General features: G+C 40.3%; 4 protein-coding genes across 4 annotated transcripts; 3 read left to right on the plus strand and 1 right to left on the minus strand.

The window, feature by feature from the left end:
* The first annotated feature begins 5,591 nt into the window (after positions 1–5,591).
* LOC119556792 (probable cytochrome P450 6v1) lies at positions 5,592–9,640 on the plus strand. Its single transcript, XM_037869229.1, has 3 exons — positions 5,592–6,724; positions 7,909–8,727; positions 9,124–9,640. The coding sequence occupies exons 1-3, from the start codon at positions 6,257–6,259 to the stop codon at positions 9,397–9,399; spliced, it is 1,563 nt and encodes a 520-aa protein (XP_037725157.1). The 5' UTR covers positions 5,592–6,256; the 3' UTR covers positions 9,400–9,640.
* A 7,029-nt stretch (positions 9,641–16,669) lies between these two features.
* LOC119557254 lies at positions 16,670–17,810 on the plus strand. The gene is made up of 3 exons (XM_037869938.1): positions 16,670–16,849; positions 17,153–17,473; positions 17,555–17,810. The coding sequence occupies exons 1-3, from the start codon at positions 16,789–16,791 to the stop codon at positions 17,677–17,679; spliced, it is 507 nt and encodes a 168-aa protein (XP_037725866.1). The 5' UTR covers positions 16,670–16,788; the 3' UTR covers positions 17,680–17,810.
* A 359-nt stretch (positions 17,811–18,169) lies between these two features.
* LOC119556875 lies at positions 18,170–19,883 on the minus strand. The gene is made up of 5 exons (XM_037869351.1): positions 19,742–19,883; positions 19,327–19,580; positions 18,886–19,266; positions 18,437–18,712; positions 18,170–18,379 (listed from the first exon to the last, which is right to left on the minus strand). Exons 1-4 carry the CDS (start codon positions 19,767–19,769, stop codon positions 18,470–18,472), a joined length of 906 nt encoding a protein of 301 aa, XP_037725279.1. The 5' UTR covers positions 19,770–19,883; the 3' UTR covers positions 18,170–18,379; positions 18,437–18,469.
* Positions 19,884–39,667: 19,784 nt separating this feature from the next.
* On the plus strand, positions 39,668–42,489 carry LOC119556713 (segmentation protein Runt). The gene is made up of 2 exons (XM_037869111.1): positions 39,668–40,620; positions 41,050–42,489. The coding sequence occupies exons 1-2, from the start codon at positions 39,903–39,905 to the stop codon at positions 41,889–41,891; spliced, it is 1,560 nt and encodes a 519-aa protein (XP_037725039.1). The 5' UTR covers positions 39,668–39,902; the 3' UTR covers positions 41,892–42,489.
* The last annotated feature ends 29,203 nt before the right edge of the window (positions 42,490–71,692 follow it).

The raw sequence follows: 71,692 nt of genomic DNA on the forward strand, positions 1-71,692 counted from the left end.
AAGTCAAGACACAAAATCCCCATTGTGTTTTTCGCTCAATTTTTACCAGTTCCGCGTAGGCCAGTGAAAAAAAAATAAATCAGCGGAGGAGCGGGCGAAGAATTAACCAGAAAAATCGATTGTCATTTTGGCCATTGCTTAACCCATTCGCTGACCGAGTCATAAAAAAATCTCACACAAAAAATGTCCACGCATTTTTTAACCCTTCGTCCTTTGCCGAAAATGAAAATGAAAACGAAACCGTGTCCTGTTCCCGTTCCACATTTACTTCTTTATCTCTAATTTATGTCTCGCTCGGTTGTCGTATTTTTATGGTTTTATTACTTTACGATCTAGCTAAAAAAAGCAGAGCGAAAAAACAGCAGGATAAAAGGTTAAGCAGAGCAGAGGATGTTTCAGAAAACTAGCAGAGATTTCCACTGTCCAAATAACAGAGTAATGCTGGGAAAAGTGTGTAATGTGGGTGTATGACACTGACGCCTTTTTAAATATAAAGAAATATATCTTTAAAAAGCTTCAAAAATTGCATACTTTTATTGGGTTTATGACAATGACACATTTCGAAATGTAAAAAAAAGTAACGCATACGAATTTTAAGATTTTATATAACAAAATATTGGCATTAAATGCAAAACAATGTGACCATATTGAGCTACATTAAGCCATAAAGTATTTTGATTAAAACGAATATTCTATATGTTGTTTTAAAAACTTTTTAATAATAAATAATAATAAGAAACAACGGTTTTACCCTAATAACGTTACTTATACACGATTTTTCCAATATTTTTTTGCGATGCAGTGTCATATGGCCTTAAAACCGTGGATTTGCATTGCCATAACAGCAGAAGTTATAAAATAGAAGCAGGCTACAGGACTCGACCTGAGGTCCTTTTGCCTGCTTTCCTTTTTTCGGCCCTTTTTTAACCCCTTTCTGCTCTACAAATACAATTACAATTGTTCGCGCTTGCAAAAAGGGGTTAAGGCGGGTAAGTTCTGCTGACCGTTTTACCTAAACTACCGAGAATCGCGTTTTACGGTCGTTTTTTGTGCCATTTCTGCGATTTTCGGTTGTTTTTTAAGATAGGTCAACTCTTTACCCAGAACTTGACCCGACCTATTTAGGTTTGTAGGTTTCTAGTGCAGTGCCCCTCGCGTTCCTTGGTTTTTGTGTTTTTTTGTACTTTATGATTCAGATTTTTAACATTTCGCGGAAGCGAATCCTTTCTCTAAGTTATTTTTAATGTTTTGGGATGGGATTTTTTTCTGGATGATTTTCAGCCGCTGCGTTTTGACTTTGCATTTGTTGGGTTTGACTTTATGGCCAGGCTTTCGGTTTTCGAGCCATAGTCAAGGTCTAAGGAGAGACACAAGGTCAGCTGAAGCACCCCACCCATCTGTTATAGAGAAGAAAACCTGGTAATTTTGGTTCTTAATGCTAAATAATTTGAAATCTATACAACATTAACTAGATTATAATATTAGAAGAGCCTTGCAATTTTAATATCTTATTTGTATCACCTGTTTTCAATAACCTCATCATAACATTTTCTCGGCTATTCAAATTAAATAATTTTCAACCTATTAGAGTTGCTAAAAAATAGTATCTCCAGTCATTGTTTTGTTTTTCTGGTAGGCCCCTGCTCAGTGCCTCTTTCGATTTTCCTGTTGTGCAATTTACTTTCATCAGCCGTCTGTCTCGGAAAAAAAATCAAAACAGTGTAAGGGAAATTTGCTCAACTTAGCTGCGCATCATTTAACTTTGAGCAAAAACGAGCAGAGTGGATTACACACATGAAAGGGCAGACAAAAAGATACTCCGTATCTGTATCTTTTTGGGCAGCGGGACGGAAAACTGGGGAGGGTTAATCTGAGTAGTAATCGAAACCCGTCAAAATGGCAAACACAACAATGCGTCTTAGAAACGAGCTGAAAAGGAGGAAAGGTCCTTAAGCACATTACACGATCGCCCGAGATATACACATGTGCGTCCGTATCGTATCTGGATGCGAAAGATCAGCTGCCTCCTCTGCCCTGTCGAGATTATTATTAGCGCAACATTAACGTCAAATTACGCATCTATTTTGCGCACTTTATCTCGATCTCCCTATATGCCACATATCCCATAAAAAGCGGTGAAACATCAAAAAAAAAAGGGGGGATTAGCCCCCGGGATTACGATTACTGGACCATGTGTGTGTGCTCCTCCCAGAATTTTCTTTTTTTCTTCTGTGTGTTCCCGAGATGGTCAGTGCAGTATCTTAAGTCGAATGTGGGCAGGTGAAGGGATGTGTATCTTGCAGATAGATTGAGATACAAATACGGTAGCCCACCGATGTGTGGAATTGCTTTGGCTAATGAGGCGTTCAGGCGGAGATCTGGGAAATCTCGAAGCAGATATAATATATATCAAGCAAAGTAGAAAAAAAATGCAAAGTTACAAAGGTTGAAAACAGGGGAACGGGTATGCAAATATTTATTATTTTTAAATGATTGTAATTTTCTATACAAATCTATATCTATCTATATACATCTATATAATCTATAAACGTTAAAATCCTTACACCTTATAGTTCTTAGTCATAGGTTAGGTTACATGGTTTTTCCAACCTTATTTCTAACATTCTCTACAATGTGGTAAATCGAACACTTCCCCCAAGACCAAATATCGAAATTAATCCCCCCAGAAAATCCAGCCACCTGACGCAACTCCCACAAGTGGAAAATTTGGGGGCGGGGGAAAACTACTTTTCCGAAGGCGTGGATGCGTGACAATAATTAAAAGATCTCCAATGCAAACAGCGCAAATGGAATGAAAACAAGGTCGCAGGCCGAAAACTAATAGCAAAAGCAAATTTTGCCACCCTCCAAGCCGCCCAACCTGCCACGCCCACCGCTTAACCCACTGCAGCCAGCGCCTTGAAATGCGCACGCAAATGTTTGTCTGTTTGTTTGTCTGTTTGCCTGTCTATCTGTTTGTTTGTTTGTTTGTTTGTTGATTGAGACGGCTTTGATTTGCGCTGAGCTGATTTTGATGGGTGGCCGAGCGGGGGGTCATGGGTGGAGAGGGGGTGGCTGGGTTAAGACAAGTGCGCTGGTGTTTGCAGAGCCGTTGTGTGCATAAGCAACGGCGATTATTGACACACCGCCAGTGATGCCACAGCTACAGTGAACCCACGCGATGGGGGAAGTGCAATTGTACATTCTGGAAAATTCAGACATCAACAGGGAGCCCAAACCGATAAGACTACAAAGAGAGAAATATCCAAAAACATTGTTCTTGAATTGAGAACATTGTTCTTGAATTGAGAACATTCGTTCTTAAAAGCCGTGTAAGTACATTTTGGTATCAATATAAGAACGAAATGGTGAGAAGAGAAAAGTTATATTGAGTTTATTTAACAACTTTTTGATAAGTATACACTAAGGACTGAACTAATAGTTTATTTGTACATACAATGTACTTAAATACCGCCAATTCAACTTGATTCGAGCAAAATAAAAACATTTTCAACTTAAAAAAATCTCTTTCTATTTTTAAGAACATTTTCAACTCAGAAAAGAACGTCAGAATTTTGTCTGTGTACGATATCCATATTTTGTACAACAATTTTTATGGTAATGTAGGTGTAAGCTGAGAACTGAAATTCGATTTCTATTTATCAGTAATATTTTTTTCAATAATTTAAATTTTTTCTGTAAGTCAAAAATGTTTTTATTTTATTTCATGCTTTAAGAATTTTTAATCTAAATTTTTAAAAATCATGTAAAAGACAAATTTATTATTTCATTAATTAAAAAACGCAGTAATTAATATACATTTTAAAATTACCTCATAAGGTATCTAATTAGGGGCTCCACTGTACGCCCCACCCCAGAAAAATGCAAATCGAAGTGCAGCGCGTGATTTTTGGAAAAGGTAGAAGGTCCGGAAGGTCTCGAAATCGAAAACAAATCGTCCGCCCACTGCCACTCCCCCTCGTCAGTTGGCGAAAACCCTTTCCGTGCGGTCGTGCGTGAAATTTAATCAAAGCAAGACTTAACTCCACGGCGCCCCTTAACCCCCATGTGAGCCATCAATGTGGCCAACAGTTTTCGGTGTCCCAAAAGTAGACGACATACAAACAACCGGAAATGTTGCACATTTGTAACTCTAGCACACTTTTCCAGGAGGAGAAAAGCGAGTGGGGGAGTGTTCTTTTTTTGGGGAAAAATAAGGAAAAATACATTTTAACATGAAAAATTTAAACAAGTTTTACGTTTTATAGTACGAAACATTTTTTTTCTAAATTTTTTTTCGAATAGTACTAACACTTTTTAAAACTTTTTTAAACAAATAACCTCATAGTTCAAAAAGACAATAATAAGAAAAGTATTACCTTTATGAGAATGTCGATCAATTTGAGAAAAAGTCCACGAATTTTTAGCTTTTTAAAAGTTTGGCGCCCACTTTCTCCCAGTGTTGCTTCCTCGGTTATCGATATCCCATTTAGCGAATAGAAGAAGCGAAAACAAAACAGCTGAACCGCAACAAAGGAGAAGAGGCGACGAAAAGCAGAGCAAAAGCAACAAAAAAGCACGTTATTTATAAATCGAAGCAAGCGACAAAGAATAAAATTAAAAAAAAAAGCCCCAAACAACTACAACAACCATTGTCATTGTCTCGCTCTCTTTCCGTGGGTTTTCATCAGTTTCGCTTTTAATCGTCACTTTTATTTGCGGTCTACTTTGTGTTTTGGCATCTTTCTGAACAGTGGGGCAAGTCGAATATATGCGTAAGCATATTACGCTAAAGCTTGGGAACGAGTTCGACACCCAGACACCTATTGCTGTTTTGGAACTAAGGGTGAGTTATGGGGTATATTTACAGTACATTATTATGTACGATATTTTTAATGTGTAATGTTGAGATTATATGAATCTACGAAATTTGAATTGTCACTTTCTTTTATGTGGCCCACTGTTTGGGGGCCTGTGCCCCACTGTGCGAGCCAGAACATGTGCCAACATGACTGTTCAAATAATTAAGCTCTCTTTGGCGTACTCTCGCTCTATCTCGCCGAAAGATCTCTCTCTCGCGCGCTCTCTTCTGTGGGCTCCCCGCAAACTTGCGGTTAATAAAGCAGGGGAAACAACAAAAACACAACAGAGATGGGGGCGTCGTCGCCGCTCTGCCGGCGTCGCTGCCTTCGTGGGGCTTTGGCCGCCGACGCGGCGTCAGTTAAAAAGCGTCGCTTGGTGGAGCTAGCTAGCGATTTTATTTATATTTTTTTTAGATTTATTATTTGTAACTTGTAACTTGTAATCGCGGTTTTTGCGCCCATTTCTTTCGCGAACTTACTCTCTTTTCGCTTTCGGTCTCTCTTCTCCTTTCTTTCTCTCTTTCTCCGCGCTCTCTTCTTCTTCCTGTTCTTCCATTTGTTGTTGACGTCGCGTTGTTGTGCATTTAATTCTTAATTTTTGTCTGTTTTTAGTGTACTTTACATATTTTTTTGTAGTTGTCGTTTCAAATGTGATATAATTTGTTAAGTATTTATTAATAAAACGCGCGGCGAGATAAAAAAAACCCCTATAAAAAACGAGGATTGCGACTGAACACAACAATAAAGGCAAAAAAGAGAGCAACGAAAAGGAGCTGCGAAAGAGAATCAACAAACAACGGATAAAGCTGAGGCAGCAAAAAAGAAAGGAAAACAAAACACAAAAGCAATAACAACCACCAAAAAAATCGGCAAATGCTTATATTTTAAAAAAGCGATTAGATAAAAAATAATTTTTAACAATTATACAAAGGCACTACAAAGAACAAATTCAAAAATTACAAAAAAAAATTATAAAAAATGCAAATCGGACGATCTTCAATAAAACATCAGAAGAATTGAAGAGAATTGTACAATCAATAAAAACCAAGGATCAGCAGATGAATTTTAAAAAGATCTCCAAGCTATTAAAAAAATAACAAAATAATTATTTAAAAACATTACAAGAATTCAGAAAATTTAAAAATCTATTAAAAAAAAACACCTAAAAATGTGCAAATAAATTTAAAAAAAATTATACGAATAAAATATAAGTACTACCTCCCAAGGCATTGCATTTTAAAATAAAACAAAGAGTTAAAACAAAAGATCGCGAGGAATAGTAACTGGGATCTCCTTTAAAAAACGGCCTTAAGATCGCTGAAATAAAGGCGATACCCGCATATCCCTACGCGATATACCAGCCGCAGGAGTTGAACCCGGACCCCGAATTCGAGATGGTGTACTCCACGAACATACTGCTGGCGATCGTGACAATACTGACTGGTGTCTTCATATGGTCCCGCCGCACCTACGTCTATTGGCAGCGCCGCCGGGTGAAGTTCGTCCAGCCCACCCACCTGTTGGGCAACCTGACCCGCGTCCTCCGCCTGGAGGAGTCCTTCGCCCTCCAGCTGCGCCGCTTCTACTTCGACGAGCGGTTCCGCAACGAGCCCGTCGTGGGCATCTACCTGTTCCACCAGCCCGCCCTCCTCATCCGCGACCTGCAGCTGGTCCGCACCGTTCTCGTCGAGGATTTCGTCAGCTTCTCGAACCGATTCGCCAAGTGCGATGGGCGCAGCGATAAGATGGGCGCCCTGTCGCTATTTTTGGCCAAACAGCCCGAGTGGCGCGAGATCCGCACCCGTTTAGCGCCCGCCTTCGCCGGGGCCAAGCTGAAACAGATGTTCTCGCTGATGGAGGAGGTGAGTCACCCCCACCCAATCAGCCGGGTCCCAAGTTCCCAGCGCCACGTCACATGTTCCGAGCCCCTACACCGGTCTACAAGGCCTACACTTTCGGGGGAACTTCGTAAAAACTTTTATTTGCTCTGGAATGGGTTTGGTACTAGACCATAGAGACTATAATATCTTTATCTTGGGTGTGGAAGTTTTTAGATCTACAGATAACAATTTTTTTTTTAGATAATTGTCAAATTCCGAGCACGTATACTGACCTACAAAACATATATCTTTGAGGTCCAGTCTAATTTATTTTAAGTTTAGATGTTCTCTAAAGATTTAATAATATTTTCTCATTCTCATTGAGTTCAAATTTTCCCCTTCGATTCTTTAATTATAAAAATATATTTACCCTGAGCAACAGAATATACCATCTTGATAGACATTAGGCTTTGTCTAGAATTTATATAGGTTGCACTCGAAGAAGGCATGTGAAAGACTGCTGATAAGTGAAAGTCTCCCCAAGCTACCTGTGTTTCTTTGTGGGGCTTATCAAAGCAAACTTGCTTGTTGTTACCGATTTAACACTTTGACAGACTATCTTATCAAAGGTCAACAAATATCGCATTTCTAGAAAGATAGCTCAAAACTATTGTTTTTTGTGTTTTATTTTGTTGCCCAGTGAAATATAAAGTTGTATGCAAATGAAAGGCAAGAAATCAAAATAATCAAAGCGCTTGGCAAAACAAACCAAAAAAGACTATTCATTCTGATAATGCAAATTCTGATGGAACAGTGCTGAGGCTTATGGCAAGAAGGCAAGATATTTAGGGAACTTCTTTAGATTAGGAATATTTAAGATTTAATTTACATTTTTGAGGGGGAAATAGAGAAATAGATTACAGATGATAGTGCAAATTCGGATGGAACAGGGCTGAAGCTTATGACAAGAAGTCAAGATATTTAGGGAACTTCTTTAGGTTAGGAATCTTAAAGATTAAATTTAAATTGAGGGGGAAATAGAGATATAGATTACACTTACCACTAAATAAATATTATGACAAGATATTCAAATGATAAAAATCTTCGGGATATTTAAAGATATAGATTATAGGGGGTTGTCTTACCTTTAAATATCCATAGATGCTTTATTTTCTGTTTCTTGCTCTTCTCCCTTTTTGGGCTATATCCTGGATATATAACCATAGATCGGCTGCGACTTGGACTGGTATCTGAAGCGTCTTACCCGAGATTTACGGCGCGGCGACGCCGAACGCGGGGCCATTGTGAGCATCAAGGATGTGTGTGATCTCTACAACACCGACATGATAGCCAGCATCGCCTTCGGCCTGAGATCCTACAGCCTAAGGAATACGCAATCGGAGATCGGTTCACATTGTCAGGACCTGTTCCGGCCGAATGTCCGTCGAATAATCGACTTGTTTGTGATCTTTTACCTGCCCAAACTGGTGCCGCTGCTGCGGCCCAAACTTTTCACGGAGCCGCACGCGGAATTCCTGCGCCGGGTCATCCAGCTGGTGATCGAGGAGCGGGAACGCGGCGGCGATCTGCGCAACGATCTCATCGAGATGCTGCTGACGCTCAAGAAGGAGGCGGATCTGCAGCAGGACAAGTCGCATTTCACGCACCATCGCGACTTCTTGGCCGCCCAGGCGGCCTCCTTTGAGGTCGCCGGCATCGAGACCTGTTCGGCGAGCATGTCCTTTGCCCTCTACGAGTTGGCCAAGCAGCCGCTAATGCAGTCCCGCCTGCGTCGCGAAATCCGCGAGGCCTTTGCGGACGATCCCAACGGGAAGCTCACCTTCGAAGCCATCTCCCGGATGCAGTTCCTTGACATGGTCGTTGAGGAGACGCTGCGCAAGTATCCGATCGTACCGCTTCTGGAGCGCGAGTGCACGCCGATCAACAAGAAGCGCTTCTACTCGCTGAGGCCGCACGCCGAGTGCTACGCCCGCCGCGGGATGCCCGTGTTCATATCCAACCTGGCCATACATCACGATCCCAAGGTGGGTATGGGGAAGGTTCCCCCAATTTTTGGGATATTCTCGGAATTATTTTTTTGGTTTTTTAAACTCTATAAACAGGGTCTGATTTGGAACACTGGCTTCTTTATAAAGTTACTGATAGGGGGTTGCTGTTGATTTAAAACTACCCTATAACTCGATAGATAACTACCTTTTTTATACGATTTTATCAGGAACCAAACAACATCGTTAATTTTGATTATATTGCAATGTCACACTTTTTACGCCTGCTCATAAGGGGGGGTATACATTTGAATAGATCAATTTAAAAATAATATTAAGCCTTTTAAAATGAAAACTACATATGTATAAAGATTTCTACCCTGGATTTTTGTATACCAATATCTTAAAGTCCCAAAATTGTTATCTTTTTTACAGTACTGGCCGGATCCGGAGCGCTTCGACCCGGAACGCTTCAGTGCCGCGAACAAGGTGCTGCAGGCGCCCATGTCCTACCTGCCCTTTGGGGCCGGGCCGCACAACTGCATTGGGATGCAGATAGGACTGTTGCAGATAAAGCTGGGCCTAGTCTACTTTCTGCACCGCCACCGCGTCGAGATCTGCGACCGCACCGTGGAGCGGATTCAGTTCGACGCCAAGTTCGCGCTGCTGGCCAGCGAACAACGCATTTACCTCAAGGTCGACCGCTTATAGCCGCCGACCCCATGCGCCCATCCGCCCATCCGATATCAGCAGCATTATTTTATGGGTTTTCTGGGGCGGGAGCAGGGCCCCCATCGTCATCTCTTTGTAAATACTTCGGCCTGCCTCAAATAAACTTTGCTACGATCATTTTTTTTTCTAAATACCAACTCAGTTGTCTGTTAATCTTAGTGGAAAATTGGATATGGAAAGGTTTTATGCTTTGTAACATTTATAAACCTATTTATATTGCTTAGGGAGTGTATTTCTATCGGCGTTTTTGCTTGGTGTTATTATTCTGCTGGCATAGTATTTACTTTAGAAATTAATGGTCCAATTTTAGCATAAACAGTATTCTACTAAATGTACCATTAAACATTTAAATGCTACATGTGCATCGTAACCCCCATTTCAGGGGTCAAATTCGCTTTCATCACACTTGTCATTGGTCTGAAATCACTATAAAGTGGGTTTGTCGTTCTGAGCGGGAGCAGTGTCCCCAATCTTCTTATAAATACTTCTTGGGCTTTATTTTCTCCACATGCCACCTCAGCGAACTTTCGTTTAATATTTATTGGCAGGGGGTCGACGGGGAGGGTCCGTCCATTGCGTTCCGTTTCATTCCGCTGATAAGTTATCAGTCGCCCGGGTCTCGAGGCCTTTGCCCGGTGGCCTGATCATTTCGATTCGGATTCGGTTTCGCATTTCGGTCTCGGATCCGATGGGCCGGCCAACTACGTCATCGCTATCGCCCACCGGAGAGCTTCATAAACAAAGTTCAGGTTTCTGGGCGTCTAGAGTTCTACGGGATTAGGGTGGACCGTCAAAAAGCTCGCCGTGAAAGATAAGGTACAATACATCAATAATGTGTTAAATTATGCGATGGTAGTGTAATATTTTTTTATAATTAGGATACAATTTGTAAAGTATTAAAAAAAATCTACTGAACAATTTTTAAAAAATGGTATACCTGTAAATATTTTCAATGAAGTGAAAAATGTTGAACTATGGCGTTGAGAAACTGGAAATAAAAATAGGTAATAAATCATAACTTCTACTAGCAACTTAGAGGTAAAACGGGGTTCAACCAGTTCCCGTTCCCCCGCAAAGCTTAAAGTTCAAGTTCAAGCCTCATACGATCTTTCGATATTCTCGCGAAAACCGGTTGCAAGTAGCTAATTTGTGGCCAATTAAAATTAACATAAGACTGACGGAATTGGGTAACCAGCGCCTGGACCCGAGGAAAATAAAACACTTGACAGCTGTCATTCGATTAATGGGAATTCCTCAAGTCTCAACGTTCTTTGTACACTTGAAATATGGATGATCTTAACTAAGTGATGAATAAAAGTGTTTTCTGTACTATTAAAAAATAATTTTATGATTATTATTAAAAAAATGAATGTCTATCTAGAGGTATTTCACTGATTTAGTTTAATTTTTTCCGTGTACTTGATTCTTCTTTAATGTTGTTTCTTTCCATACAGCACACCGACATCGGCGTTGGCGGCGTTATGCAAATGCTCACACCCAAAGGAGGGAAAACAAGCGGAAAACCGAAGGGTTTTCGTGATTTCCTTGGAAAAGTGCGTGCGCAACTCTTTGAGGGTAAAACCCGCTCGTTTTTCCACTGCGCTGGTCAGTTTTTATTAGACCGCGAAAAATCAACAGTGGCCGGCTCGTCGGGGTGGTCCGTTTTCCGCTTTTCCGATCTGATCCTTTGCCATATAGCCGCCTTCCATTTTTGTGTTTGGTCCTTGCGCGCACGCCGCTAAAAGGGTTTTATTACAGCCTCCCGTAAAATGTAATGTCATAAAGTTCCGAGAGCAAATATTGTAGGGGACTACACGGCGCAAAAAAATGTGTATTTATGGGGATACACACTGAGTTCCGATACTCAATGAATATATATACGATTCAATAATATAAGTTTAATAAAAGTTTACAATTATTTAATTCAGAATTTATATTTTAGTATGTAAATATAAAAAAATAATATAGGTTAGCATTAATAAAAAATAAGGGTACACTCATAGATAAGAAGAAATGGAAACAAGAATATTTTTATAATATCAAAGATTGGACTATCATATCGTATCCTTTGTTTTTGTGTGACTTGGCTCTTACCAAAGCATTTCTGTTATTTTGTAAATTCGACTTCTAGACTTTTTTGGCCAGTGTACGATCTGGATGAAACATTTGTTTTTCGCTGCGAGTGAATGAAAGGGGAAAGAGTTGCACTCAGCCTCCTTCTGCAGTTGCAGTTGCTGTTGCCTTCTGGGAATCATTTGCGCCCTCAACCTTCCGCTGACCCATCGACCTGGGCTAATTTACATAAACCTACGCAAACATCACAGAAATAACAAACATTGCATTCCCGAAAGGATGAACCAATAGCCCAGATGTTGTTTTGCACAGAAAGAAACCTAGCTTGGGGTAAGTTAAAAGAAAACGTTACTTAAGGCTTATTAAATATATATAAATTAGTAAAAATAGGTACAATGCATAGAAAAGTTAGGGCCTGTAAATTCCAAGAGATAATATCAATAAAATGTTGTACAATATGGAACCGAACTTTGAGAGATAAAATATCTCTAAAAAAAATCCTAAATACCTATCAATCAAGTTAAATATAAACAAGGAGAATTGAAAGTGTTAATAATTTTCTTGATATAAAAATGAACAGTTTTTAAAAATAAAACAAAATCTCTAAAGATCTTTAGCATGTGTATCTAAAAGTTCAAACTATTTTTAGATGCTTAAATATTTTTTAAAAAACTTTTCGAAATTATAAACGTTTTTAACAAATTCTGTTTTTTAAAAAGCGCAAAAGGTGACCATTTCTAACAAAAACCTTATATTCAATATATGAAAATTGTAATAGTCTTCCATATACCCACAGCTCGACCAGTTGAATTTTTTCGAATGTAGTCCGTAGTTTTTGGACCCAATTAGAGCCCCGACTCCCACGCACGTGTTCTCTTTTGGGCCCTGCACTTGTCGGCTCCCATTCCCCTAACTTTTTCGGGGTTTCCACCGACGGATCCCTCTGACAGTTGCTGTTGTTACGGTTCACCATGACCAACGCCAACAATTACCGCCGCAATTCTATTGTCTCTCGATTTCCTGGGCCCCTGCACATGTAGATATATGTATATATACATTTTTTATAGCTCATTTCCCACATGTCGCGGAGTTTTGCCCTCTTCGGGAATGACACTTCGGAACCATTTTAATGAGCCCAAATTACTCGCTTTAAACAGAAAAAAAGAAGAAAAAACGAAGGGAAAAACACTGGATGCACATGTCCAGTCGATCGGGCGGAAGTTGCCATTAGCCGTTAACCATTATCCATTAACCATTCACCAGTTGGCTTCGATCCTCAAGATCCTCATCGATCTGCGAAGACAAAACCAATTAAGACTGTCAAACAAATTTTAAGCGCCATCGGAATTATGATTATTAATGAGGGTTCATTGTTTATGGCTCAATTTTGGGAGAGTTTCAAAGATATGGGAAAAAATATCATCAACATTAGTCAGCCATTTGTTCAAGTTGTTACCTTTGGCAACTATTTTATTGATTTTTACCCTCTTTTAAATGTTAATTATTTTTCAATCTTTCCTGCACTTGAAGCTTGAATAATTTAATTTCCTGTTATACGTCTTATGGCTTATTTTGTGTGAGTCTAAACTTTCTCTATATTAGCAACAAAGTTAGGTTTATTTCTGCATTTAAATACTGGGCTTTGATGTTCAGTTCCTCCGCCTTTCTTTTCGTTTTTGATTTTCCCTTACAAGTGGCCGGAATGCGTTTTACGAGCTCATCTGGCGGATCGTTTCGCACATTTCGCACAATCTGTAACTCGATTTGTGTATCTGTGAGGTAAACAAACTCAAACTCAAACGCAAACTCAATCCATGGGATGCACAAAAGATGCGACAGATATTTATGAATGAATGCGGCAACTTGTGTGCCTCCCCGATGCCCCGATTACCCGATTCGCATCTTAATTCGAAGGGGATGGCCATATGGATCATGGATAATGGATAATGGATAATGGAATGTCGTGTAACCCAAGAAGTTGCCTCACTTCTCTACGCTTCGTTTATCAGTTACATTACCATGCGTATCTCTCGGATACTTCCGCCTTGGCTCTTTTTACCTGGCGCTACTTGGGTTTTCCTCGAGGACTCGCCATCCCCATCCTCATCCACATCCTCGCCCTCGTCTTCATCATCATTTTCATCGCAGCTCCCAGAGGAAGTTCCAATTTGCTACGTCAATGAACCATGGCCCTGATTTGCTCATCAAGTGCCTGTCCTCTCTGGTTCCCAGTTACCAGTTCCCTGGGCTCTCATCGTCCTAGTCCTTCGTCCTGGGCTTGTACATTTTACTTTTTTATTTTTCATACTCCACCCCAGGACCTTGCTCGCATTTCTTGAATCCATTCGTTGGTTGGGTGCTTTTTTTTGGGCCTGTGATTTCTGACACGGCGCTGACTGTCGGCTGTCAGCAAAAATCATCTTTGAATACGGACTAGCGAGGGGAGAACTTAAAGTTTTTACATGAAATTACTTGTCCGTTATGGAGAATATAACTAGTCCAAGCAGAGGATTTAAGTCTAAAGACATTCTGATGCAGGATATTAATAATTACTTAAGTCGTAAGACACTAATATGCTTTAGTTGATATGAAATTGTAAGCATGTGATGCTATATAATAAATGATAAATGATAAATGATGAGATATGAATAATATTAGCCAAATAATTCGAGAATTTATAAGTAATATTAAGTAAATGATTGATAATAAATTAATAATGTTAGTCCCTAGCCAATCTGGCTTTAAGCTGTGCCTCCACCTTTAGTTTATTTCTAAATTGTATTTTTTTTTTAAACCAACTCGAAACTTCTCGAGCCCACCTCGTAACCTTATATCCTTGTTACATGTCTTGGGGGCTCCAACTTTACTACTGCTCAAAAAGCTGCGCCAAATTGTCTGTTTACATTAAATGCATAAATTATGCAGCATTTCATTTACTTATTTATGTTTGCCCTGCGAACAATCGCTTTGATTCCGCCACTTCAACCAAAATGCCAAATGCATAAAATATGTCAGTCGGCCATGGGAATAAACATATATACATATCTACCATGCTGTACATACACAAAACATATCATTGTTCAATTTCATTTTGTATGCATTTCACTGCTGATGATTACTTTTTCACGGATATTCATGGTTGTTGCCCGGTTTTTGCCCATTTTGATGCCCTAATGATGATGTCTCTCAGTTTTGGGTCATTTGCCGGCGGGTCGAAAAACCCTCCCTTTTCCGCCACTGTTTCCACTGTTTCTGGGTTTCAATTTAACCACCGGGTCCACAAATCTCGAAGACCAACCCCCTGAAACGATAGTAAAAGTTGACAGTTATGTGTTGATGACAATGTCGACAACGCCCAGCGGAAAAAAAACCCTCCATCTATATTATATGTATCCCCGTCCCGCTGACTTTTCCTCTCATCCCATCTTGGGTGGCGTGTTTTCGACGCTACTTAGTCGTGTAATGACCAACTTAGTAGGCACTGGAGCCCAGCAAATCAGTATTCGGCTGTCTAATGGTAAATTGCACAACCCAAAAATGGCAGCTTCCTTGGTAAAAATTACAGAACCCAATCTTCAATATGAAGAATGGTTAAATATACCCAATGAAATACCCTCCTAAAAATATTTTATATTTTCAAAAAACCAATTTCGATCTGATTCATTAAGAAAATTTAAACATCGTTATAATCTATATCCTTTATAACCAGCTTTCAATAGTTATGTTAAAGAGAATGTCACAAAATTTTTATTTTATTGGAGAAATATTAAAGCGTCATCTGAAACACTAAGATTATTTTATAGATTAAGATTATTTTACTAAAAATTGAGATCCCAAAAAAGATACAAATTCAAAAAATTGGCCATTCCAAAGATATAATAATTATTATTTTAAAAATAATCCATTTGAATTCTTAGTTTTCCAAAGATATAATAAAACCTTCTTTTTAATTTTTATGTTAATAAGTAAAATAACGGTGTTCGTATTGCTCACCCACAATTTTTGTTTTTGATCTTCAACTTTTTAGCTTGCCGGCATGATTAGCGATTCTTTTCTGGTGTCGCAAAAGATTTCCAGCTAACAAATATCTGTATAGAATTTTCCTGTCTGTGTGTTCCGCCGTCTTCAAAGGGCTGCCGACCCAAAATATTTTCATTAGGCGTTAATTATGCCCGAGGCAAAATATTTCCGTGTAAACTGGGCAGGACATTTGTACCTCAGCATGATCGGCATTTTTGCATTGACCACGGCACTAATGACTGCATTTCATATGCATCCTTTTCTTTTTTTGCTAGTTTTTTGCCAATCATCAGGAGACTAAAGGGTGGAACAACCGAAAAATAGAAACCGGCATCCCGAAAGGAAGTTGCCCGCCAAACGTAATTTATAACCAGGCGATCCCGAGGTCCTGACAATGCAACTGCAAAGTTTCAAAGCAGACTTTAAACATTTTCGTTGTATTTTTTCCATTTTTGGGGGGGAAGAGCGAACAGAAGTTGGCACTGGAATTAAAACGAAAAATTGCAATCCACCCTGTCATTAGATGGCATCAATTGTTCGGTCCCGGCGCACAAGGGACTCTCCATACATATATATGTCGAACGACTAAAGGACTCTTTTGTCCTGGAATCGAACGGGGCTCGTTGACAGGGGGATATAAATGTTGTGATTTCTTAATTTTTGTTTGCATTTTTCTCGAATTTAGTAGGCTGTTGAGGTAATTACTCTAATTATATGGCCCTGGTCCCAGTTTAGGGGTAGTTCCCCATTTCCGCACCACTCACAAGAAGGTCATCGAGAGCCCTAGACCCCGTAAATCGAATTCGGAATCGGAACTCGAGAGCGGGATCACTTAAGAGAGATATTCCAATTTCAGGCGGGTGTCACTGCTGCGACACCATGGCTTTAAGAAGTACTTGACTAGTTCGGGGGTTGTTGTAGAAGAAATCCCCTTTTGAAAAACAGTTTAACTAAGCTTCTTCCCTAAAATGGCTCTCAATATTCATATTATAAGTTCTTAATATATGTGTATATAATTTTGATCTTGCTATTGTCAGGTATATTGAATATCTAAATCAGGTTAGCCTTGGTATTCCATATTTTTTTAATGCAAACTCAGGAGCCTCTGCTTTCAAACTCAACCTTACTACCTAGGGTTTTCTCGGAGATTTCTCATTGTGTTTTTAGTTGCCAGCCCAGTAAGATCAGAAATTTCACAAAATTTAAGTCAGCTAGAAAATATCACAAAATTTATTTTTTTGTTAAAATTATTGAGAGTATTAAAAGTAAAAAACGATGCAGCCCCAAAAAGATATGTGCAAATGTTTGTTTAACATAACGCGTTCCGTTCAGCAAAGTGAGTTAGTCGGCGATTTCCGAAACGTTTCGGTGTTCACACTACTACAATTTCAAAATTATATCGCTGATTTTATATAACATTATCCTTGAAAGACGGGCACGTAATCGCATATTTGACGGTTAAAAAATATATTAAAGATATTTCGTTGTCCATTTGTTGTAACGTTTCTTTTCCTACGGGTTGTATTTGATAAAATTCAAGCAGTGTATTCGGTGCCGACCGCGGATTCAAAAGATCATTGCGATATAATTTTTCTGCTGATAAAACGGTTAATTTTATATATTTTTTTATTTATCACAGCTTGCGCCTATAGCACTAAGCGCTATTTCCTGGCCATGCAGGCCCTAAACGCCCGAAAGATCCCGGAGTCGAATGTACCCGGAAAGGAGGCGGATGTTACTGCCGGCGGTGGATGGCGTGGCATCCAAGCTGGCGACCGCCTTCCTACGGCCGTAAGTCTGGTCAGACGTAATCTTCCGGGATCGGTTAGGAACGAGGTGAACACTGCATTCCAGCAGTACGGAAAATCGATGACCGATTTGGCCAAAAGTGCTCGCAAAATGTACAAGACTGCACGATTGAGAAATATTGCTCCACAGCCATCCGTAATGGAGAAAGTCAGTAAGTTCATAGTTCGAGGAACATCCCATTTACCTTTCATATCATTTTTACTAATTCTATGAACTTATTCACCTTTTATAGATATCCTAGGCTTGGGTCCTGTAAAACCTCAAGAACAAAGCGCTTGTGCCATAACCGAGCGCCTTACCAAGCTGTTCTTCCAGGACCCCTGGGATTTTCCGAAGAGTGGAGACTCAAACAAATGAGGCATATCGTTGAGGCATCTAAATCGTATACTATGGATCTCATTCAAGCGGTAGCTCGAAGACATTTAAAAAAACGCAAATGTTTGTAACTTTGTAACGTTTTTTTAAGTACAATGTCTAGTTACCATCAACTGTTGTGTTTTTTAATATTTTTCAGGTTTTTTTTCCAAATGGGGGTGGTTAATAAATCTGAAACATTTTTACCCTATTAAGAAACATTATAAATTCTATATTAAAACGTAAAGGGACAACAGATCCAAGTTAAATACATCTCTGAAAAAGTAACATTCTGCATGGTCCCAAAATACAAGTTGTCTTGTCGCAAACTCTGCTGCTGGTCATGATCTATATAGGTTTCAGACCACTCCTGATAAGTTATACGGTTTTGAGCAGATGTAAAATATTATTCCTAAACCATTCAGTGTTTTAAGAAATGATGATCCTCCCATAATAAAAATACGTCGTTTCTGGTTTTGTTAAAATACATTTATTTTTACAATTACTTATATCAAGTATTAAAATACAACAAATTTTTCCATCTATCCTAAAGGGTTTACTTTTTACGAGAATCCTGTAATATGATGCGTGGTCCAATGGTACAAGTTGTCAAGTCGAAAACTCCGCTGCCGATCAGGATCTACATGGGTTTCAGACCACTCCTGATAATTACGGTTTTATGCGGATATATTTGAAGAGCTTCCTGTGAAGGGGAGTAAAGTCAAGGTTATATATGGGACTTTGGACCTTAAAGACTTGCTCTATAATTTGGTGTGCTCCTTTTTCGCGCGGCCTAGTGATGTCTTATTCTGCCGAGAGCTGAGAGGTCGCAAAGTTTCAAGCAGGCTGATTCCCTGGAGTATTCCTCCCGGGTTCGTGTCTTGTCCATCTCCTCGGCGCGGAATTTGTGCAGCTCCGCCACGGACTTGGCCAGTTCTTGGAGGCTGATCTTGGCCTGATTCGACGGTGGTGAATTGCTGCCGGATGCCGCATTGGGAATTTCTGGACGGGCCGGGATCTCAGACTGCGATTCAGTCTGGAATTAGGAATAAAATTAAATCATTGTATAAACATCATATATTGGAAATCAAACAGTTGTGAGATTACTAAACATTAGGAATAGGGATTCTAATAATAAAGTTTGGTTTTAACAAAACTATTATTATATTATATGCTTATATGTATATGGTATGGTATCTTTGCACTCACCTGGTAATTTGTAGTGGTCATCCTGGGTGGTCTTTGCATGTACCGGTGCTGCTGGATTTTTCCCGTTGCTGCCAAAACGGTGGCCGACATCCAGGAGCCTGGCTTGGTGTTCTCCTGGTTCCGGACAGGTGAGTACTCCCTGGGAACGGCCTGTTGCCTGGAAGGCTCACGCTCGCCCAGCACCTCCTTCTTGGGGATCATGCGATCCAGCTCATCCTGGTTCCGCTCCTCCAGCTTTTGCTGCTCCTCCATGAGACTGCGCATCCTGTTCTGGATCTTGCGGCGCTCTTCGATTTGGCGCACCTTGTCCAGAGCACTGATCACATCCTCAGAATCGGAGCTCAAGTCGGGATTGGCAGGTTGATAGCCACGTAGGCTGTTCTGCTTGACAGATCATATAAAATTGGGTATTTTATATTAATGACTATTATTTCAACCAACCTGCTCCCTGGCAGCTATTCTAGTCTGCTGCCACATTTCCTGCAGACGATTGGTGTCAATTTTAAACGTGGAGTAGGGCTTCTCATCCTGCTCATCGATGACTCTATCAGCCGGGAATCTCTGGAGTGTTGGCCAGTTGAAGAAATTGGTTTTGGGATTTAGAGGGGGGCGCCTCACGAACTTCGGCTTCTTCCGGGAATTCCCCGAGAAGTTGCGGAATAGTAAGCCACACGACTCTGCGATAGGTCGGATTGCTAGGAAAAAACAGAAAAAAAAACGGAAAAATCAGAAATTGTTCAAATTAAAAGAAAATTTGGAAGAGGAGCAGAAGATTCAACACCGATGTCATAACCACTCTATTCTAAAGAACCAAATGTAACGAATGCACCGCGCACAAAGAACTTATGTTACTCACTTAATGCTTTGAATCCTCTACGGAGCATTTTTATATTTATTTAAAAAACAGATTGAGAAATTTAGTTGTAAGAAATATCCGAATACTGCTAGAATGAAAAAAAACTGGACTTTCCGATTACATTTGTAGACGAATACTAAGTCAACGGCAACTTTCTTTCCACATTTAATAAATGAGAAAACGTAGGCTACTGGGGCTACAAATTTTTTTCAGGTTTTAAACTGAGTTTTTCGAAACTCCAGTAATAGTTTTATAATCTGCCCTCCCTTTTCTATCCAACACCTCATTAGCAACCATTTTCGCTGACGATCCTACGGTTACATCATCTAGACCTTGGTCATAAATCCCAGGATCATAAAAAAGATATTCGCGTTTTTTCTCCCATTTTTTTCGCTGTAAATCGACGGAAGAAAAAACTGAGCTACAGAACTAAAAAACTGAACTCAAGACTCACCGTAACCAAGGCAAGTTTCGTTATTTTTTTGTTCGCTCGTGGCGATTTTTTTATTATTTGATTTACAGTCTCGGTTCGCCGATTGCGTTTTGCGTAATGTTGTCTAGAGTTTTTCAATTTTTCACCGGAATTCAGTGTTCCTCGCCTTTTTATGACGCGTGGATATATCCTTTTTGTGCCTCGCTTTTTTGTGTGTTCATTTTTTCCTCCAGTTGCGTGCAGTTCCAGTTTTTTAGGCTGACACGCGAGGATCCTCGTTCGCAGAAGGATCCTGGCCTGGATTTTTATGGCTTACGCAATCCGAGATGCCGATCCCGAAGATCCTTAGCCGTAAATCCAGGCAGAAGGCCCACACAGCCCAACAGCTGCCCGAAGAAGTGTGCGCAAAAAATGAAGACCGGGCCTGTTAATAGCGGAACCAAATTCGCCAACAAAAATAATATCAAATATCAATTGTATAAATAGTAATGTTTGTTGATTCAATAGCGAGCCATCTGTATGAAAATAGGCCCATAGCTGTTAGACAACAAATATCTATTTGTTTAACATAGCTGTTTATATTGTATGGCCTAAACAATATATGAAATGTATGAGAGCAGATATTGTTTGGAAACATTTTAAATACATTTTTAATCATATGAAGAAAACAATTATAAAAAAAAAATAATATAAGTATAAATAAGCATTGGGTAATATATATATTTATGATTCAGATTATATCAAATGTAAAAGATAATTTTTTAGATAAACTAAGAGAATATGAGATATTGCGATAATATTTTTTTTATAACCATGAAAATCGAGATAAAAGACCTAACACAAAAGGCCATCTATTTCTGCCAGTGACCTTTGCAAACAATTCTACAAAAGATCTATATACGTATATGTCGGCATAGTCTATAATTTTCTTGATAATACAAAAATAGTCATGGTCGTATTAGGAATATATATATTATTTTATTCAGATAATACTTTTTACATTTGCAATAAAATCGAAGTGTAACTCCCAACAAAAAGAACATCTATTTCTGCCAGTGACCTTAGCGAACCTTCCTATAAAAAATCCATATACCTATATATTTCGATGCCAGGTTCCCCGTCGATCTGGCAAAACAATGCGGGGTCCTCGAGTTCCTTTCTGTTTTCCTTGGCTTCCGGGGTGGCTTCCTTGGATTCCGATTCGCAGCTCTGCTCATCCATTGACTTTTTGTGTCAAATTGAGTTATTCACATTGCACATGGGCAGATTTCGATAATGCCTCGGTGAATTGATATCCTGTTGCGTTGTTTGCACAAAAATATTTACCCAACTCATAATTGAAGTGTCTGCAATTTTTGCGCCATTTGTGCATGTCCTGGTGATGCCGATTCTCATTCCCATTCCCATTCCCATTCCGATCCCGATGCTTTGGGCATTTGTGAATTTTTGTCATTTCGGGCACCCCACGTGGCAGTTGGCTGCCTGATTATGTTGTCGAGTGTCCTGCCGAAATCCTGGGGAAATCTTGTTTAGTCACCGAGCAAATTCCTGCTGCCCTAATTGTTGTCATTAGGTGAGGTGTGTTTTGTGTTTTCCGCACTCTGTATTCTGTACTCTGTATTCTGCATGTGTGTGGCCATTGGAGAAAAACACGAGAATATCTGGCATTCATTCTTGGCCAGAACTGGTCAGAACACTCAAAGGACCTTAGGTGGCAGGGCCACCTGCATTGGCTTTGTCCTCAATCTTGGCCATTAGTTAATGGCCCAAACGGGCACAAAGAGTTTGGCCAATTTGGGTGGCATCTGCCGATGAAGATGTCTCTTTTTCATGAATGACAACCGCCGTCCTGGAGAGTGCTCCTTTTAAAGGTCAAGAAGCACTCGAAAGTGCACTCGAAACCTCAGTCGAGTCAGGGGGTATCTTGGAAAATCCTAAAACGAAACCTGAAAAACCAAAAATAACTAAAAGTATTTGTTTTTGATTTTTAAGGTACTTAAAAAATATAGATTGCTGTAAAAATGCATAATAAAAAAATAAAACCATCCAAAATAATTTGCTATATTTTTTTCTATTATATATATGTATGTATAAATGTCTTTTAACACATAAGGGGTATTAAAAAGAGGCCTAAATGAAAATCTAAAAAATTATTCTTTATAAAAATGTAAATATAATTTTTTGTAACTAGCATATGAATATTATAATAAATTTGTTAGTACAATATCTTATAACGAAAATCAAAAACCTTTTTATATATTCATAAATTTATGTAACATATTTTTAGAGGCATAGATCTTTTTTCTAGTTTTTGTTTTTTAAAAATAGGCATTTTAAAAATATATGTGCAATGTACATATTATGTATTGATATTTTCGTATAATTAGTTCACAAAAATGAACAATATTTTATGAGGAAAATCAAAATCAATATTAGTACATCTTAGTATACCCATTTAGTACACCTATTTGATTGATATCTTAATTTCCCTATTTTCCTGCAATCCTTTCTCCCATCAGGTCATGGATTTAAGGGAGTCTTATACATATATCCAGCATATCCCTGACTGATTCCCATACGGATGTCGCTCCGGTTATCTTGTGCGATTTTTCCACGACTTAGTCTTGGCATATCTGAAAATCAAACAGATAAATTGCCGGCATTTTCCGCTCACGTGTGTGTATGCCTCACATGTAACCGCTTTGCAACCCCTTTCCTTTCTGTTGGGTGGTGCTCCGGTTTTCTGCGCTTATTTCCAGCCATGAAAATAAATTGGCATTATTAGGCGAAGCGGCTCAGCGAAAATTGATTATTGACAAGAGTCGCATTAAGCGCCGTTTTATGAGCCAAAAGGAAAAAATGCACAAGCCAGGCATTAAGGTTCGTAATGCGGTTCGAGCTGTCCTTGAAAAATCCCACGACACCCCCTAAAAAAGCTGGAAAAGGGATTGGGAAACTTTGTCTGGGGTTTTTATACCCTCGCCGGTGATACATTGTGACTTTCTGTGGGAGTCGCAAAGGGTTACGAATAGCGTTTAATATTATGTCTTATTTGTATGCTAAGGCTCAAATTGTTTATAGCATTTTATATGAATTTATATTTTTGTCGAGAAAATCGTTATTTTTAAGCCGTTTTATGTTGTTATTCAGTCAATTTGGGGCGCATAACCAAACGAACGACTGTTATGAGCAGCTAACAACCAAGGCTATCGATCCCTACCACTTTTTAGGATATTTATTTTTTGACAAATTTTTGCATTTTTTACATCACCTATTTTTGCGAAAATTGATCAAAAATTAAAGTTTCCAGTTTTCAATGTCAATCGATTGGGAATTTAACTACGAGCTCAACGAGGTATCACATTCCATATTCTGACCTCATTTCGCAATTTGCCGATCAAAATACTGATTTTTTTTTGTGCAAAAATAGGGAATGGTATTTTTTGACGAAAAATACGTTATTCTTAAGTCGTTTTTAAGTCGTAATTTAGTTAAATCGGGGCGCACAACAAAAAGACCGACTGTTATGAGCAGTTAAGAACCAAGGCTATCGATCCTTACCACTTCTTGGGAAATTTATTTTTTGACCAATTTTTGGATTTTTTTTAATCATCCATTTTTGCGAAAAGTGGCCAAAAATTAAAGTTTTTAGACTTAAATGCCAATCGATTGGGAATTGAATTACAAGCTCAACGAGGTATGACATTACTTATTCTGGATCCATTTCGCAATTTGTCAACGAAAAAACTGATTTTTTTGTGCAAAATAAAGGAGGACTATTTTTAGACGAAAAATACCGTATTTTTAAGCCGATTTTAAGTCGTAATTTAGTCAAATCTGGGCGCACAACAAAAAAACCGACTGTTATAAGCCGACAACAACCAAGGCTATCGATCTCTATCACTTTTCGGGAAATTTATTCTTTGACCAATTTTTGGATTTTTTTAAGGGGTTGTATCATCTGTTTTTTTGAAAAATTTTCAAAAATTTAATTTTTCAGATTTAAATGCCAGTTGATTGGGAATTTAATTACGAGCTCAACGAAGTATCACATTCGTTATTCCGATCTCCTATCACAATTTGTCGACCGAAATACTGATTTTAGTTGCGCGAAAATTAGGGACTATCATTTCGAACAGAAATGTCTATTTATATCAGTATTACAGTCGAAATTTGGGCACTTGAAATATATTTAATGATATTAGAAAGGGTATTTCCATGTTCGACTCTTTCATTTTATTCGTTTAACCCTTTCGTTTTACCCATCGCCCCTGCATTAATTATGAGAATCTGTCGCCTGCTCGAGAAAAGGGGGTGTGAAAAACTTCTTAAAGTTCGCCGCTTGAATAATTGAACAGGTCGCACACTTAAGGGCCCCCGCATAATTAATTTCAATTACGTTTTTAAAGGGCCCAAAGGAGAGCTTCTCTCCTTTCGTTGGCTCGATTTTCCCGATTTTCCCTAGGCTGCACGATTTTCCCGTGGCCATGGCATAGCTACCTGCCTCTAATTTCGTTTTAATCCTTTCGCTAGCTGTACGCCACTAATCCGGCCGAATTTTACGGGTGCCGGCGGCCGAGGGACAATGGCATCATCTATAAAGATGACAATTGCAAACAACAATGACGACAATCGCGGCAAGGACAAACAGTAGTGCCATACCACTTTTCTCCCTTTTCCGATATTCCACCGGCAGATTTCCCTTTTCGGCCGGCCTCACTCCTTTTGCCACTATTCATAATTAGTTGCAGGCAATTAAGGCAGCCCCCGCGGTCGCGAGCAAGGACACTCTCGTCCTCGCCCACCAGAAAATTGAAATGGAAATCGAAGTCCCAGGGAAAGGGCATATATACATATATGTGCAGGGAATCCTGGGCGTTGCCCCTAGCACTTTTGCGATTTTTGTTTACGAGTATTTTGAAAACACAGCCGCACCCCTTTCGCCCAGTGATCCTCGGATTCAGGACTCCGAGCCCCGAATCCCTAATCCTTTGACTTTGACTTTCGATCCTGGCAGATCGGACCGCTAGTCCGGCTTTCCGGAAAGTGTGGCTTACTTTGGTTCCGCTCGGCTCTACATATATGCATTCGAAGAGTCGGCAATTAACGCGGGTCCTTCGCCCGAAGTTTCAGTTCCCAAATCCTGATTCCCAATTCCCGATTCTGTGGGTGGGTACCGTGCAAAAGGGTTTAGTTTTAATTAGCCGACTTCGGACGCGCCTCATCGCAATGGTCACCGAAAATTTGGGAAACGAGAGTTACGCGGGGCGGGGCGATTAGGGAAGTTTCAAAACATTCAAATCAGTCGGGATCAGTCGGTGTTTCTTGGGTCCATCTAGAAGGAAAATCATAAATAAAAATCTCTGCAAAATAGTATAAAATTGAAAATAAAATATATGCATTCTACACCTTTGAATGATATAATATATCATAATTACGATAAATTTGATATATTTATTAGAGAAATATTCCAAAAATATTTTCACAGTGAGCTGGGGCTCTATAAAATAAATTGAAATATGATTTCGAATCGAGTTGATTAACTTGACAATTTTAAGAAACAAATTAATATTTTCTAATTTATTTTAATATAGAAATAATATTAATTATAAAATGAACTTATATATAAATAAGGGGACCTTATTATTAGCTGGTAAAGTTAATTATTATCTAATAATAGATAAGGGCGGAAGGATGTAATTTTAGTTTATATGGATTAACCTAATCGATTTAACTATTTTTCCCAAATGAAACCCCCTACAAATACAGATTTGAATCCCCCAAAACTGTCGCCGTTGTCACTTAATTTGGTGATTAAGTTTTATTAAATGTTGCAACTGACAAAAACCGGCAAACGCCGCGTAATCCCCCTGCGCCCAAAGCAAAAACCCCGGAAAGTACAAAAAAAAAAATAAAACGGAAGAAACCGAGAGCGAAACCGAAACGAAACCTCCGCACCGAGTGTCAAATTAATTAAAATGTCAGCGAAATATGTTCAATTGTCGGCTGGTCAGATGGATGGGATCGGAATCGAAATCGGATTCGGGACTCGGGATTGAGGATTCAGAAATCATCGGGCTTAACTTCGACTGGCTGTCAAACAGTTTTTGGCCGGGCCGGAAGGAAGGAAAAGTCGGAAAATTGTGAATGGCAGGGGCTGGCTGGCTGGCTGGCTGCAAGGGCGCCCTAAGCAGCGGAGCGGGTTTTTCCCAAAAATCGGGGGATCGGATCCTCTGTTGTCATATTTTCAATTTTGCAATCTGCCTGTCACTCATTGTCCGACTTTGTCCGATTTTCCGGGTGTGCTGGTGTTTGGCAATCTCATGCTCATTGCCATTTTCCTCCCTCCCTTACCAAATTCCCGTTTTCCCATTTTCCGCAACCCCCATCAAAATATCCTGTGTGTGTGTGTGTGTCCCCGTTAATGTGCATTTGACATTTGGCGAAATGAGAATCTGGGCAAATGATACGGATTTATGGCAAATTTGTCGAGCGATTTGTGTCGATTTACATGAGTGCCAAAGCCAAGTGGCCACTCAAGTCTGCCACATGGGATGTTGGGCTGTTGAGAATCCAGAATTCTGAATCCTTATGGCCCAAATCGAGCTGTTGTGTTAATGATACCCTGCCCGACATAAGGTTTTCTTTCTGATTCTGACGGACAGTTGACAGCGGTCAAGACGGGATTTGCATTTTCCTTAAGGCGATCTTGGCCACCTTTTCAACGGACTTGTGGATGGGATTGTGGGAATTTGTTCTCCTATTTTATTTGGCAACGGTTAGGTGTTCATTAAAATGATTTTAAATGGTTAGAGAGATGTATGTGACTGCTAAAAATAAATGTTTGGCATTTAAGACAAAACAATATTAGATTAGCTTGGAACTGATTGAAAAAGTACTCATTATATCCCTTTTTATATTACAAATTATTATTATCTAAGTACAAGACATGATAATAGTTATTTTTATTATTTCTCCTGATCTTTTATTTTTATTTTAAGGAAACTAAAGGTTTCCCAATCCTACAACAAGGGTTTTTAACGTTTATTACTCCTTTAACAATCTCTAAAAAAATACAAAGAACATTATCCCTTTTTCCGGCATTCATTGAAGAAGCTAACATTACATGAACGCAAATTTCCGCGGAATATTCGAGTTAATATTGCGACTCTCTCTGCAGTTTCCTCGCAGTTTCCTTGGGCATTTTCCTATTTTCGCCGAGAGCTCGCAAGTCAAGGACACTTTCCCGATAACTCTTGCCAATCCCTTCCATCCTTTGCAATCCTTCCTTTTATTTTTCCCTTCCTGTTTTCCGGCTAACTCCACTGCCGCTTATATAACGTTGCGTTTTGTTAAACAAACCATAAAAATTTGCAAAAAAAAAAAGTGGACAACAAATGCGCGGGGGTGTTCATGCTCGAGCAAATCCTTTTTTTGCCCTTTGTCCTTTTGCAGGCGGTGTTCTTGTTGTTGTTGTTCGGTTTTGGCGAAAAATGTTCAACTGTCGCGGAGTTGAGAGTTGAGTTCTGAAGTCAACAACAATGGTAGGTAAGTGTGTGTGTTCGCCGGTGGGAGTGGATGAAGGCACTGAGAAAAAATGCCATACACTCAGCTATTTTAAAAGCCAAAAAGGTGATTTCTTTAAATGGGGAATACAGGGCTTCAAAATGTATTACAGGTCAAAACTACATTTATTTTTAGATATCTTAAATTCTTAAATGTGATTTTTGTATATTTCTTTTGTTTAATAGATACTAATGATAAGAAGTATTTCGTTATATTAATCTTTAAGCGATTGGATGAAAAAAAAATTTCCAGAATTGTTATGGTATTTCTTTCTCATCATAATAAATATTTTTTAAAATTAAACTTTACAAAAAGTCCACCCATCCTGGCCTACCCATAAAACTAAATATTTTTCGAATAATAGGCAATTATTATATTTTATTTTCATGGTATTTCATTCTGATCATAATAAATTTAATCTTCACAAAAAATCCATCCATCCTGGCCTACCCATAAAACTAAATATTTTTCGAATAATGGGGAATTACTATATTACATTTTTAAGATATTTCATTCTGATCATAATAAATATTTTATTAAAATAATCTACACAAGAAATCCAACCATCCTGGCCCACCCATAAAACTAAATATTTTTCGAATAATAGGTAATCACCCTATTTTTTTTGCAGTGTCTGAAGGAGTTGCCTTCGAGTTTGGCAATTGTTTGGTTTACTGAATGCGCCATAAAAACGTCAACGGAATTCGCAATCGCAATCACCTTTTGTGCCGCTTGAGTGTTGCCAAACCCCCGTCCACCCCCTCCTGGGAAGTGCCACCCCCCCACTCTAGGCCCCCCCTTCTCCCCGCCCCTGGCCACGACTCCTTGTGAATGCAAAATGGAATGACAGCCGGCAAGGACGTTGCTGACAAACCCGAAACGCGAAAATGTCAGCAAACAGGGCCAAGAAAGGCGAAAGGCGGGGAAAGCGGGGAAAGCGGTGGAAGGCGGGAAATCGAAAAGGGGGAAAATGGCAGTTGAGCACTTGCAGCCCCGGAAAGGATTACTTTGCAACGGGAGGCGCGAATAAATAAACAACAACCGAACACGAAACGTTTTGCATACGGAACTCGACTTTGGGGGTAGCCCAATGTAATCATGCTAAGCATACAAACGAGCTGGCGAATTTTCCAGGTCTCAAAGGACCCAAAGGACACCCTAGAACATTTTAAAAATATGTGACTGTTTTTCAAGACTTTTACTTATGTTATTAAAAATTAAAAACTATATAATACAAAAATATATAAATTAAAACTCAAAAATAATTGGTTATGGTTAATTGACCTGGGATTTTTGATAAAAATAATAATGTAACCGTAAAAGTTCAGAGCTATTTTGAAGCATTATTAAAAAATAGACTTACCCCATCATACCCCAGAATACCCTGTAAAGCACCACAGAAATCGCAGCCCCCGTCACCTGTGACTGTGTGAAGAGCCTTATGCAATCGGTGTCCATATATTATGACACCTTCACAGCCCCAGACCCCAAAGTACCACACCCCGGGAACCAATCCCAACTCGTATGCCAAACAAATTACATGAACATGAGAATTTTTAGCGATTATGCGCTTTATCGGGGGAGTACTTCGATTCCGTTTGGGGTTTACTTTCAGCAGTCTGTGGGGAGCAGTTTTGGTTTCGGTTTCGCAGAAGGGTCAATGAAAATGCAAAATGGCTGTAAAAGTTTACCTTTGCTCGCTGATTTTCCCCATATCGAACGGCAATTTGTTTGGGCTAATCAGGGTACCATTTTCATGGGGGGTTTTCAATTGTTTTACAAAGATCTTTAGTGCCTTGTTAATTTATTAAAAATATTCTTGATTAAAACCTAAGCAATTTTAACGCCTGATTAAATGTTGAGCAATTTAATGAAACGGTTAAGAGTGCGACTTTCGCAACTCTTGATGAAATATTTGGCGAATTTGCACATTCTCCCCACTTGACTACTGTCATAAATCCCTTTGTGCAAACTTTTCACGCCGGCTGGAGGAAGCCGGGTTTTCCATTTTCCATTTTCCGCTCTCCTTGCGCCTTGTTTGCTTTTTTATAGCCCAAGTGTTGGCATTTTTGATTGTTTACCGCGCAGTTTTTGTTGCCTCTTTTTGACAAATAAAATGTCAAATTATTAACACAACAAGAATTCCCCACTTCCTTCGTTGTTTCCCCCTCTGTTTATTTTTTGTCTTTTCTGTTTTTTTTCTTGTTTTTTGCTGGCCCTAACGAGCAGCTCACTGTTTTTGGGGGTTAGAATGCAAACACCCACCTCCTGTTTTTTCTGGTGTACGAAAAAATCGCGACATGTTGGCAATAAACAGCAGGTGGCGCTGGCAGGGCAAAAAAAAAGGTGGGCAACAAAGGCATGGCAGTTTTCCACTAGCTGCTCCAGTTTTCTGACCAATTTTTAGTGTTCTATTTCTTTTTTTTTTTTGGTATATGTTTTTTTTTGGAAATTTTTATGAGGTCAGTCGAGGGGCGAGAGTCGTTTAGGGATCAATCCATCATAAAGAGGCACGGCTCTCGACACCACCCGCCTCAATTAGTTCGAATCTTCGGCTCCCTCGGAATCTTTTTAGGGCGAAAAAAATTCGGAAATCCTCGGCGACAGGATTTTTATTGCTCGAGAAAAACATGCAAAAAAGTAGGACACCGGCGCAGCAGGATGCAGGATGCCCGAGGGTGCTTTATGGTCCTTGCTCTCGTTTTACACTTCTTAGGTAATTTTTAGGCCAATTTCCATGGCCCATGAATGAAGCAGCGCAAAAAGAGACCAACTTCTCCATGACACCCATGCTAAGTACAAAAAATTCCCTCTAAGCGGCGCAGGAGGAACAAAAAAATATAAATGCAAATTATTACGCAAGTCCTGCGGCTTCTGGGAATTTCGCCATTTGTAGGTCGGTCCTGGCTGATTTATGAGTGCCTCGCCGTGGACCTGATCTAGATCTAAATAATTTTTATGATTCTTTTTTAACAAGCCCGGCCATAAACGGGCAAACAGAGGGCGAGCTGTGGAAAAAACTGTAGCAAAGTTGAGGAATCCTGCTCTGCTTTTCCGCATAATTGCTGCACAGGATCCCTCGTCCTTCGCTGGAAGCGATCCTGGCCCATTGTTGGCCCATAGAAAAAACGATGGCCTCACAAAAAACTGCACTAAAAATTGGTCAAAAAACTGGAGCAGGCGTTTTATGGCCACGGCCTATTGTCCTTCTGGCTTTGGCTTTTTAGCCACAATTTCGATCGTCCTTTGTCCACGCTGATCGCCTTTTTTCGCCCAGTGTTCTCGTTTCTTTTTGCTCTGCGGTTAAGGTGTAAAAAAGTCGAGCAGTGTGTTTTTAAGGGGCGTTTGAGGGAGATTCAATGGGAAAGAAATTAAAGGTTGATTATTTCATTGATTGTGGCTATAACTGCTCAGTTTATAATTTTATAAAGCACTTATTAGGTACTTAAATGAAAAAGTATTCATTAAATTGAAAGAGTATTTTGCTTAACCTTTTTCTGTTCTGTTTATAATTTGATTAGTTATTTATTTAAAGTTTTAAAGAGCAAAAATTTAAAATGGCCCAAGTTATGACCCAATTTTCCACATCCCTATACCGATTATAGCCGTCATGATTTTCAGCCATAACCCCTGTGGTCACATATGTTTGTGGGGCCGACTTCCATTGTTTGTCGGCTGATTAAATGTGCGTATTTAAATCGAGGCGCGAGTTAATCAAGCATTTTTGGTCAAGTCAATATTTTTTTAGCGGTTTACACCATTGACAAACTTTCGCCCTCTCTTTCCCACCCGCTAGCCCCATCTCTTTCTGTGTTGACCAATAACCAACCACGGTTAACCAGACAAAAGGCCACAAAAATGCCACGAAAATCCCAAACTAAAATTGCACACAAACAACGGAACGGCAAACAAATGGCTTAACCCCACAGTGCCCACCCAGCAGGCCCGGCCCCAAGAGAGGGAGACGGCGATAGGGGGTGCGAAAGAGACGGCGGCAGAGAGTGTGAGAGAGAGAGAGAGCGTAAAAAACTGCGCAAAGTTGGCCATAAAAATTCAAGGCAATTATGCATACAAGTTGACAACTTCCAGTGAGAGGGGTTAAAAGTGTGCTGTGGGGTGCTGGGGGGTTAACGAAGAACACTGCTATAAATTGGGATATCATATCAGTGATTTAAAATATCATTTTGATTAATCCAGAAGAAATTGTTAATGAAATATAGTACATTTTTGTGATTATTACAATAGAAACTGTCTGAAAAGGGTATTAAACAGCAAATAGATAAAGTGAGATTGATTGAAAATAAGATAATAGGAAAAAGAGTTTAGCTAAAATATATAGATCTTTAATTTAAAATATTTTAATTTCTCCAAATATGTTTTTTCATATTTATTATATAATATTTTTGAAACCCCGTATTTCTATTTACTTTCTTTTCGGTGCACCCAAGTGTCAATAATGGCGCTGAGAACTCTTTAATGTCGAGCGTTGCTTCCTTGGTTTTATTTTTTAACCAGCCCCCCTCCACCCCATTTGCGTTCTCCGTCTCGCTCGCACCCCCATATGCCCATCTCTTTCCCGCACAGAGATGCTTGAAAAGTTACGACGACTTTGGCCAGAAATACAAACCAGCAAACCGCGTTTTGATTTGCAACCCTTGGCGGGTTAAGACGGCCGACCAGAGGAAAAACCAGAAAAGTGGGTGGAAAATATGGTTTAACCCCCGCCCCTCGGCCCACTCGCGCCATCTCGCTCTGCATATATATTCGCCAAAGGACGAAGGACTAAGGACGAAGGACCTCTCTTTCTGGCAAAGCCAAAGCCAAACTAGTTTTGTGGCCGCAGCTGCCGCAGCCCTTAACCCCCGCGCGTCCCCAGTGCCGCCAAAGGACCACCCCTTTTAACCCACTCGTTGTCTGGCATTTTTCGGGGTGGAAAGGAAAAGGCTGGGGTAAAAGCAAAGGCAAAATTAAAAAAGGAAAACAAGTAGTACAAAATTGAAACATGAAACGCTCGGCGGACGGGAGAATTTTCCAAGACGCGCTCTCCGTTTTTCCAGCCAGAAAGAGACGGGGCGTGCCACAGCGATAGAGAGAGAGCGATACAAGCTTGGTAAAAAAGAGTTGTCATGGGGCCGCGATTGGAGCAGGGGCGTCCTTTTCAAGGGGGTTGTACAGGGGATACTACGCTACCCATCTAAAATCATTCTGGGTTTTAGGGCTACTTCAAGGCATTTACTTTATATTTACTAAAGACGCATACTAGTTGTTCATATTTTATTGGAAAAGCCTATAGATCTTGAAAAAATCCAGGGAGCTGTAGAGATGACTTTCAACATAGTACCACATATAACAAATATGTAAAGAATATAATCACTTTTTTATGTTTATTTTATTTATTTTAACATCCACTTACTAATAACTTAACTTGATAATCACGTGACTCAAATCAGTTAAAATATTATATTTCCTCAAATAAAAATCCCCCTTCCGCCTAAGCCCCTGCTGGAAAAGCGAAAAAATACAAAAGTAGCTGGAAAAAACAGGGGAAAATGGCCGGAAAAAATGCAAAAAATGCAAAAAATGTGGAAAATCAAGGAAAAGCCAGGAGAGCCAGGGAAAAGCGGAGGGGCCACGTCTCCGACGATTCGAGCCGCCCGAATCCAACGAATCCAACGCGATACCCTGCAACCGAACTTCTGCGGCATATGCCGCACTCCAAAATGGCCGACAATTATGCGAAACTTGATATTCCGGCTGTGGAGTGCGTTTTTACATATCAAATGGGAATAGATCTGAAAACTGGTTCCTGGTTTCCTGGTTTCCTGCCCGCTATTAAAAAAAGGGGTCGCAATCGCATTAAGGACGCACTCGTCGGATTTCCAGCTCTAATCTGCACATTGTCTGTCCATCAAAACTCGAGGGCATGTGTGTGCGGAGCGTGCTATTATATAAACCCGCGATTTTCATATATATGTACCTATATGTACAGTGTGCACTTACAAAGCCAAAAGGTGCAGTTCAGAAGTTAGCGCCGGGAAAAGAGGGTTTCAAGAAAAATGCAGGAGGGCTGGGGAAAACGGCAAAATGGAGGATCGGTTGGTGGGAAAATTTATTTAATAAAGTGTTGGGATAAAATGTAGTTACCGAAATACAAAGAAAAAATATCCTATCTAGTAACTACCACATTTATATAGGGGTTCCAAACAAGGGGAAATGGCGTTTTAAAATTAAACTAATACTAAAACTCCCTCTGCTTATATAATAAATTTAAGAAAAATCTATTAAAAGATGCCAATGATCCAAAAGAGTATCCTTTGATCAAAAGCAGCCCAAAACATGACCGAAGATCCATTGTTATGCCAACAAATACAAACAACTTGCACACTCCTCCGACTTTCCTTTTTTTTTTGAGTTTTTTGTGAACAATTTGTAGATGACATTTGTAACAATCGCCAGAGATCATTAGGATTTCAACGCCGATCGGACAGCTGCATTTTCCCCCAACCATTCGCCGAGTTTTCCCCCGTCTTCTCATAAGCATTTCCCCTCCCGGCAGCATTTTCTCTCTTGGCTAATTGTCGCGGGCCCAAAAGAAAGTCCATACAAAATGGTTACGGATCGCTACTGCCAAACATTCATTGTTGTGAAGTAAATAAACCGGAGGAAAGTCGGGGGAAAATGAGGAAAATGCGTGTGTGTGCAAACAAGGAGCACAGATGATCGGTGAAAATTCCATGACATGTGACCCGGGGACCCGAGGATTCGGCCAAGAAGGAGTAGCGCACACGGGCCAAGGAACAGCTGGCGGCCGGAAAAGTGTGTGGAAAACGGTGGAAAGCCAGCCAATGCATGGGCACCTAACCAAAACACAGTTTTGTGGGAGTGTCGCAAAGGCAAAGTAAAAAAAAGGAAAACCAAAAAGGGAAAAAGAAGAACAGAAGGAAACCCGAAACACACTCATTCCCCGTTTTCCACCACACGAACGAAGTAAAAAAAAAAAAAAAACACCCCCAAAAGGCAGAAAAAAATCACTCAAACAGGCGTTTTCCAATGGAAAGTGGTGAACCGGCTGTGGTGTAATTTTTTCCGAGGGTTGAAGGCCGTCGGGGGGCGGTGAAAACCGCCGTCGACGTCGCTGCCGGCAGCGCTGCCTGCGCCACAACCAAAACAACAAACCACAATTCACTTACACAGCGCCGCAGTCGCTCCGCTGCCGCGGCGCTGCCCGCTTTTCCGCTTTTCCACTGCTATTTCTTGTAAATAAAAAACAATGCACAAATTGGCGGGGCGAATTTCTAAATACGCTTTTTGGTATAACACTGCATTTTTTAATGTTCTTAAAAAACAAATAATTGTTTTTTATTCACTTTTAATCTTCTTATTTATTCATTGTTATGCAATTGAAAATAATACATTTATATTCGTCACAGAAATTATTCATATTCCAAATTTGGAACAAACATGTTTATTATTATATTTCTTATGCCACAATATATTTTAATATATAAAAATATATGCATATATGATATACATTATAATATGATGTAATAAACTTTTTTTAGTCTTAATTTTATTGTAATAATAGATCATATATTATGTAAAATGTTGTTTTCAAAGGGTATATATTTATAATGCTAAATATTTACACGTTATTATAGGATCTAAGTTTATTTCCCATTTCAAGTTGTATTAACAAAATATTACTATTTCTGTTAGTTGAGCAAACCGAAAGCTGAAGAGTATAAAAATGTTTCTCGATTGGCAGTCGCCTGTGTTTTTTCTTTGGCTTTGCCTGTGAGAATTTCCCCTGCGCCACTGGAATTTCCATGGTGCCAGCGCTTTCCACTCCTTGCTGGTGTTTTTTAAAAGGACTCGTTGAGTCCTGGGGTCCTTGTGAATTTAGTATTGCCTAGTTAACGGCTGAGCGAAGAGCTCCATGAAAGGAGGCGGAGCCACGATCGCTTGTAGCTGCCTCTTTTCCTCACCCTTTCTCTCTCTCTCTCACTCTCTCGATCGCTCTATTAATAAATCATCCCCTCTTGGATGTCTGGTATTTTTTGTACCATCTGCTCGCCAACGGTTGGCTGATCTCTGCGGTTACCCCAACCCCTCGATCGTAGCTCCCTCTCTTTTGTTTTTTTTACTTTTCTATCGCCGTCTCTTTCTTCCGAAGGGGAGGGATCTGTATAGCTATATACAATGCTAATGATCGGTATGGTAATTGGGGGTTGATCGTTACACTCATTTGTCTGCTCCTTGATAAGGCAGAATTCACAGATATTTCAGTGATCGTAGATACGATAGCAAGTCATTTCGACGGAATTTGCATAGGTGAGGTTGTTTATTATAGTTCTGGGATATGGTGCTGTTTTTTTATATCTAATATTTAACGGTCTTTGGGGTTAAGTAAAAATGTTCTTATTATAGTGGTTCCTAAGAAATATATCTTGGTTTATACTATATAAGCATTTCCAGGGTTTTAATCTATTATTTCTTATACATTTCAGTGAACATGATAGTGATCTGTACATTATTTAACACTTATGAAGGCCTTTGTATTCCACTTTCGTTGGTTAATTTGTTTATTGTTTTCAGAAATATATATTCCGGGTATATATTTATTTCTGGAACTTTAATCCGCCATCGCTTAATCCTGCTAAAAAGCGAAATCCGTCGAGATTTTGTGGACCAGGTAGGAAGTATCTGATGCTAGTGGTTTATTTTTTCTATGCCCATATTTTACGACCCGTGGCGGCGGCTAATCGGCCAAAATATTTGCGGGGCGTGCTGGTTAATCCGGGCGATTGACTTTTATAAGCAAAGGATTAAGATTGCGCGGTTGCACTACCTGTGTCGAGGTGCGATATATGCGAACTTCAGGTACTTTGAAGAGACAGCCATAGGTTTTCTTAGTTCTTTGGGGATCTGCTAAAAAGCAGCCGAGAGCCAACAAAAAAAGGGTTGATCCTTGGCTCCTGTGGGCCTGAAGAGGTGACGATTCCACTATATACATCAGACATCAGGTACTACCTGGTTTTTGGGTGATCCTGCGATGCGCGTGCTGCGGCGGCTTCTGTCGCAAATTGCCGAGGAAACGCAGCAGGATCCAAGGAGCGAGGACAGGAGCGCTGATTTCCCGGGAATCGAGAGTCGCGTCCTTGTCGCACGCCCGCCAAACCTGCCATGCCGTAGCGGCCATATATCCCGGGGATATATGGAATCGGTATAGGGACACGAGGTCCTTCGCAGCGAGCGGCCGCGCACGTACAAAGGCAGCGCTGCCGATTTACTGGATTTACTGGAAGTGTGCGTCCATAATGTCCAGCTGAGAGCGGCGCGTTCTCGCGACATTTTGGTTGGTCTTGCCTCGTGGTTCCCCTCCAGAGGTTTCCATCTCCACCTCCACCTCCACCTCCTGGTGCCTGGAATAGCCAGCCCTGCCCCACGCCAACCCCCCCGTGCTTCACCTTGGAAAATCGGAGGTCCTGTGTGGCCTCGTTTTTAAGGTTGTTTTGGTGGGCCGCAATTTTTTGGCCTGTCAGGCACTTGATTTGAGCTCCACTGCAAGAAATAAGCACCAAGTGATTAACAGCATATAGATAAGGGATAATTTAAACTAAATTAGCAGGCTACCTTAAAAAGTCAAGTACTTTAAACCGTTTTTAGATAATCAATTATAAGAAATATAATATTGGATCATACAAGAAAGCCTACAAAATGTGTGATCTTATATAGTTTAGATATTTTTATATTTATACAAAATACTAAGAGTATTATAAATAAATGTCAGTTATCAGTTATCTTTTTAATCAACTTAATATACATTATTGTTTTAAAGAATACAAAAGCAGTATCTAATTATTATGATTAATATTAGGTAAAGGTTCCCAAACAAATTTTTATATCATAAAGTGAAATGAGGATTCACTTAGTTTGGCTGTGTATCCATGGCACGCAGGGGCGTAGGGGGACTACTTTTCCAAGTATCACACTTCCGGATCAGATTAAATCCGATCAGCTAGCTAAACCTGATCCAATCAAGGATCGGCGATCGCAGGCAGCGAAAATGGAAATAGAAATGCGATCGAGAGGATTGCGCCACACGAACTGAGGGACGCACAAATATTTACATGACTAATCGCCAGATAATCGCCCCGATCAGCATTAGGATTAAGTCGATCCGCAGGAAGATCGCTGACAGTGAATTTTAGATAGTGCTCGGAACAGACGGACCTCACAATGGGTGTTAGTTGGACAGATCCAGATCGGAGATGGCAGATCAGTTGATCAAGTTCCGAGATCGGAGATCCGAGTAAATTTGGGCGGAATCGAGGAAAAACATTGGGCAACAATGACTGTGGTTCGGGATCAGGGTGCCGTAATATGATCATCAGGATTTCTTTTTATTTTGAATGAAGGGACATTAATAAACAATGGGGTGTTATTCTATCCACTTTGGGCAGAGTAAACAAATTTGTTTTTTGATCAATTGAAGATGAAATTCTTAAAATAGTTAACTGAATAGATTATCAACAAATTTAAGCCTGAAAGGGTAAAAAAATAATAATTTTTAGCATTAATCTATAAGTAAGAACTGGTGTAGTACTTGCTTACGCTTATGTTTTAATCATAATTTGTAAAGGTGGTTTCGGCCCTCCCATTAAGTATTGAGATATTTATTTATACCCAGTATAACTTTTAGGATCCTAAGATAGATATAAAGTAGTATCGATATTATGTATTAGAAAATGTTTTCAATGTTATGAAACTTTATTTTTGACCTTACGAATTTTATCTACCACCTTTTTATATTATTTTATAATAATATAATATTATACTCCTTTGATTACTCAAGATATCCAGTAATGATTTCCTTAAGTGATCATTCATGATAGAAAGACGGTATATTATATATATTATAATAATATTATATTATACTCCTTTGATTTCTTAAGATATCCAGTAATGATTTCCTTAAGTGATCATTCATGATTGATAGATGGTATCGTTTCCGATCCCCCTCGTTTTGTGATAATATTTATGATAATTTCGCCTCTGATCCCTCCTCCTTGGCTAATTGAGTCCTCATGTCCTGTCGGCAGGACGCCCCTGGCGAGCCCTCCCCACCCCCTCCGCTTGGCCATGGGTGCCTACCTGTACCGCCCACCCCCCTCGAGGACGCCCCTCGGCAGGAGGGCCGGCAAAACACGCGCGCCGCTGGAAGTGGAAAACGGGAAACTGTTGCACGGCCGTTTTCCTTTGGCGTGCGTGGCGCGGCGAAAAAAGGAAAACGGGAAAAAAATTCAAAACGAAGAAAAGGAAAACGCACACATTTTCCAGACCGCCCGTGGGGAAAGGAGAGAGAGAGAGGGGGGGAACGAGTCAGGGAGCGAGAGCGAGAGAGCGGAAAAGTCTCGGTGTGTTTCTTTTTTGAGTTTTTCTTCGGTGCAATTTCCAGGCCATCCTTCTCTCGCTCTCGCCCATGTGATTTTCCTTTTTTCCGCTTTTATTATTTTCTTTTTTTCCTTTTTGGCCACAAGTAACAAGCGACTTCTCTCTCACGGGCACGAACACACACACATACACAGAGAGACCGCAATGGAAAAATGGGAAATTTTTTGCTGTGGTTGTTGTTGCGGCGGCAATGGTGGTTGCTCGATATACCGATATAGCGATATATACATACATACATACACATACCTGCCCCGGCACCCTTAAAAGCGCGCCTGTGTGCGTAGGTAGCCAACCACACCACCATACCGCCCAGGACAATGTGCCAGAGCGGGACGGAGATGGGGGCGTGCGAGCGAGACGGGGCGCCCGACGCCGACAGCGCCGCCGGCAGAGGCGGCGAGCAGCGCATTCCACTTTAAATACTGCCAACGATCGCAGCAGAGAATCAGTTCACTCAGCGACTTTAGCGTGTCGAGAACGCACAGGAAAGATATCGATTTCGATTCGAGTTCGAAGAGCAGAGTATTCGAAAACACCGAAAACGTAGTATTCGAAACCGCGAAATTTTGAAAAAAACCCAACAAACCACACATAACGAATTTTTTCCAAGTGGCCCACTGGCAACAGAAAAGTGAAGTGAATTATACATATAGAGAAGCAAAAGATAGATAGATACACCCCCAAAGGATTACTTTCGGATACGACGAGATGCATCTGCCAGCGGGTCCAACGATGGTGGCCAACAATACACAGGTCCTGGCCGCCGCAGCAGCCGCCGCTGCCGCCGCCGCCGCCGCCGCCGCGGCCGCGTCACAGGGCCAATCGAATCCCGGCCAGAATCTGGCCAACACCAGCACCCACTCGGCCAGCAGCACGGGCAGCTCCACGCCGGATCTGAGCACGAACCACACCAGCTCAACCACCGCCAATAGTCCTTTGAATCCGGCGAGCGGTACCGCTGGCGCCGCCTCCGCCTCGGCCTCCTCCGCCACCGCCTCCTCATCCGCCAAGATGCCCAGCTCGATGACCGACATGTTTGCCAGCCTGCACGAGATGCTGCAGGAATACCATGGCGAGCTGGCCCAGACGGGCTCCCCCTCGATCCTGTGCAGCGCCCTGCCCAACCATTGGCGTTCCAACAAATCGCTGCCCGGGGCCTTCAAGGTGATCGCTTTGGATGATGTGCCCGATGGCACTTTGGTGTCCATCAAGTGCGGCAACGATGAGAACTACTGCGGCGAGCTGAGGAACTGCACCACCACGATGAAGAACCAGGTGGCCAAGTTCAATGATCTGCGCTTCGTGGGACGGTCTGGCCGGGGAAAGTCTTTCACCTTAACCATCACCATTGCCACCTATCCGGTGCAGATCGCCAGCTACAGCAAGGCCATCAAGGTGACCGTCGACGGGCCGCGGGAGCCAAGAAGTAAGCAAAGTGAGTTTTTTAGTTTCCATTATGTTTTCAGTTCGAACCACTTCCCCAAAAACCAGCCTTTCAATACCAGTAAAAACCATCTGAGTAACATCCTTCAGTTCTTGACTATCTCAAAGATGCGCAACGTATTTCGAAATATTTTATAAAGACTTCTTAAATCGAATGTTTCTTATGACATGATCTATGATCTTTGATCTATCTTATGATATGATCTTTCAAACTTCAATTCTTTTGATCAAGTTTAAAAAAATACTTAAATAACTTCATTTACACATTAAAAATCCTTCTAAAATCCTTCTAAAACCCTCTTTTAAAGGCAATCCAGCCCCACAAAACCCCCTTCCTCCACCCGATTTTAAAAAAACCTTTGCTCCAACACCGCATGCCTTACTTATTTCCCGATTTTTCTTCTCCTTCCAGGCTATGGCTACCCCCATCCCGGCGCTTTCAATCCGTTCATGCTGAATCCCGCCTGGCTGGACGCGGCGTACATGACCTACGGCTATGCGGACTACTTCCGCCACCAGGCAGCCGCCCAGGCGGCCCAGGTGCATCATCCTGCCCTAGCCAAGTCCTCGGCCTCGTCGGTCTCGCCCAATCCCAATCCCGCCGCGGTGCCCGTGTCCAGCAGCTCCTCCTCTGCGGCAGTGGTGGTGCAGCCCGCTGAGTATCCGCATCCGCCGACGGCGGGTCAGGGAGCCACCATGATGCCATCGCCACCGGGAGCGGCTCCGGCCACGCCCTATGCCATGCCCCAGTTCCCGTTCAACCATGTGGCCGCCGCAGCTGCCGCCAAGGTGGCCACCGCCACGCCCCATGCCTTCCATCCGTACAACTTTGCCGCCGCCGCGGGACTGAGGGCGCGAAATGCTGCACTGCATCACCATGCCAGCGAACCAGTGGTCAGCCATGTCAGTCCCGCCTCCTCGCGCCCCTCCAGCTCCTCGCCCACCCAGCAGCATGTGCTCCTCAAGCTGAACACCTCCATCGAGACGAGCTCCATTCACGAGCAGTCCGCCAGCGATGGCGACTCCGATGACGAGCAGATCGATGTGGTCAAGTCGGAGTTCGATCTGGACAAGAGCCTGGATGTGGCGCCACTGCGAATGCGCTGCGACCTCAAGGCGCCCTCGGCCATGAAGCCCCTGTACCATGAGAGCGGCCCCGGAGCCGTCGTCCATGGACGCCAATCCTCGCCGGAGACGACCACCAAGATCAAGAGCGCCGCCGTCCAGCAGAAGACCGTGTGGCGGCCCTACTAAAAACGATATGGGGGGCTCCCAATGGGTCCCGTCGAACCAGAAAAACAGAAAAAACAAAGTGATAAAACAGCGGCGGCGCAGAGCGGCAAGCGGGCAAAAATTATAATTGTGATATAGTGTTATAAGTTACCTCCGGCCGGCAAACGGAGCAGCCTCATCGGTTGACAGGATACAAGGATATTCATCAGCAAATCATCAAGGATACAGGACTCCACCTGGACTTCAGACTCCGGCGAAGTTTTATGCTCGGACTCATAAAATCGTGCGGCGAGTTTGAGCCACAGGCCCTCGTTTTTCACCCGGATTTTCCACAAATCCCAGCAGAAAAAAAAAAACACTTAAAAAAACTAGATCCAAAAATTCTACCAAGAAACCAACTTTAGTTCAATCTCATTTCGAGCCACACAAATGGAAAACACACACATTTTGTACATAGCTAACTAGTTGTAACACTCATTACTACCTTTTTTTTTTTGAGAACCTTTTTTTTCGATGGATAATACGCGAATTTAGCTATTTTTAATCTTTATGTTTAACTAGTCGTCTAAGCGAGAAATCAATTTTTTTGTCTAGCCGTAAGTTTTAGCGCGAAAAGAAATCTAACACAAAAAATCGAATTTGAAACAAAACCAAATAAAAAACAAAAATCACACACGAAAAGTATTTACAAAAAATATTCAGTATTTGTTTTTATTTCTTACATTTTCAGCAACATTTTCTTTCAGGTAAAAATCGTAGAAAATATAAACGAGAGAAAAAATGGACTATTTCAACTTTAAAATTTTTAAATACTTGATTTTCTATTATTATAATAAGGTCAAAAATTGTTTAAGCCTTTTTATTAAAGTAAATTAAATTTACTTGGGTTTCCCCATTTAAAACAATAATCATCTTCTAATCAGAGGAAGATAATAAAGTTCATCGAGGAATTACCCATAAAGCGAGAAATTCCGAAAATGAATTATCAACGCAAAAAGTAATGGGAAAATCACGCGCGAATTAATATTTTCAATTGAACTTATCTTTCGAGTATTATCGATAAGAACTATTTTGTGGTTGTCAGCTGGGGGGAAAAATCCAAGTGTCTGGCACTTTCATTAGAGAATCTCTGTTCTTATCAATCAAAACAATGATTGAGACTTCCCCCGAAGAGAGAAGTATAACTGTGAGGTGAATAATGGGCTTATAATAAAAAGAGCCACCTCTCTTGGGCTTTCCAATGCTAACTTAAAGGGATAATAATATTAAATTTACATAATGATTTTTTAAAATATTTTCCAATGTTTTATTCAGAAAATATATCCGTATTATTATTTTCACAATCCTTTTTTTTTTGGTTTCACAACTCTTTCCAAACAGAAAGATTAAGATATCTGGATTTTCGAAACCCTCAAGACTTCTAAAAATATTTTCCAATATTGTGAGGTGTGTATAAAACTCTATCCATATTATTTCCACAATTTCTGTTTGGTTTCACCATTTTTCCCAAACAGAAAGGCAAAGATATCTGCATTCCCGAAACCCTGACAACATTTCACTGCACAGTGGGAGCTTGGTGGTGCTCGAAAATCGAAGGACATCTGCTGACCGCAGGACATGGACATGGCCAAAGCCCAAATTGATGGCAATTAATGCGGATTATTGGTGATTAGGGAACCTCGTTGGATCCGCAGGAGCTCGCTTTTCGACAATTGTCGCATTAATTGGCATAACTAACTCGATTTCGTAGCCGGGATGCTCGAATGCTCGAATGCTCGGATGCAGATACCTATCCGGCAGATACATGCGGATATGCAGGACGCGGGACGTGCAGTTGGCCAACCGCAGTGAAATTTGTCGGGGCCATTAACCGCACAGTCGCGTTGAGTTATCTCCTTTTGCTGGTCGACACCTTGGTTTCTGTGGGCCGTCAAGGTCGTCCCGCTGCCGCTGCCCCTGCCCCTGCCCCTGCCCCTGCCACTACGACCTTGCCTTCGATTGGTCAAGGTCGCAGGACCTCGATTTGGTGACAGGACGATGGGGTTTCTCACTTGGCCAAATCGCCGTGGGTGAGCTGTCGTTGGGAAACTATCTTCACAACTCCCTGGGCTGCAGGAAAACTCTTTCGCAATGCTGCTAGAAAAATATATGAAAATAAAGAAAATATCAAAAGGGCATCTTTAAAAATAAGTCAAAGAGTAAATGGAAAATAAAATCAATTTAATATTACTGACAAAAATAAAACTGTCTCTCAGTCGGAATATATTTTTACTTCACGAGCTGCATGAAATCTCTTTCTCAACGGTGCTTTAAAAATATATAAAAAATAATTTTAAATTAATAAATGGTACAAATAATTAAAAAACAAAGAAGAGAAGAAACCCTTAATTTTGTCCTTAGCAGTGATAAAACTGATTACTTCAATAATTTATTTACAAGATGACCCTCAGTGTGAAATTTTTTTTTTACGACTTCACGAGTTTTCATGGAACTCTTTTCCAATAGTGCTTGAAAAATATACAACAAAAATATAGAAAGTATTACAAGAGGTTATGATTAATTATTATGGTAACATTAAATCAAAGAGTAAGCAGAAAAAAAAACATTTTAACATTCTCACAATAAAAACCCGACCCTCAATGGTTCTTGAAAAATTCATAAAAAATCATTATAAATATTCCTCGGTTTATACACCAGGTATAATGGTAAAATTAAGTAAGGGAGTAAGTAGAAAACAACCACATAATAATTTCCCGATTTCATTTATGAAAACTTGTATTTACAAGTGACTTAAACCACTACCAAAAATTCCACAAAAAAATGAAGCACAAATACATTTTTAAGGGAATTCCATCCATTCAAGTGAATTCGATTGAAGCTGCGAATTTCGGATTTTTCCGCCTGGCATTTGCCCAAAATATTTTCCCGAAAACAGTTGCATCCGTAATGATTCCACTCCCAGTTCTTCCCCACTTTTCCAGCCCACCACTTGCATTTTCGCATTTAATCAATGGAAAATTTACATTTTCACAATGTGTTCTACACTTTTCACCATGTTTTTTTCAGCCTTCAGTGCTTTGGTTTTATTTTTTCCCCATTCTGCAGGCAAAAAGTAGATGTCTCCTTTTTGCTAAAAAAAAAAAACGCAGATCTTTTGTTCGTTTATTTTTGGCATTGGTATATTTTTTGCCGTGTTTGTTTTTGATTTTGTTTGGCATTAATGTAGTGTATTATATTGTTTTTTTTTTAAGTTGCCTGCTTCTTGAAATGTAACATTTGGTGTTTTTTGTGGGCAAAAATGGTTAATTGTTCTCCTGTGTTATATTTAAATCAACGCAAAAATATATTTTTGAAGTTTCGATTTTGTTAAATTTATCTTATACATTTTCCGGAGTTGTCGGTGTTTTTTTAAGTGCTGAAATAGTTTTTCCTTGTGAGCTTAGTAGCTGATGTTTCGTTTCTAAATTGTTGCTTTAATTGTTGTCGCTTCTGAGGTTGCTTGTGTGTGATTGCCGGCGGTTTGGGGCGTCGGTAGATACATAGATACAAACACAGATATAGGTGCAGCAAAGATACAAAGATACACGAAACCGCGCCACGCGAAACGAATCGTATCGTATCGAATCGAATCGAATCGAATCGCCAGCGAAACAAAACAAAACAAACAAGATGTGGGGAAATGAGCGATGGATGGGGTGCTGATGGGAGGGGGAAAATGGGAGGGGGAGGGGCCAGCGAAATGAACCGAAAATATAAAAATGGCCAATGGAAAATGGTTGGCCAGAAATCACAAAGAGGCACGGGGCCATCAGAATGGGGGGCTGGGGTTTTCCGCAGAAAGGAAAGGTAAATGAACTGTTGTGCCCCCACCTCCCCATCGTTACTACACCACCGAATTTCCCCCGAACAAATTACAAACGAAATGAGGCGAGTCCGTTTTGTTTTTCTTTTCTTTTTTATTTTGACCAAGCGAAATGCAATTGCCTTTGAGGGAAGTACCCTTTATTGGAAGTATGATCAACATAGCTCTCAAAATATAAAAAGATGTGTTTCAAAAAATGGTATTTGTTATATTTGTTTTATTTATAAATTTAAGGGTATTTTTTAATCAGCTTTCTTAGATAGAAATAATTTGAAATATAATTATCAACATTACCTTTATTTTTCAGGGTGTATGAAAATGATATGTCATTCTATATCAAATTTGGTTTCTCTAATAGTCTTGTTACTATTATTCTAGATACCCCTGTCTGGACCCTAAATAGTCCATTCTTTTTTGTGTGTTTCCCCCTTTTTTTTTTTGGTGATTTTTGCTTAATTTGGTGCTAATGAAATGCGTTGGTCAACGCTGATTGCATGTGGCCATGGCCGTGGGTTTTGGGGGGGAGGTTCAGAGCTGGCCACAAAATCCAAAGTGTCACGCGAGCAGAGTCAATTGTCTGCGAAAACTTTAAACGGGCCTTTAAAATGGGCATTACAATTTAAATGCCAATGTTGGCAATTTGTTAGCTGTCACGGAAAATATATATGGGGCTGGGGGCTAAAATTAAAAAGGAAAAGCCTAAAGGCCTTGGCGGTTAACCCGCAACTCAGACTGCTTTTCCTCTGCTTTCCTAATGCGCTTAGGTTGAGCTGGAAAATGGAGACCCAGGAAAACAACTCCAATTAGTCGCTGCTCCGACATAATCCCCAATAGCCGAGATTTCCTCAACTAAATCCAATTCTATTGGTTTTTATTTTTAGGGGTGGGGATTAGGGAGCCCCAGCCATAACACCGATGATTTCGGACCGAGCCACTTAATTTGCGAAATTAAAATGCTGCGCACAAAATAATTCACGCTAATTAAATGTCCTTCAAAGGGGGCGAATTCTAGAGAAGAAGGCCGAACTGAAAATGTCCTAGAAAAAGTCTAAACTACTATTTTACTATTTTTTTTTTCATATTAATAAAATTACATTTTAATAATATTAAAAGTTTTAGAAAGCTTTCTCGTATTTATTCGTAGTTTATTAACAAAGAATTCGTTGTTTCTGCCTAGCTAATAATGTAAATAAATATGTAATCAATTAATTGGGTACTTGAGTGTATTTTTCATTTATTGAGCCAATTCATTTGAATCTCCACTAAGCTTGCGAAGTATTTAAGCCTTGACAAAGCCTTGGATACCCAAAAAAGGGCAAATATTTGGGGAGCTGGGGCTTATTGAATCCTTTCGACAACATTTTTCCGAGTCTTTTGTTCGTTGTCAGGCGCTTGAGGATTTTTGATTGACTGGCGGATGAAAGGGCTCCCTTGATTGAGGTGGTTGTGTTTTGATTGGGGCAGCCGAGGAGCAGAGTAGCCCAGTATCCGCTGTCCTTGTTGCCGCTTAACCGCATTTAATTTTATTGAATTTATTAAGTGATTAAAAAGTTGTCAATATCAACGAGTCAGTGATGTGCCGTTGTGTTTCGCTTTTGTTAGCCACATTGTCACAACAAATGGCACCGCGTCCGCTTCACTGTCCGCTTTAATCCTTACTGTGGTCGCACGGCAAAAACAAGGACACCCCGCGGCAATAACGACGGCAGCAACAACAAAAACAGCAAAAAAAAGGGAAAATAATGCAAAAAAGTGTCCACTTTATGGACAATTGTGTAGAGATCGGTTTTTCAATATTTTTCAGCTTTTTGCCAGAGCAAATTTATTAATGCGCCACCGTGTGGCCTTTGCGGTCGCTGTGGATTATGCGGTCGTCTCACTTGTTGCCGAATCACCTGCCTTTTAAGCGGCGCAATTATCCTGCCAGCACAGCCACCCCCTCTAGTTTTGCCCCCCCCTGGAGGTCCACCAAATTCGCAGCTATTTGCCAAGGAAAATTCTAGTTAGCTTTTCCCGTTTTCTACAACCCCCCCGCACCCTTTTGCGGTCAGTCAATGTCAACTGGGAAACTGCTCGTGGAAATTACTTAACTAGAGATGAAGGCAAACACGAAATGGTAGAGGGTTGCCTGAAAAATTAGCAATGGAAAGCTATGACCATTAAAAATTTAATTTTATTAATGAATTTCTAATTTGCTTAAGTATATATCATACTTAATTTAATCCACAAAAACTTAAATAATGAAGAAAAATGGCATCTGGATTATAAATTCCTAACAAAAGTCATTAACTTAATTAGCACACTGTAATATTAACATTCAACCATAATAAATTAAGTTTTAATACTATGGGCTATTCATATTTGGAAAGAAGTTATTCTTATATTAAATAGGGTTTCTTTTTTATCAAATTGTTGTTACTTAAAAATATTTTTACTTTACTATTAAACACTTTATCAAACTAAAACGTAAAAATAAATAGCACTTCTTATAGGGTACTACATACTGATATTAAATAAAGGATTTTTTAAAGTTGTTATTAATTAAAAAGAAGAGACCGTTTGAAAGTAATTTTACTAACATTGAAACAGGACCTTGGAACATTAATTAATTATAAATAAAAGTGGAGTTCCCAACTCGCACATATTTTCACGCTCAAAAGATAAACCCAAGACCAAAACCTTGCGGCAACCCCTTCATCAGTGATATGCCACCCCACCCCAAAAACTTTTAACCTCATGTCTCGTTGCATTTTTGGGCAATTCGTTAAAACCCCCGACGCCATTGTTTAACAAACCAATTAGCAATCAAAATGAACTAACACGTCGCCCCGTCCGCTCGTCCGTTTGTCCGTCCGTTTGTCTGTCCGTAAGTCTGTCCGTCCGTCCGTAACAGCGTCTCCGTCCGGGTTCAGATTCAGATACAGATACAGAGACAGATTCGGATGCGGATTCGGTGTGGCAACTGTTTTCGGCAGCCAATCTTTGGGATGGAGGCACTCTGTTGACATGTCGACGAGGAATTATGGCAGTACCCCTCCGCAGTCCCCATCCCCAGCCCAAAAACAGAGCACAAAAATAAAAAACACCGACGAGCGCAACGTTAAGAGTTAAATTTTCAGAATTCCCAATTTGAAAGACAGGAAAACCAAACCAAACCAAACCGAACCGAACTGAATTGGAAAAGGAGTGAGGATGACACCACTCCTACGGTAGCCATGTTAACAAGCAGAAATCATGACAACGTTGATGCCACTTGATGGCTGAACTGCACTGGGGGAAAATGTGTGTCATTTTATAATAAAAAAATAATTTTGATTTCAGATTCTACTTATTTAAAATCAATTAGTACCACTGTACTACTTTTTCGGTTATAATACGTATATGATATAATATTTTTTGAAGAGAGAAACGCAGTTAATACATACTACAATTCAATTCTAAAATATCAGTTTAGTACCTAGTAAATTATTTAGCTTTTCCCAATTAAGTAGTAATTTTTTTCCAGTGTGCCTGAATTTTACCCCGCACCTTTCCCCTCAGAGCGAGTTCATTAGGAGACGAGTGCCGAAATAAAACAAAAAAGCGAACGAGCTGTGCAAAAACAAAAGGCAAACTGCAGTCCGGGGAGATGGATTCAAATAGAGTTTCGGGTCGGGTGTGCACCGTACAGGTGACTCCAGACAGGCAGACAGACATCGCTCACTGATTGCACTTATTAGTGATCCCTGATCCCCTCCTCGGGCTGCATTAGGGTGTTTAAATTTCGGAGCATTACATTTTTAATTTGATGGATCAACAGAATAAACGAATCGTAAGCGAGGCAGTCGGAGTTTAGCACCGGGTAATTGGGGAATCTGCTTCAGTTTGGCTTTCGGAATTTCCCCATATTTCCCACTTCCCTTTTCCCGTTTTCCATTTTCCATTTCAGCCCCCTGCGTTCGATATCCATTGATTGGCCGGCGAGGAGGAGAAGAAGGAGCTTCGATTCCAGTAGTCAGTAGTCAGAAGTCAAGAGTTAAGAGCTCCCATCTGAGTGTGTCATATTTGCGGAGACGCTTTATGGAGCTCCTGTGATGGCAGATTGAACTAATTGGGAGTCATTTGCATAGCGGAAATGTCTCAAATTTTATGGCTTCCAAAGAGCTGGCAAATTGAGCCTGCAGAAAAAATTGTCAATAAGCTTTTCTGGCGGGAATTGCATTTTTAAAGAGCTACAAGAAGTGAAGAATTTAATGTCCCGTATTTTCTAATTTGAAATTGTTATACATGAGACATAACAGATATTTTATTTAAGACTAATCTATAAAAATGAGACCATAGTCTATTACATTTAATTAATAATAATTCAGATTCAAGTTACATATGTCCCTCGTTTTCTTTGTTTGAGGAAAACTTAAGGTCATGAATTGCCAATGGAAAATAAGAATGGTTTGGTTTTTAATTCACGGTTATATAAATAGATACAATATCTTAAGCAATTTGTTTATAATTTTGTAGTTATTTAATTGTGTTATTTATTTATTGTAGATATACTTTTTTGTTTAATAGTTATATTTCTATTATGCTTAATGTCCTTTAATATCCTCAAAATGAAATCCAGATGATTGTGATTATTGAACTCACTGTTAGCTGGTCTTAAAGGTTCTTGCGTGATTGGGGGGACATTGGTGCCCCCTCAGCTTAACCCCCCTTTTCATGACAGTGGCAGCTGCTTTGATGCAACTTTCGATGACGATGACGATGATGATGCTGATGGAGCTGCGTTTTAAGTCCGCCTTCTGGTCAACATTTGCCGGCGTGTCCATTGTCCTGGTTATACCCCCTCTGCCCCCTCCGCCTCTTGCCGAACCCCCCCCAAACCCCACACCCCTGAAGCCCCCTTGTATTCCCTTGATTCTTGCCGCTATTGGAGCCCATTAATCATGTCATGTAATGCCGCCATAAATCCAACAACAATTTTGCTGCCCAGCATTGTAATAAAGCAGGGGCACCACCCCTTTTGCCACGCCCCTGGCCGCTCTCCGCCCCCTTTTTGCCCACATGGCGGCTGGGCATTGCATTTTATTAAATGACCAAATGAAAAGTCGCGCTTGTTGTCTGCCTTACTGACAGGCGGGAAAAACGGGGAAAAAAGGGGGAAGGGGCGGGCGGGAAAAATCAGGAGGGATGGTGGAAAATTGGGCGGGAGAGTGGGTGGCCCGGGGGGCGGTACATTGGGTGGCCTTGCATATTTGCGGCGCGCATTAAATTTGGCTGACAACGGCGCATGAAACATGGCCATCAATACGCTCTTGTCAATGTGTGTGAGTGTGTGTGAGGGGGCGGAGAAAGTGGGTGGAGGGGGGCTTGTATCTGTGTGGGGACAGCAGAGTGTGCGTGTGTGTTTGGCATGTGGGCGTGTATGCAAACGCAATATGGCGACCGCAATGCTTCGGGTATTTCACAAACGAGATGCACATTGGCATGGGCGGCGATGGCGCGAGTTTCCAAAGGGGGACATTTTCCACATCGCAGAGAGCAACAAAAATCCAGCTTATCCTTGTAAAAAAATGGACCAAAAGAAAGTTGTGCCATAATGCAAGGCAGCGGTCCAAACAATAACAACAAAATCAATTGAGTGCTAAAAACCAGCATTAACAACCAACAATAAGAATAACAATAACAATGGCCAAGGAGGCGTGGCAATGTCGTTAACATTCAGAATGAACCAACAAAATAAAATTCGCTCACGAAAAAAATCATAAAAATACCATCAAGTAGTAAAACCAAAAATAAGAAAGCACCCTTGTCAGATTTAAGGAGCACCAATATCTTTAAAAAATCAATTGTTTTAAGCTGAATTGAATAGTATTTGGTTTTGGTGTAAGTAATGAGTCTTAAAAATTATAATTAGACTGATTTAGCTACTATAGTACTACTATACTATTACTGTATTACTATACTACTACTATACTACTACCATACTACTAATATACTACTACTGTATTATTATACTGCTACTATAATTTTAGCTACTATACTATTTTATTTTATTATTTTTATTTATTTACTGTTCTACTACTATACTACTATATATTTTTAGCTACTATACTATTTTATTTTATTATTTTCAAAGGGGTCTGTAATGATTTGTTGCTCTAGAGTTGTAAAGAGTTATAATAATAATAATCTGTAATAATTTGTTTTTCTAGAGTTTTGAAAAGGTTTAATTCTAAGCCTTGGCTGTAATGCTTTTAATTTTTAATGATTATATGTAATTATATGTTGATTTTCTTCCCTTTTTTTATTTTATTGGTTGCCATTAATTTGAAAATGAAACTTATAGAAGTCCTTGAAGTTAAAAATATAGTTGTTTTTTTTAAATACATAACGAGTTATACAAAAACTGTAAATAATTTCAGTATGCTAAGGACTAAAACCGATTTTTCTAACCCCATATCAAGACTTTTTAAAGTCAATTTGGCAATCTAAGCCTTCTAAATGGCCAACCGCGAATCCGCCGAATTCTCGGCTGAAGTTTTTGTCATTGGTCCGTGTGGCCGAAAACCGCGGCAAAACAAAAATGCGGGGGGTTGCTAACCCATGCCATCCCTAACAATTTAACACCCCACAGCCCCCGCGCATCGCTTAACCCCCCTAAGCCCCCGCGGCTTGTGACAGCCGCATAACACTTGATTCGATGAATGACAGGCAGCGGCTAATGCACTTTTGCAACCGCAGCAACGTCGGCAACTTGAAGCCGTCAAATAAATTGCCAAAAAATTCCGCCAGCCGGGGTTAAGCGGTGCCGGGGCTGAAGGGTTAAAAGGTGAAACAATTGCACTGGCCAGACGAAGGGGGCGTGGCAGGGGCGGGGGCAGGGGGCTCGAATGTTGGCCGGAAACTTTTTATGGCTGGTGGAAAAGAAAGCGCTGCGACGGCGAATGAATGTCACTGTGAACATGAAGCGACATGTGCACTTTATGGGTGGAAAATGGTGGGCGGCAGGCAGGGGGTTGGGGTTGGGGGCGGGGGTGGTGGCTCGGAAAAGGGGGCGTGGCAGTGGTGCATGAGCCATGAAGCGACAAAATCAAATTGCGTTGCAACTGATTGCGCATTGCTGCAGAGCCAGAGATCGAGCAGAGGTTGCTGGTTCTCTTTTCCCACCAGGGTATTTCCATTTTGGGCAGCAGTCTGAAAAAACAGTTAAGAAAGTATTACCAAAGTTAAGAGATCTCTATGTAATACCTAAGAATATTTTTTTTAATGAATTATCTGATGGTTGCGGTCACCAAATCCTACTTTAGGCAACCATAACTAAGCCAAACACATTACCATCATGGAATATTATACCTTGAGCCAATCAGCTCATTGAGTACTTACATTTAACATCAATCATATTATTGGACCAGGAATGACAGATTTTGGGTCACCAATTTTCTAAAAGTGCAGTTTTGGGTCACCATTTTGCCAGTAGCTCTCCTAAAAATAGTTTAAAAAGAATAAATATGCATTTTAAGGCAGATTTACTGGAAATTAAGCCATGCATTTTCAGATGTGGTATTTTTTGTAATCAAGTTAGGGTCACCTTTTTGCAAAATAAAGTGTTTTGAAAAAATCAAAGCAAATTATATTACATTATCCATCAGTTTATTGTCTAATGGTTTTGGAAGGGCATTAAAAGCCAGAGTGCTTGAATTCACTGTACCTTTGGTTTTTTTGTGCCCTGTTGTTTTTGGCCTGGCTTCTTTTTTTCCAGGGCGGTTGGCTGACAGTCACGGCGGCAGCTGTCACTTGGACAGTTGTACGAACGGCAGCAGCAACACCAGCAGCAGCAGCAGCAGCAACAGCAACAGCAACAGCAGCAGCAACAGCACAGCGGCAACATCAACTGCACGGCAGCAACATCAACGGAGTGAAGCGGAGCAAACACTGGCAAAACAAAAAGCGTCGCGACAGTGACATGGAGGCATTTTATTGGCGGCTGAGGGGGGAAAATCATCCTGAAGTCCTGAAGTTGCATTTTCCAGCGGCGGACAGCGGCGAGAACGTTGCTGGGAAAACTGCACTGGCGGTCAGTCAGCAAATCAAGCTAAATTACAGTTTACAGGCAAACCTTTTCCCTAATTGTTAGCCCAACACACGTCGCTCTTTCTGGGAAATGGTTTTGGCCATTGAACCGTTGGAGCCGCCAATTTGCGGCTAATTAGGGCCAACTAATGGCCAAATGTTCTCACTTAGCCGGTCATCTCGGCTTTTGGATTTTGGCTCATCTCGAGCGTAACATGCGGCGTATGCGTAATTTGCATGGATCCGAAAGTGGTTAAGTTCTCAGCGTGGAGGGGGGGAGATTAAGCCTTGGTATTCGGGACTATACATATTTAAAAGGCTGCTTTTTAATGGACTGAGATGGTTCTGAAACTTTACTGAAGGACCTATGCATTTTATTTTAATCAAGACTAAAAGATTTATGGCCGAAATGTAATACAATGTTATGTTGCTGCTCACAAAGAAGCATTTCAAACTTTATAAAAGTATCTACTAATGAGAAATCTTATAAATATATTTTTTTTCTTTGTTAGTGAATTATATTACAGTTCTGTCTTAGAATCATTGGTCTTTTTCATATATATATATGACCTTCTTAAGTTAATCGACGTGTAGAAAAATAGCTCTTGACTTTTCCCCTCAGTATTTAATCAGCCTTGCCCCTTTTTATTTTACCCATCTCTTAATATACCTCGATCGAGACAATTGATGATTTAATGCACTTCTTGCTACTCGAACGGCTCTTTGTGTAAATGAAATCTCTACAGGCAAATAATAAATAATCTGTCTCCAGTAGCACCCGTTTTTTGCCTCAAATTATGTGAGTTGTGCACTCGGAAAACGTCCCTAAAGTAAATAAATAAATAAAATACTTTATATCAAAGTGGGAAATGTTATTTTAAAATAATTATCTTCTTTTGATTAGAAAAGTTTGTTTAGCTGGTTAACTTGTCTCTGTAATATGAACTTGTATAACTTGCTAGAATTGGAGCTTAAGTCTTTATATTTTATCATTATTAAAGAAATTTAAATATTGTTAAAGAGTTAAGGAATTATATGTTTTTTTGTTGCTTAAATTATATTTAATGACGTTGAATCATCGTTTCTTATGAAAAAAAACCTGGTTAATATGCGTCCAGTTTTTCAATTTTCAGTAATAAATGGTAATTTTTAATAATTTTCTAGCGCATTTTCCCGGCTATTTCTTTTATATATTTTCAAAAACAGCCTCTTTTTTAAGTGTACAATCCACATATGAAAATGGAATCCTGGCTGCTGGCTGGCCACAGACAACACTTCACTTGCAGTTGCAGTTTGCATTTAGCCGGGCTCCCCTGCACCACCCAGCCACCCACCACCCACCACCCTTAACCCCCCGCTGCCCCCCATTAACCCCCCTTGTGTCAGCTTAGCAGCGCCATTTTGTGTGTGTTTGTTGTGTCTGTCTGTTGGGTCTGTGTGGATTATTTGCGCGAGTGAATATTAAATTTGAACCGCAACCGAACGAGCCAAGCCGCCAGCAACAGCAGTATCACCCGGGGGCCATGGGTGGGTTAAGGTGGGTTAAGGCTGCCGGTGCAGTGGGTGGTTGGGTGGTTCGGTGGGTGGTGGGTGGTGGGCTCAGTGGCGCTCGGCACGCAAGTTAACTTCCGCTCTTGTGGCTAGACAGAGATGGAAATCCAGGCAGATTTTGCGTATTGCTTCTGCATAAAGTCCAATTATTTGGCATTGTTCGGCTGGCGGGGCAGTGTGGGGTTAAGGGGTTTCCCCTTTTTTTAACCCACTGCAGCTGCTAATGTAGTGGCGTTGTTTGGCGGTCACGGTAGGCACTTTTTTTCGCCAGCCAGCGAAAAGCGTGGATTTCTTTTTTGAATAAAAACAAATTTGCAACTTGTTAGTCAAAGGTCAAACATGTAAATGGTCGGTTATGGGGGTAAATTCGGGGATTTCAGGGGCGTTACAAAGGGGTTTTGAGGTGATGCTAAATGGATTTAATAAATGCTGATGGCTTTAATAAAGTTATTTCAACTTGATTTGCATTTTTTGACGAGGGGGCTTGACCATTGTTTGTCTAAAGGGGTTTTTAGAAACACAGCCAAGGCAAACAATATTGAATAAATAAACCTTTCAACAATACCGTGGATATTTAGAGTATCAAGGTTGTTTTGTAAATACATGTTGTTTATTTTATTTATCTGACTATTTGTCTATTTAAAGATATATTTTATGATATAGTTTTAATACTATGGATAATCAGGGAATATTCAAGAAATATTTCGACATTTGTATGATTTTATATTAATATTTAATAATTATTTACAAAACACCATTATCGAATACATGCTATTTAATGCATTTTATACGACATCAACGACTTAAGATTTTACCATTTTAAGTGGCTTGTGTTCAACAATATTTGATCCGCCTTTTGTAGATATAGAACCCATGTAAATATATGACCCCGCCACCGAATTTTCCCCGCCTCGGGCTATTTATTCGAGCGAACAGAGTCCATATTAATATTATGTTTATGATGTTGTTGTTGGCTCGCATAATGCGGCAAAGGCAGAAAACTTATAAATATTTATTTACATCCGGGCGAAATGCGTTAGGCGAAAACAGGAGGATTACAAGCGGGGATTCGGTATTTGGGATATATGTGGGATATAGACAGGGGTATTCGCGACCGAAGTAAATAAAATGTTGCAAGCCGACCCTCTCGAAAAGCAACCCCCTACCATCCGCGTTATCTTTTTGGGAAAATCGCTAACAATAAATAATTTATGTGCAGCGGCAAATGATAATGAAAAAGCCACCCCACCGAAGGGCCAATGGCTCGACCTTCTTCCTGCCATTATACAAATGTATCTCGGTGCGGATACGGATACAGATACAGATACATTTGCGGATGCGCGGATGCGGGGCAAAAAGACTTTTTAAGGCGATTTTCCCAGCGGCCAGTTGAGTGGCATTGAAATCGCAAATTCCAAATCCAAATCGTACAACCAACCACTTCAGCCGGGTGGTTTGGGTGGTTTGGTTTGGTTGGTTTTGGGCGCTTCCATGGGCATTCATGGGTTCCGGCATTATCGGGCATATGCAGACGCACTTATGACGAATGTACTCGTACTCCCTTCGCTTTTTTATTACTATTTTCGACCCCCCGGCGGGTATTAGATAACCAAACAATGGCATCGCCGCCTCTCGACTCGAGAGATTTGGGGTAACTGAAACAATGCCGAGTGGAAACGGTAACCCAGTGCAGCCGAAAAAGGGAGATAAACCCTCCGCCCAGAAATAGCGGCCATTTGCACAAAATCTGTGTCAAGGCCAGCTAATGAAAACTGGAAAAGCTAAAACATATAATAGTCTATGAAAATATTTCGTATACATTTAGAACCTACATAAAGAATCATCAAAAAAATCCTGAAAATATTTGTTGGACATTGTTTAAAAGGACCGAGGAATCAGAATAAAAGTCAGATTTTTAGAGCATATTAAAGGCATTTAAAATAGCTCAGGATAGGCTAAAATAATCCATATATGTTTGCCTTTTAAGAACCAATTAGCAATTCAAAAATATTTCAAGGAAATAGTCTATAAACATAATTGAAATACGAAAAACAGTAACATAATGTGAAATGTGAAAAACACCAATGAAACATGAATTTTGTTTCTTGTTTAATCTCTACGTTTTTCTTAAAGAGCTCTTAATTTTTAGAAAAATGTGACCCCCAACTGGAATTAAAAAATTAACTCGCAATCGGCTCATATCACGCATACGCAGTGTGGCGCCGTTTCATTAGGCGCACAACACTTTTGCGGCTAATTAAAAAGAAGGCAGCTGTGTGCTTATGTTTAATGCCCTCGGATATGACACTTTGCGGTTAATAGCTGTGACTTGAAATTAAACAGGGTTATACTTAGGAAAATTTAAAAATCCCTGTCAAGACAACATGTTAATAAACATGGATGAGGATTATGCTTTTGATTTTACCAAAATTTGTCAGTTTTTGAGCTTAATTTAATCCCTGGTTAATATTTTAAAGCCAGAAATTGAAAGCAAGACAAGCATGATTTGTTCTTAGGTTTACATTTTTTGATCATCCAAATTTTCTCGATTTCCTGACATTGATTATTTGTGGAAAACTCGCGTCATAGAAGTTTTTGGGTTTAATTTCGCTCCGCCGACAACTTAACGCTCTTGTTGTTGCTGGCAATAGTGGTGGTAGTGGTGGTGGTGTGGTTGTTATTATATCCTTGTTGCCATATCCTTGAAACTTTTTTCGGCGCCAGGCATGTGCTCGTTGTAGTCAGTGACGTATATTTAACATGCCGCACCGCAACTCCGAACCGCCGACACCCATCACGAAAAGGAGCCGCCACCCACTCCGTTTTCCACTTTTCCATGGGAGATTTTCCAGGACTCGACGCCAAAAAGCACGCTACGATTTCTGAGTGTTGGCATGTTTGCTGTCAGAAAATTGTCAGAATCGTATGAAACATTTTTGCGCCCCGGCTGCCTGGCTTTCCCTTCCCCATCCCCTTCCACCAATTTTCCAGCTGCCTCGCCTGCCACCGAGCTAGATTTTTCATTAGGCCTGATGATTGGAAAAATTGACAGGCGCTTTTGGGGAAAAGCGATAACTTTATAGTACGGATGTGTGTGTGTGTGTGGGGCAGACAATTGACGAAAATCCATAACAACAACATTGTACGGAGCTAATGCACATGGCAATAAACTTTAACATGCCAATGCATTTGGAGAGGCGATTGTGAAATGGAAGTTAATGGGGCTCTATTCTCGGGACGGTAAAAACAGCTATTGGCCATGCCAAATAGATTCCATGATCTACCCATTTTTAGGCGAAAAATAGCTAGTAGGATTTTAAACAGGAATACCCCAATTTTTTGCTGTTTTTCAAATGTAACTTGGTTAAAACGAGGCGCACAAAGAAAAGATTTGATGTTTTGAGCAGCTGATAAACTCCGCTAACGATCCCCATCACTTTTCGGGAAAATAATTTCTTGACCAATTTTCGCATTTTTTGTAAGGGGTTGCATCATCTTTTTTTTTCGAAAAAAGTTCAAAAATTAATTTTATCAGATTTAAATGGCAATCGATTAAGAATTTGATTACGAGCTCTACGAGGTATCACATTCCTTAATCTGACTTCATTTCGCAATTTGTCGACTAAAATAATGATTTTTTTGTGCAAAAATAGGGAGTATTATTTTTCGACGAAAAATACGTTATTTTTAAGCCGTTTTCAGGTCGTAGTTTGGTCAAATTGAGGCGCATAACAAGAAGACCGACTGTTATGAGCAGTTAACAACCAAGGCTATCGATCCTTACCACTTTTTGGGAAATTTATTTTTTGACCAATTCTCTCATTTTTTGTAAGGGGTTTCATCACCTATTTTTGCGAAAATCGATCAAAAATTAATGTTCTTGGATTTAAATGCCAATCGATTGGGAATTTTATTACGAGCTCAACGAGGTATCACATTCCATATTCTGACCTCAATTCGCAATTTGTTGACCAAAATACTGATTTTTTTTGCTCAAAAATAGGGAGTTTTATTTTTTGGCGAAAAATACGCTATTTTTAAGCCGTTTTTAGGTCGTAGTTTAGTCAAATCGAGGCGCATAACAAAAAGACTGCCTGTTATGAGCAGCTAACAACCAAAGTTATCGACCCCTATCACTTTTCGGGAAATTTTTTTTTTGTTAAAATTTTTGCATTTTTTAAAAGGGGTTACATCATCAATTTTTCCGAAAAGTGGTCAAAAATTAAAGTTCTTGGATTTAAATGTCAACCGATTGGGAATTTTATTACGATCCATTTCCCAATTTGTCGACGAAAAAACTGATTTTTTTTGGACAAAAATAGGGAGTAGCATTTTTTTTACGAAAAATACGGTTTCTGTTTTTTCGAAAAAAGTTCAAAAAATTAATTTTTTTAAATTTTCAAATTTAAGTGCCAATCGATTGGGAATTTAATTACCAGCTCAACGAGGTATCACATTCCTTATTCTTGAAAAAAAGTTTAAGTAACTACCATTAATACCGCAGAACTTTGTGTTGAGTTAAGTTATGTTTATGTTAGTGTGTTACCTAATAGTTAAATATAATTAACACTTTTATTGCATTTTCTATTTACTTTATATAGTGTTACATCAAAACGGCCGATAAATATGCAATGGTAAATACCCAGAGTGGTAATGTAACACCGAAACCCTTTTGGTCGGCTATTTCCACCCCTTTTATTTTTCTGAGGGCCAAAATTAGCCCCAAGTGAGGTGAACACAATGCCGAGAAGGACTGCGAAAAACAAAAGGGAACAAGGGTTCTGGGGGTTGACCAGCACGGTGTCCTTGCTCCGGCTGCTCCTCATATTTCACAGACGCCGTCCGCCGGTCGCAGGGACATCGACACTTATTGTTATTAGCATCCCAGTGGCCCGGGATCCCAGAGCCCCAGGATCGGGCCAAAAAGCCAAAGGACCTGGCCGAAACGTGTTAACCCATGGCTGCCGCCCATTGAAGGCGCGTCCATTTCAAAAGCCAATTACATGCGCTTTTAAGCGTGTAAAGTTTTGTAATATGATTTGTTGGCCGGCTCCAATGTCCTTGTTTTTATGAGCATGTCCCGGCCACTCTTAGCAGGTGAGATAGCTGGATTTTTGAGAAAAATATAGGTGTATTTAGTGGGTTGCCTTTGGCAAACAAACCATATAAAATAATTCATTTGAATGGTTTTCGAAATTATCAGTAGAATTACAAAATAATTCACCAATCATATGAAAATACAAAAAATGCCTTAAATTGATGGGGAAGTATTAGGGAGCGTTTTTTAGCTGTGGGGCTTAAAGGCTTAGCCCTGCCTTGAGCCAGTTGCCTTTCGCCTTGGCAAATAATGTTTATTCATTCGAGGTGCGTCAGGTGATAACTTAAAATAGTCCTGAAAAAGTTTGAGAAATCGACAGAAAACTTCTATAACTCAGTTGAAAAATTCTTAATGCAAGATAAACGTTTACTGGGCTCTTTAAAAATATATATATTTTAGATAGTTATCAAGCAAAAGATTGGAACTAAAGCAATTCGATTAAAAATGACAACAAATTACAGTCTTCTATTATATAATAAATGACATAGTTATTTTTTTTAAATGAGATGTGTAAAAATAAATATGCCAATCAACATTTTTTGAACAAAATGAGCCAAGTATGTACACCTCATAAAGGTTTAAAGTGAAATCATATACTGGGTTTCATCAAAATGCCCGAGCTACCCTCGTTTTGAGGCATTTCGTGCACGAATTTCAAGAGTGCTAAAGAAATGACATGCAAATTAGTTTTGTTCAAATGACTGACAAGTTGCAAAAAGCGGGGAAAATGGGAAAAGGGCGCGGAAAAGGCGGCAGCAGCAGCGGCAGCGGCAAAGGACGAGTTGAAAGGGTAACGAATTTCCCGCGAAACGGGCAGATATCACAGGAAAGTGGAAAGGGTTTCGGAAAATACAGTTTGCTCTCGCCACACAATGCAAGTGCATAAATAAACACGAATTTCCAGCGATGGATGGGCGGGTAGAAAGGGTTTTTATGGCCTCACTCCTTTGGGTTCGCGTTTTCTGACCGCAGCCCAAGGAAAAGGATTGATACCGTTTTCCCAGCCCACTACCTGCACTTTTCCACTTTCCAGACTGTCGACTGCACGCCCCTGCGAAACGAAAATATTTGACAATTTAATTAGCTGAACATTTCGGGATTATCGCTGGACTCACATCGCATCACATTAAGCTAAACAAACCGCCCCACATACTCGTACTTGCCCACAGTCGAGGGAGAATTGCTAGCACTCCAATAAGCTATTGTAAATTTGCAATTTTTGCATATGAAATTCCTTGTTTCATTAGATTTTGCAAACTGTTTCGATATATACTGCCCCAATCAGTTAAAAATATTATTAAAACAGAAATAATATTTCTTAAATATATATAGCCTACTAGCAGTTTAATAATAATATATTAATTAATAATATATTAATTTAAGAAGTCACTAAATCATCTATTTTTTACTTCACTGTAAAGCTTATGTTTTAGTAAGATATTATTTAAAATTGATGTAGAATTAGTTTTGACCTTTTTGTGTGATAACAAAAATTTTAAAAAAAATCTGATTTGTCTTGAGACAAATTACAAATACAAATAAATATTATTTTGTATATTTAGGAATAGCTAATGTCTTGACCCTGGCTGTCTACACACATGATTCTAATCTTGGGGGAGGGGGTCGATGGGTGGTTTGGTAAGCTGGGTGGTGCTCGTGTCCTGCAGCTTGTGGTCGCCAGTCGCCGCATCTGCGATAGCGATAGCTTTTGATCCACGCTCCTGCTTAGTGGAAATTTTTTAATTAAAATGCTGCCGGCTCATTTGCCTTTGACCTTTGACTCTTTGGCGCTGGGGAGCTTTGTGCTCCCCCTTTTTTTTTTTGTTTTTCTCCAGCCCCCGACCGCGTGGCCAAAATGTAATTAGCTTAGCTGCTTCAGCTCCTTTGACAAGAAGCCAAAAAGAAACATTTCGGCGAGGAATCTCTGTTGGCAGGCGAGAGCGGGCACAAAAAACACAGTCGAAATTTGCATGTGCGAGTATCTAACTCACTTCCGGTTCCGTTGGCATTCCCCATCGCTTTTTTCCTCTTTGGGATTTTCGGATTTTGCATTAGAAATGTGCTAGATGGACGAGCGGATTTGTCAGTTGCCACAACACGCTGCAAATATCCTGAAATGGTAATGGGAACTTCAATAAAAAAGGAGTAAGTGGATCACACAGAAATGTTTCTACACAATGGGAAAAGTGTATTTTTAGGTGTTGCTATAAATATTTAAGGGTTGTGTGTGATGTTGTAAGCTTAAATGATTAAGGAATAGGTGCTTTTTTAAAATGCGCGTTAATCAAATGAGGTAAATAAATAAATAAGCAAATAAAATAAATATATTTTGTGAACAATAAATGGTGGCAGCACATTTGTTTACATCTCTAATAGACTTTTTATTTATTGAGTATTTTCTAAGATACCTTTGAATATTTTTAAAAAACATTGCTTGTATTTTTTGAGTGAGCCCTGAAGTATTTTGCCATTTCCTGCAGCCTTTCGAAGGTATTTGCGGCCATATCCGCAGCCCACCTTCGGCCACTGATCCATCAGACATTCACCGTGTATTCCGTATTCCCCGGGCACCACCCGCACCACCAAAATTGGATGCACCACCCACTGATTGCAGTGGTGCACGTACATTTTAAAAACGGAAGCGCACGAAATCGAACAGCAAACAACAAACAGCGGCTGGAAAAATAACAAAAAAATACAACAAAATAAGGAAAAATAACAGCAACAAATGGCAAACAACCAGCAGCAGCAACAAACAAACAAATTTCAATTCGTTAGCGCCCGGCCTATTGTAGATGTTGCTGTTGTAGATGTTGCTGTTGTAGCTGCAGCAGCAACAAATTGCGGCAGAGTGAGCAACCCAAAAAAAGGGCCCAAAAATGGGCAAAAGTGGCAAAAACGGCAAGGATGACAAGGACAAGCGGCCAAGTGCCGTTAAGTTTTTTGCATGTTTTCTAAACAACAACAGCAACATGAATTGCCTGCTGCACTTTTTCGCCAATGCAATCTAAACCGTAATCCAATAAAATCGACTGCAGGAATGTGCCGCCCAACCAAAAAAAATAGCGGAGTTGCCCAAAAAAAGCACCATTTTTGACAGTTCATTGTGCGAAAGCCCCCAGGCTAAAATTTGGCAAAAAAAAAAAGGGGTAGAAACCCTGCAGCAATCTTCATCCCCTATGATTGCGTTTGGGGCAACAACAACGAGCCAAGTCAATGGATGCAAAGAATGTTGCATGTGGCACAAATCGGAGGAGGGCCACAATAGGGAATTACAGAGAACAAAAATATTGGCTATCCAATTAAAATGTCTCATCAAATTATAGTTAGCTGTTTGTATTACTTTTTTCAAGGCCCTAATAACTCTTGCTTGACTTTTGATTAAGCAACCAGATTTATTTTTCTGATTTGGGATATAAATTCATTAAAAGTTCTTGAGCTTAAGATACTTTTTTCCTTAGGTTGCTATGATCTGAAAAATAAAAAAGTTAGTCAAAAATCGAACAAGTGTAAAAGGGCCTTCAGTAAATTCCAAATGTATAAATGTTTATAAACTACCCTTTTGAATCCCTTAACTTGGGTCATTGGATTCCTATCTGTATAAGTTTGTGGCCTTATCCCAAAGCCAAATTAGAATGTGCGGAATATATAGTTATTCATTCAATTTAATTGTTAATTGTAAAATTTTAAATGTTATTTAAGTATTTAAATACTATACTTTCTGATAACAAGATATTTATGTAGGCCATAGGTATGTATTACCTTCTACCAATTACTATTTATTTTTCCTTAGTGTTTACAAATTATTATATTTATTAGTTAGTTGGGAACATTTTTTTCGGTGTATGTCAGGGGGTTGGGGAATCTCGGCCTAAAGTGCTGAAAGCAAAAACGAGCTGCAAAAAAATCAACACCGAGATGAGAGAACGAGAAGAGATTCGGCAGAATTGTTGTGAAATTGCTATTTGCACTCAATAACACCCAGCACCAGACCCCCCCACCCCGGGGAAAACCACCCACCTCCCCACTTTAACCCTTTCGGAGCCCCCATCTCCCTTTCCCCCACCCTTAACCCTCCAAAAGGCGGTGGAGTTGGCAACCAGAACCGTTCTGGCCACAAGCGCTGACCCAACTATATCGGATACCCGCAAAAAAATGTATGAGAGCGGCGCACTGAAAAGCGTGGGGGAAAATCGGAAAAACTGGGCGTGGGGCATGCGGGCGTGGCACAATTGCAGCATGTTGCAGAAGCAGCAGAGAAACTGCAAGGAAGCGCAAAAAGCGGCAAAGAAAGGAACAAAATTTGTGCCATAAAGCATACAAAAAGGATCACACAAAAACGAGGCACTTCTTTACCACTTTTTTGGTTTTCTTTTTCGAATGGATGACAAAGCGCAACAGAATGGGTTAAGAACGGAGAAGGGGTTAAGGGGTCCGTCGAGATGAGATCCATGTTACCCTCGAGCCAAGCTCGAGAAAAACCTGAAGATGGTCGGGGGGCAGACGGGGGTTAAGGCATGGGTTAAGCTAAAGCCTCTGACAGTGAGGAACATTTATTGTGGATGCATCTGGGGGATAAGTGTGATGCGAGGCATCTTTAATTTATGGCCGGGATAAGCCAAACAATAAAGTGTCTGGCTTTGAGAAGAAGAAAGTAATAGAAAGCCTACATATATACATTTAAAATGTCATAAAAAACAATCTGTAAGTCTACTACAATGCTAGTAACTATTTCTTACAATACCTACAGTATGCATACACAGAGGAAATTCGAACGTTCTCATCTGAGTTGAAAATGTTCTTAAAAATAGAACGACATTTTTAAATTGAAAATGTTTTTATTTTGCTCGAATCAACAAATAAACTTTTAATCCAGTCAGATTATCAAAAAGTTGTTAAAAAAATTAAATTTAACTTTTCTCTTCTCACCATTTTGATTTAATATTGAGAATATTGATACCAAAATGTACTTAAACGGTTTTTAAGAACGAATGTTCTCAATTCAAGATCAATGTTCTTGGATATTTCTCTCTGTGAATGATTAAATAAGTATACAAATTATTAATATTAACTACTATTTTTAAGCAAAAGCGAGTACTTCGCTTAATATTGCCAAGAAATCAAAGATCTCTATAAAAGTTACATAAATGTATTATCCAAATTTAGCAGGGAGTTTCTGAACACACTTTGTGGGCATTAAGTAGTGTTTGTTGTTGGGCTACCAAAGTTGTCCTTTAATTAAAATCCCGTGGAAAGCCACTTGAGTTGCCCCGGAAAATGCAGTGACGGGAAATCAATTGCACGGCATGAGGCCTTCCCCTCCCCCAGAAAAAATATGTGAATGTATCTGCATTTAGCGAGTGTCGGCCACGCCCTCTACACCCCCCCTGCGTTCTATCCCCTCGCTATGCAGAACATTTCTTATATACATGCCTGTCTATATGAATCCTAGTTTTGCACGTGCTCAGCGGGCGGAATGCACGCGACTGACGCAGCGGGATTTGCGCAGCTTGCAGTTCGCCAGGACATCCCGCAGATATGGCGTATCCGAGGGATGCGAGATATCCGCCAGATATCCCAGATAGCCGAGAGATTGCGTTCCAGCTAAGCGGAGATCGTAAATTCGCAGAATATCGCGCTCGCTCTCTCTCTGCAGAGAGTCCCTATGAAGTTCTCCTGGTATTTCTCTAGTTCTCCATTTCCCTGGCTGCAATTCGCGTGCGCAGCCCAGCGGGCAATATACGATTCTCCTCGACTGCCGAGTGTTGACAGATACTGCGAGAGAGAGAAAACCCCGGAAAATGTCGAGGAAATCGGGGAGAAAGCGAGGGAAAAGTATGTGAGGTATGCGCGCAGCTTCTGTGCACGCGTGCAAAAGGTCCTCGCAAGGACATCGAACAGCGGGCACCTCGTAGGCCTCTCATTAGCATCCGCCCAAGGCCGAAATAACAAGCGCGCTACAAAGGTACGGGGGCGGCGGGCGGTCTGCGGAGCGGGGGCGTGGCCGAAGCGATTCGATGCGCAGCAGACGCGGCACACGCCACCTAGCGGAAAGGATCGCTTGGCATAATGCCCCTTGTTGAGGGCCTCAGATCTCGGGATCTATTAGGCGTAGAGCCGAAAAATTTGGTATGCACTTAGTACCTATCAGGTGGAATTAGGATATACTTATGTATATACTTATATTTATTGCGTGGAACTGTAGAGCTTGGTATATTTCCAATATTATTTAAGCTCCAATTTTTTTTAAAGAGGCTTCCACTATTGAGTTCTTCTGCCTTTTCAAAAGTAATCCAATCTTTTTCTCTCAAAGACCCTGAACCAGTTTGCCGTTTGAAAATCCATTCCCAGGTCGGAAGTTGGAAAGGATATTAACACATGTTGCCGGCGGAGTTAATTGATTTGCTGACCCCAGCTCGGGGGCAAAATGAGCTAGACATGCCGCCTCTTAGTGGGCGTGGCAATGACCAGCGGCCATAAAATGTACCACATGTGTGTGTGTGTGCTCCTCAAAAGGGGTTGCTAAACAAGAAAAATAAAGAACGATAGGAAAAAAGGAGAAACAAAACAGACAAAAGCGAAAATTTGCAGGACTTTTGTCTGGGCCAGAAACATAAAAACTCAATTAGACTCGTTACACGCCCAATTATGTAATATGAAATAAAGCTGAGGTTCAGGTGGACAGCCCACATTTTCCCGCCGTCTCCCAACCCCCCCGTCTCCCCTCATTTTTGCCCGTGAGTTTTCCTGTATGCTTTTTGCCCTCTCCACATTTGGCTTTGGGCATCTCTTCACGGCCCAGTTGAGCAGCAAAATGCCAAATCGTAAATCGTCAAGCGACTCCACTTCAGCCAAAGCCATCCGGGGACATCCAGCACCACCCTGCACCACCCAGCACCACCCAGCACCACCATGCCCCACGCCACCCACACTTCATCATTGACTAGGTGAAATCCCGCTGCCAGGTCTTGTTTCATTGTTTTGCTTTTGGCTCGCCTCGCTTTTTATGAGCTTGACCAAGCGCCAGTGCACCACCCACCCAGCACCACCCTAAGCCACCCGGCACCACCCTGCACCACCAGCATATAACGGGGTACTCAACTAAATTGCCAAAGCGTTGAACATTTTTCACCCGATGTGGGCCAATAAATATAACGAAACTACCGAAGTAACTAAACAACAGGAGCAGTGGCGAAATCGGCGGCAGGAGCCAAAGGAGCAAAGGACATGCCCGGGATGACACGGCAAAGGGAGCAGCAAAAAAGCAAAGGGCCAACAAACAGCAGCGGGTCAAGGGTCAAGGGGGAAAATGGCAACTTTTGCGAGATGCTCTCGTGAAAGCCGAGATCGAATTGGCAATGTCCTCTAATTATTCGGTTTATAGGGGCTGCTATTAAATGAAATGTAAAATGTTTCTACTATGGAAAAGTTTTCTATGGATCATAAAATAAGTATATCAAACATTTTGCATATTCTGACAATAGATTAGAGTTATAATAATAATGTTTAAATAATTTTATGCAAGTTTAAAAATGTTAAAAAAAATACTTCATAATTTATGGAATTTGTTGACTTATAGAACAGTTTAATTAGATTGTATCGAACACCTAATCAATTTAAGAAACTTGATCTTATGGCAAATCATAAAATATAACTACAATATCAAGAGATTGAAGAATATATATATTTTATATTATTATTATGTATATATATATATATATATATTATTATTATAAACGTTATTACCATTATTTGAGTAACTTTATGGAACTAAAATAAATCCCTAACAATTTTTAAAAATTAAAATATCATATTTAAGGTATCCCATGGATAGAATTACCATATAGGGTATCCCCGTTTTCGGTTCTAATGGCTGACCAGGGGCCAGCATATGCACACACCCACAGCATCGCGCCCACACACATTCGGTTAGCCATTTTTTAGTGCACCACCCTGCCCGTTTTGGGTGGTTGGGTGGTTGGGCGGTGCTGCTGGTGGGTTCAATTGCAACTCTGGTGGCGATTTTTTTTTGCAGGGCGCCGGGAGGGGGGTAGAGTGGAGCTTGTTACACCGTCGCTGGTCGGCTGGCCTCCACTTTTATGGCCACAGGCGGTATTTATATGCAGGCCCAGCTACGGGTTAAAAGCACCACCCAAAGCGGCCCCCCCCCCCCCCACTCACAACCCCACCCCCCTCCCCGAGGCATCTTCAGTCGGCAGTGGCACTCGAGTTATGTTGGCAATTGAAAGTGGCAACTGTGTCAAGTGTTGCCCACTTGTCGTACATGGTTGGGTCCTCGATTTTGGTCCTGTGTGTCCAGAGTCACTGCCCACTGCCCGGTTTAAAAACGGAATTTTTTATTGCCTCCGGAGGAGGGGGCTACAGAGAAATCGTTCGGTATTTTTGTTGTATTCTTTTTTGGGGTCTGCAAACGTGGAGCTTTTGCTCGATTTTGTTGCCGAACTTTTGCGCCCCCGCCGCTGCGGCACTCGGTGGATATGGAAGTGATTTCAATTTATGAACATGCCGCTGTCCACACACCCACACTCGTGGCATTACACTCATCCATCTTGCTCGTTTTCCATGTCTGGGAAACTCTCTCTCGGAAGCTGGGAAAAGTCGGCACAACTGGACACGGGTCGTCGGTCTGGTTGGGTTTGGTTTGGATGGTTTGGATGGTTTCGATGGTCTGCCCTGCTCCGTCCTGCTGGCGTTTTAAAACGAATTTAAATTTTTCTATAATTGGTTCTAGGGGAAATTGCAGTCCTGAGTTCAACTTCCGTAACTTAATGAATTACCAAAAGTGTTTTACTTGCCCTGCAAGGCCGTAAATGCCCTCTGGCCATTGCTGATTGCTGTCGGACGTTTGGTGTTGCAGGTTGCTGGTTGCTAGTTGCTAGTTGCCACCGTTGATGTGGCAGATTGCTGCCGGAGATTCCACGGCTGCAGGCTTTGACCAATAAAGGTACATAAAATCCATCAAAAATCATTTGACAGATCAATGAGATTGATGTATAGGTTCTTAGCTTATTTACATTTATAAAATATCATTTAATCTCTTTAGTTCTTGATTTTTTAATTTATTATATGTTATATAAGGTCCAGAAAGATTTATATAATAGGCAACATTTTTTTTCTTGGAGACATATTTGTAGAAAGACTCGCCTTTTTAAACCACTTATTAAATATCTATATTTAATATATATTAATATGGTATTGAAACCTAAATCTATCCTTCATTCAAGATGTCTTATGTAATATTTGATTCTTTTTTGGTATATATCTTATATTTATGTATATATCTTATTCATAGGATTTTCCCTCAACAAAACGTGCAAAATTTGAAACACTTTTAGTCACCTCTTTACGTTACATTCCCCAACATATTATCATAACCCAACAGAACTTTAACGTGTTCGCCTGCGACTAATTTAGCCTCATTAAGTGACAGCCACGCCCCCTTGTTGTCTCAATATCTGCCCCAATAAGGCAAGAAGAAGCAGGGGCTTAGATAGTTTCCAAAGGCGTTAATTAAATTTTTAACATGCCCTAATCCAGGGCGACTGTTGCCACTTAAGTTTTTCAATTAACCCGCCCTGACGCCGTGGAAACCCCTGGAAACGGACCACTCTCGTATTTTCCAGAGGGGTTGGCTCTATTTTCATATTCATTCAAAATTAAACAGCGCGTGCGACAACATAATCAAACAAGTCAGATCGCCGAGGTTGTGGAGTTTGGAAGGGGAGGAGGATTCCTCAAATTACACAAGGCCCAAACTATAAAACATATGCGGGTGGATGGGCGGTTGGATCACCTAGGAGAAAGGGGGTGTGGCTGTACAATAAAAGGGGGGGGGGGGTTCCTCACTTAAGACAAGTCACGAGCCAAAAGTCGCACTTGAGCGTTTTCTAATCTGTGAAGGGGCTGCAGCGCTCTAAATATTTATATTTATGCCTCCCAGTACACTTCAAACTTGGGTTGCCCAAAACAGGGAAACTAAAAATAAAACCATTCAGAATTGTTCCTAAAGATTGGATTTTTATTTTGCCTACTTTTAAAAACATTCACAAATTAAATATAAACACGTATAAGCGATTTTGACTGATTATTGTAAGTATTTAATTAAAAAATTAAATAAAAATAGATATCAGTAATTTTGATTATTGAAATTAAATACAAATAAATATTATTTGAATTATTATTTCCAGAAGAAATGTTGTTCGATTAACTAAATAAAAGAATATAGAATTAATAATTGAAAAATATGTGATTATCAACAGAACTTATATATTTCTTTCTATCTACATATTTATAATCATTAAAAGTGTAAAAGCACTAACTTAAATATTAGTCTTATATATTTTTAAAAAGGTTATTTTAAATTTGTAGTTCTGTTTAAGCCGTAATCTTTTTTTCAGTGTGCCTCGTGTTCAGTGGGAAGTATCTTCGAAATATGTGACAACAAACTGAAATTAAGCCAGTCGCATTACTCACGCGCCAAACAGAGGTGTCGCTGGAAAGGGTTGAAATTAGGGGGCTCGAAACTGTGGAAGGCCCCCCTTCCGTCGTTTCTGGCAGTGGGTCACAGAGGGTCATGTGATTTACTCCCTCGACTTCGACGGCATTTAGCCGTGCGTCATAAAAGCATCTCAAGAATGTTGTCAAGAAAACAAAAGTGTCACCATCGTGGAAAGGGGCAAAAGGGAAAGGGAAAATAGGGGAAAATCGGGAAAATTATGGAGCGAGCTGAACTTTTGTTTCGTGTGCGGCATTAAGTGATTACTCCCCCGAAAAGAGGGAGTCCGAGCCCCCTTGATTGGCGGCTTATTTTTGGCCCTCTCGAGTCTTCGACAATTGTTTTCGTGCCGCTCATTTAAGCGATTGAGTTCTTAAATAGCCGAAAATTTATGGGATTAGTCGCCCAACTAGATGGGGAATTTATAAAAACTTTTGTCAGCCCATCGAGGCAATTTTGGTATGATTTGTGAGGGCGGGGTGGATGTTTTTCCGGGCAAAGCCTTTAATGCGGCGCTTTCAGTTGTTGAAAAAATAAATAAAAGTATTAAAGGGACATCTCACCTTGTTGGATATTATACTGGAATGGGTAAATCTATTAGCCTAATAGTTAGCTAAAATTCAACTAGTTTCTTAAGTGTTTTTCATAACAATCTTATCTCTGGCTAGCAGTTTTCAATTCAAATTGACAGAATTAATATATTTTTAGTTTGTTTAATATATTAAATTTATTCCTTATTTATAAGT

The sequence above is a fragment of the Drosophila subpulchrella genome, chromosome X, assembly GCF_014743375.2.
Source record: "Drosophila subpulchrella strain 33 F10 #4 breed RU33 chromosome X, RU_Dsub_v1.1 Primary Assembly, whole genome shotgun sequence".
Taxonomy (NCBI): Eukaryota; Metazoa; Arthropoda; class Insecta; order Diptera; family Drosophilidae; genus Drosophila; species Drosophila subpulchrella.

Excerpts from the sequence above, each read along its gene's own strand:
- LOC119556792 (XM_037869229.1), top strand. The coding sequence starts at position 6,257 with ATGGTGTACTCCACGAACATACTGCTGGCGATCGTGACAATACTGACT. Across the intron at positions 6,725-7,908 it reads TGTTCTCGCTGATGGAGGAG|ATCGGCTGCGACTTGGACTG; the intron begins GTGAGTCACCCC and ends ATATAACCATAG. Across the intron at positions 8,728-9,123 it reads CCATACATCACGATCCCAAG|TACTGGCCGGATCCGGAGCG; the intron begins GTGGGTATGGGG and ends TCTTTTTTACAG.
- LOC119556875 (XM_037869351.1), bottom strand. The coding sequence starts at position 19,769 with ATGCTCCGTAGAGGATTCAAAGCATTAA. Across the intron at positions 19,581-19,741 it reads TAGAGGATTCAAAGCATTAA|CAATCCGACCTATCGCAGAG; the intron begins GTGAGTAACATA and ends GTTTTTTCCTAG. Across the intron at positions 19,267-19,326 it reads GAATAGCTGCCAGGGAGCAG|AACAGCCTACGTGGCTATCA; the intron begins GTTGGTTGAAAT and ends TCTGTCAAGCAG.
- LOC119556713 (XM_037869111.1), top strand. The coding sequence starts at position 39,903 with ATGCATCTGCCAGCGGGTCCAACGATGGTGGCCAACAATACACAGGTC. Across the intron at positions 40,621-41,049 it reads CGGGCCGCGGGAGCCAAGAA|GCTATGGCTACCCCCATCCC; the intron begins GTAAGCAAAGTG and ends TTCTCCTTCCAG.
- LOC119557254 (XM_037869938.1), top strand. The coding sequence starts at position 16,789 with ATGCAGCCCCAAAAAGATATGTGCAAATGTTTGTTTAACATAACGCGT. Across the intron at positions 16,850-17,152 it reads AACGCGTTCCGTTCAGCAAA|CTTGCGCCTATAGCACTAAG; the intron begins GTGAGTTAGTCG and ends TATTTATCACAG. Across the intron at positions 17,474-17,554 it reads ATCCGTAATGGAGAAAGTCA|ATATCCTAGGCTTGGGTCCT; the intron begins GTAAGTTCATAG and ends CACCTTTTATAG.